This window comes from Arachis hypogaea, chromosome 3 (genome assembly GCF_003086295.3).
Source record: "Arachis hypogaea cultivar Tifrunner chromosome 3, arahy.Tifrunner.gnm2.J5K5, whole genome shotgun sequence".
Lineage (NCBI taxonomy): Eukaryota > Viridiplantae > Streptophyta > Magnoliopsida > Fabales > Fabaceae > Arachis > Arachis hypogaea.
In genome coordinates, this window is record NC_092038.1 from 2177434 (window position 1) to 2249522 (window position 72089).

At 31.7% G+C, this 72089-nt stretch overlaps 6 protein-coding genes across 9 annotated transcripts; 2 read left to right on the forward strand and 4 right to left on the reverse strand.

Annotated features, from left to right (window-relative positions):
• Positions 1-7224: 7224 nt before the first annotated feature.
• On the forward strand, positions 7225-10428 carry LOC112786560 (arogenate dehydratase 2). Its single transcript, XM_025829940.3, has 12 exons — positions 7225-7610; positions 7688-7755; positions 7895-7987; positions 8188-8388; positions 8471-8551; positions 8937-9032; positions 9129-9206; positions 9342-9431; positions 9529-9596; positions 9741-9822; positions 9903-9978; positions 10101-10428. The coding sequence occupies exons 1-11, from the start codon at positions 7418-7420 to the stop codon at positions 9960-9962; spliced, it is 1110 nt and encodes a 369-aa protein (XP_025685725.1). The 5' UTR covers positions 7225-7417; the 3' UTR covers positions 9963-9978; positions 10101-10428.
• Positions 10429-11099: 671 nt separating this feature from the next.
• On the reverse strand, positions 11100-12807 carry LOC112786573 (NEDD8-specific protease 1). The gene is made up of 2 exons (XM_025829946.3): positions 12511-12807; positions 11100-12014 (listed from the first exon to the last, which is right to left on the reverse strand). The coding sequence occupies exon 2, from the start codon at positions 12012-12014 to the stop codon at positions 11319-11321; it is 696 nt and encodes a 231-aa protein (XP_025685731.1). The 5' UTR covers positions 12511-12807; the 3' UTR covers positions 11100-11318.
• Positions 12808-29123: 16316 nt separating this feature from the next.
• Positions 29124-32518, forward strand: LOC112786582 (mitogen-activated protein kinase 3). Of its 2 annotated transcripts, XM_025829962.3 has the most exons (7): positions 29150-29585; positions 29874-30003; positions 30815-30952; positions 31057-31389; positions 31525-31708; positions 31912-32115; positions 32196-32518. In XM_025829962.3, the coding sequence occupies exons 1-6, from the start codon at positions 29425-29427 to the stop codon at positions 32079-32081; spliced, it is 1116 nt and encodes a 371-aa protein (XP_025685747.1). In that variant the 5' UTR covers positions 29150-29424; the 3' UTR covers positions 32082-32115; positions 32196-32518. The 2 variants fall into 2 exon arrangements, with proteins under 2 accessions (XP_025685740.1, XP_025685747.1); XM_025829955.3 differs by having other exon boundaries at positions 29124-29585; positions 31912-32518.
• A 1337-nt stretch (positions 32519-33855) lies between these two features.
• LOC112786599 (uncharacterized) lies at positions 33856-41370 on the reverse strand. 2 transcript variants are annotated; one of them, XM_072232209.1, is made up of 11 exons: positions 40928-41370; positions 40595-40804; positions 40205-40455; positions 39991-40077; positions 39678-39828; positions 39325-39467; positions 39009-39200; positions 36354-38896; positions 36116-36224; positions 35818-35898; positions 33856-34254 (listed from the first exon to the last, which is right to left on the reverse strand). In XM_072232209.1, the coding sequence occupies exons 1-11, from the start codon at positions 41097-41099 to the stop codon at positions 34180-34182; spliced, it is 4014 nt and encodes a 1337-aa protein (XP_072088310.1). In that variant the 5' UTR covers positions 41100-41370; the 3' UTR covers positions 33856-34179. The 2 variants fall into 2 exon arrangements, with proteins under 2 accessions (XP_072088310.1, XP_072088308.1); XM_072232207.1 differs by having other exon boundaries at positions 39009-39218.
• A 1113-nt stretch (positions 41371-42483) lies between these two features.
• Positions 42484-52136, reverse strand: LOC112786614 (V-type proton ATPase subunit a1). The gene is made up of 18 exons (XM_025829986.3): positions 51606-52136; positions 50933-50977; positions 50343-50459; positions 48682-48789; positions 48277-48390; positions 47990-48163; positions 47692-47829; positions 47322-47429; positions 47086-47193; positions 46742-46890; positions 46373-46526; positions 45866-46026; positions 44834-45040; positions 44563-44746; positions 44390-44473; positions 43866-44062; positions 43725-43784; positions 42484-43140 (listed from the first exon to the last, which is right to left on the reverse strand). The coding sequence occupies exons 1-18, from the start codon at positions 51735-51737 to the stop codon at positions 42936-42938; spliced, it is 2445 nt and encodes an 814-aa protein (XP_025685771.1). The 5' UTR covers positions 51738-52136; the 3' UTR covers positions 42484-42935.
• A 13229-nt stretch (positions 52137-65365) lies between these two features.
• LOC112786625 (L-ascorbate peroxidase, cytosolic) lies at positions 65366-67739 on the reverse strand. Of its 2 annotated transcripts, none has more exons than XM_072232210.1 (10): positions 67675-67739; positions 67392-67521; positions 67051-67225; positions 66870-66935; positions 66437-66485; positions 66256-66341; positions 66049-66128; positions 65863-65965; positions 65673-65731; positions 65366-65570 (listed from the first exon to the last, which is right to left on the reverse strand). In XM_072232210.1, the coding sequence occupies exons 2-10, from the start codon at positions 67508-67510 to the stop codon at positions 65555-65557; spliced, it is 753 nt and encodes a 250-aa protein (XP_072088311.1). In that variant the 5' UTR covers positions 67511-67521; positions 67675-67739; the 3' UTR covers positions 65366-65554. The 2 variants fall into 2 exon arrangements, with proteins under 2 accessions (XP_072088311.1, XP_025685779.1); XM_025829994.2 differs by having other exon boundaries at positions 67631-67730.
• Positions 67740-72089: the final 4350 nt, after the last annotated feature.

A 72089-nucleotide genomic window follows, 5' to 3' on the forward strand; every position in this document is an offset into this window, starting at 1 on the left:
AAGAAAAAAAGGGAGACAGACAAAAAGACTGTATGTTAAATCTGGCCCGAATAAATAAAGTTGTGTATGTAATATTTTCTTTTTAAAAATATTATTTATACACTAAATTAGGTATTAGCTATTAAAATAAGTCATTACTAATGTATTTGTATATAGAATATATATGTGTTTTAATTTCTTTTTAATATGATAAAAACTTAAGTGCAGTTAATTTTACGTAAAATTAATAAATAAATATCGTTAAATAAAAATTTAGTCAAATCATTTAAATTATTTAATAGCTTTCAATTATCAACTTCATACGATTGTATTTAAATTTTTAATTTTTAATATATATTTATATTTTAATATATATTTTATCCTAATAACTAAATTTAACGATTAATTTTAATGTACACCTAACTACCACCATCGTTCTCTTTTCTTGTGAAGCCAGGCATCGCAAACTCGATAATCCCAAGTTCCCAACTCCACAACTCTTCTCCATTTGGGAGTATAATTTCATGTTAAGTCTTTCTCATCCATATTATACTTGCACTTTTACTTGCGTAATTGGTGAAAATTATGTATGGAAAAAATTTATTCTATATTTCTACTCAAATATAAACTACCCCGGTTCGTCAATATTGATAATTTAGTGAGTTAGTAAGTTAGTTAAGTAATACTACTAGAATCAAGAAGTTATTATTATCATCATTATTATTAAACGACAAATATTCTATATACTATTTTTAGTATTATAAAAAGTTTATATATATATATATATATATATATATATATATATATATATATATATATATATATGTGCAAATGAATGTAAGTAATGTAACTTCGTTGATGGTTATTTTAGGGTAAAATTGAGTGGAATATGATTGGTCTGATCATATATATACTCTAAAAAATTTATGTTAGAGAACAAAAATAATACACATTATTATTAAAAAATATATTAATCTAAATTTAAAAGAATAAAAGTACATATTAATTATTTAAATATAAAAAAATAAAAAATTACATTAGTGTTAACTTTTTTTAACTCTTGAAGATATTTTTTTCTTGTTTTCATATTTTGAAAATGTTAAGTAATTATCTTATTATCAACTTGATTAAATGTCTCTCTTTTTATATATGTAATCAAACAACTATTATTATTTTAAAATGTTTTTTATTATTATTTTTAAAAATAAAAAATATATACTCTAAATTAATAAATTAATCAATTAGCTTTAGAAATTTATATGCAACATAATTACATATAATAAAATAGAACGAAAAATAACTAAAATAAAGATCACTAAATTGAGAATAAAATAAAATATACAAATTTGTGAAGAAAATAAAAAATTAGATTAATACCTAAATTAAACTATAATTGCTTGAATTAAAATTTGTAATTGAAAATATAAAAAAAATAATAAAATTAAAAAATACATAGAGTCATAGAGAGATATATAAAAAAATTAGAAAATTTAAAATTTATCTTTTAATGAATAAAAGATAACCACTAGATAAAAAACAGAAAAAAAGTTAAAAATATGAAATTAAAAAGAGGGTTTAAGAGAATAAATGAATAATGACGGCTAAAATTTGAAAATAAAAAAAATAAATTTGATTAATTTAATTAATAGTCAAAATAATAAAAAAATAAAATAAATTTTAGACTTTAAATAATTAAATTTAATTTATATCTATAGTGAGATTATTTAAAAATTAAAATAAAAATATATTAGATATGTATATTTTTTTTAAAAAAAATTGAAATGAGAGTGGAGCAAGTGTCCCCAATCCCCATTGTCCTATGTAGGTTCGTTTCTGTATATATGATGTGCCACGTGGACAAAATGATTGAATCAACTAGAGGACACGTCAAGGTTCAGTGGCCTCTCGTGTATTTTGGTTGTTTGTTTTGTTGGTGCAATCCAAAAGAAAAATCAAATGGCATATTATAAGGTGATTATTTAAGTAAATATCACATGATAGTCAAAATATACATATATTAAAATTATTTAATAATTATATATATGAGTATGTGATAAATGAATTTCTTATGCGATTTAATCCCTGAAATAGTGAAAGTGAACTAGGAAATGAAATCATGATTCATGATGATGGCGATGTATGTGTGAAGATGAATGAATGCAGAGAACGTGAAGGAAACAAAATTGAACGGTGTTATGATGGGTACCCGTTAATTATTCATAAATCATGGCAATTTCCAATAATCCACAAAGACTGTTTTGCTAACGTTGGTTATTTGGATTTTCCAACGTGATGAATGACCGACCAAATCACAGATTCAACTATACATGTAAAGTTGCTGTTACATTTATATGTGCCGTAATACATTATAAATTTGCTATTACATACATTAAGTCATTTACTTTGTAGAAACATTCCAAAGATAATAAGTCATATACGTTTTGCCTTATGTATTGCATGGAATAACGATAAGAGGTACCGTTATTTTTATGTGAAATTAATATTAAAAAATTATTAATTAATTTAATTTATTTAATTATATTATTATTTAATAATTTTTAATTATTAATTTTACACAAAAAAAAACAAATGAATGAGTTTTCAATATATTTGTCGTAAATATTCTTGGAATGAAATGCGCATTCTAATTTGTTTGAAGCGATTTTCATATAGATATATCAAGTTTTTTTTTTAAATAATTTAGTCAAAACAAGCTTAAAAAAATAAAATAAAAAATTGTGAAAAAATAAGAAAAGAAAATATGAAGAATCGGCTCTAATATCATAATAAAATTGTGAAAGAATAAAAAAAATAAAAATTTATTATTGTATATTGTTGTATTATATTATGGAAGGACAAAACTACCTATTTATATTAATTATTAAATTGATTTTAAATTTTAAAATAAATTAAAATAATCAGAATTTTTAAATGATTCTGTTAAAGAGATAAACATAACTAACTCAAAAGAAAAATAAGCATAATAAATTAGAGGTCACTCTGATAAAGATGTTTAAAACGTTTTTTTAAAGATGTTTTTTTATAATTAAAATTTAACACATATAACCAATTAAATCGTGTTATTTTTATTAAAATGAGGCCAAACAAATTAATTTGACCGAGAAATAGTGAATCAAATTTTGAAACAATTTAAATTAATAATTTTTTTATAAAAAATGACTACAATACCCATATTATAAAAAATGACTAAAATACTCTTATTATATATATTAATTTTGATAATCCTAAATTCTAGCTTTTTTCTTTTCTGTCGTGATAGAATTAGAATTTAGAATTTTCAAAATTAATATATATATAATAGGAGTATTTTAGTTATTTTTTATAATATAGATATTGCAGTTATTTTTTATAAAAAAAATAATTTATACTAGTTTAAAATTAAATTTATTAATTTTTTGATTAAATTGATTTGTTCGGTCTAATTTTAATAAAAATAACAGTTTAATTAATTATATATGTTAAATTTTAATTTTTAAAAAATATATTTAAAAAAATATTTTTGACATCTTTATTTGAGTGGCTCTCTAATAAAATTTGTTTTAAAAAAAGTTATGTTAACAAATAAAAATAAAATAAAAATTTAATAAGGCTAAAATATTTATCCATTGAATGCATTACCTCTTGAGTCAAAGGTCAAAAGGAAAATGGTTAAGTAAGGAAACAAAAAAGGACTATTGTTCATACTTCATAATTATTTAAATTCGTTCCTAAATAAACCATACGTGGTCGTGAATAATGCGGTCAATAATTGCATGCACCAATAGCTTCATCTTAGTGGACGATGATAACATACGAAGAATATGGATTGTTAATTGTTGATGATAGATACCAAATATATTTTATTTTTGATCAAGTCTCTTATAAAATGGAATTTGTATGTACCTTTGTCGGTCCTAGTTGTTGTCAAGTATTTTGATTTCAATTTCGGATTGTTCATTTTTCGCCACAGTTCAAATATTGTGAGCTAAGCATGCGTGTCTTGTCCATTTAGTAACAGTATTATTAGTCTATTAATGACATAATTTAGAATTTAAACAAAATGTTAATGGAATATATATGTCTATTGACATGCGTACATACAAAACATAATTAACACGCATCTTTATCAAATCGTTTTCAAAAATCTCGATTCTGATTCTCTTGATCCTCCACTTTGTTTGTTATCTATGAGGTTTTCTTAAAATATAGTATAACAAAGTCCTATGTTGGATTATCTTCTAACCAAGATAAACATTTGGGCTATTATTACTAGTTGACACTTACAGTGATTGTGTTTAGTTTGGGACAATGTAGTCAAGTTGTGTTATAATACATGTTTAAAAAATGATTAAAGGTATGTTATCCGTGTTTTAAAAGATAATAATCTAAAAGCATGTTATATATATATATATATATATATATATATATATATATATATATATATATATATATATATATATATATATATATATATATATATATATATATATATATATTTAGCAAAATTGTTATTCTTACGTCGAAATTAGTCACTAAAATCAGTCACTAATGTATTTGTGTATAAATATATGTATAATTTATTTTTTTAATGTGTATTTATATTCTAATATATATTTTATATTAGTGACTAATTTTATTAATTAATTTTAATATAAATGTAGCATAATTTTTTTTTTGTTGACTGTGTTATCCCTATATTTGTGCCAATAGGATCTGATTTGGATTCATTCAAATATAAATAAGTTAGATATTGGGTATAGTAGCATTAAATGTAAACAATTTTTTTTAGAGTTACTCTTGAGACACTAACATAAAAAGTTTTAACGTTTATCTAATTATATATATTTTTTTAAGTTATGAATTTAAAAATTAGTTAGTTTTGTTGATGTGGTCATATATGAATTGATAATTGTATAATTTTTTTTTATATTATTAGATGAAAATTAGTTTTTTTATCTTTAATTAAAATTTCTAAAAAATATCAATGAACTATAACTCAAATGACATAGTTTCTTTATACTTATTTGGAGATTGCGACTTCGAATCTCCCTATTTTTAATAAAATTACTAAAAAAACGGGAATCTAAAAATATATGGCATTAGTGATTACTAATTAGTTTATTGATTGCATAGATATTATGCAAAGTGGTTACTATGAATTAACTTTTGTTCTAAACATAAGAGTTGTTTAGGGTGCAGCGGCGGAGCTTGAAGAGATTGGGGGTGGGGGGTGTTAACACAAAAATTCTATAATAATATTTATATTGGAATAAAATTTATAAATATAATTATTTTTAAGTTTATTCTTAATATGATAATAAATAAATAACTATATAGATAGATATTATAAAATATTTAAAAAAATTCATAACTAAAAATATAACATAAATAATTATATGGATAAAAAAATTAATTTTACTACAACTAATAACTCTAACATTAAAATTATAAAACCTAGTTGATAATAAGAATAATAAATAATAATGAGAATAAGATTTTAATTGGTATAAATAAGCTAATAAAACTTTTAATTTGTAAAAGTTTATTGAAATCCAAATTTAAAATGTTATTGTAAAATAAGCAACTATACGAATAAAAAAATAGTTTTTCTATAAATAATTTTGACAATAAAATTATAAAATTTTATTGATAATGAGAATAAGATTTTAATTTGTATGAATAAGTCAATAAAATTTTTAATTTATGAAACTTATAAAAATCTAAATCCAAAATGTTAAAGTTTAAAATTAAAAATAATTGAATAAATACAAAAAAAATGAGAGTTGATCTCACAAACTTAATATAAAAAGGTGATATTTAAACTAATTGAGCTATATTTTTGTATTAATACTATTAATTTTTTTATACAAATTTTGGAGAGATCTTCATTGTCTAAACTAAGCTCGGCTTCTGTTAGGGTGAATATGAGCTAAAGTGAATGGCTTTAGCTTTCATGTCTTGCTGTTAGGGTTAGCTAACGTGATTGATCAAAATTAGTTTATTTAGTGGGCTTGAACTTGATGTGCAACCATAGATGCATGCCATGTTCTCTTTGTGGTCTTGAGTTAGATTCATTTTCCAGTTTGGATCTTGAATTGCGTCAGGCCCAACCCAACTAACTAAATCAAGCAAGCCTTTAGATAAGGTTTGTTTCACGTCCAAAAAAAAAAAAAAGAAACATAAGGTTTTTTTCCAAAGACTGTATCTAGGTGATTGGTAGTAAGAAATTCGAATTTCGAAATACACCATTTCAGTCATTTTAATACTTCTAAAAGATAAAAATAGAAGAGACTAAGAGTACTTTTTTATTTGTATTTTTTAATATAATTTTTTATTTTTTTATTTTTTCTTTACAAAATTAAAAAAAAATACTAAAAAATAAAAATAAAAAATAAAAAATACAAATCACACATATTTTAAAATTTTTAAAATTAAAAATTAAAATTTTAATAATATTTTTTTAAAAATATTTTTATTAACTTTTTAATTTTAAATTTATTTTTTATATTTATTTTAAACTAAACATAATATTTAAAAATAATATAATTTAACATATTTTATATTAAATACAATACAAAATTTAATTTAATTTTTACTAATTTTCATTCTCAATTTTAACTGACTTAAAATTTTGCCTTGCATGTAACAATTAGTTAGAAATTAATCTTTTATATTCGAATTTTATTTTATACGTACAATAATTTATTAATTAATTATAAATATTTAAATAAAATTCAGATTTACTACATATTAATCCAATCATGATATTGTGGACAACCAAAAAAATTAGTCATTTTTTATTTTTGATATAGAGAAAAAAATGTAATAATACAACACTATGAAGAAGAGAGATGTTTTTCATATATATGGTGTCAGCAGAAAACAGACCCTTCGTTTTGAGTTTGGAAAAAAATAAAAAAAGTTAAAAATTCTAATCGGACGGTCCGATTTGTAATTTTGAAAATAAAAAAAATTTTAATGTTGAAATCGGATCGTCCGATTTTCATTTTAACAAATTAAAAAAAAATAAAAAATACAAATCGGACCCTCCGATTTGGTGTTTATTTTCTTCTTCAAACAAATCGGACCCTCGGACCCTCCGATTTGTAGTTTATTTTCTTCAAATAAATTGGACCGTCCGATTTGAATAAAACACCATATACAAAAAAAATATCTAATCTTTCAATATTAATGTATTACACATGTATTTAACCAATATAAACAAAAATAGCCGAAATTAGTCTCGGATGTGTTGAATTATGTGTAAATAATTTTAATACACTGAAGAAATCAATTCGTTGGAAGTGTTTAGAAATTGGACCATAATATATTCCCAAAACCGCGAAATTCTTCTTCGGAAAACTCAATCCCCAGTTTGGCTAGCAAACAAAAACAGATTCCCTAGCGACCGTAAATTGTAATAATCCATCATCGTCCGATGGCGGCGTCACGGATCATATCGCATCCTCACCGTCCATTCTCTCCTCCGCCATCTCAACCCCATGCGCACTCCTCCATCACCCTCAACTTCACACTCCACCCACCAAAACGGTGCCGTTTAGCGTGCGTTCTTCGCGCCTCGCTTAAGGAGAACGATCTCAACGATAAAGCTGACCTATTTGCTCTTCCCCGTAACTCACTCACTCCATTCATTCGTTAATTCATTTTTTTTCTTTTTTTTTTCATTTAATTTAATTTGTTGTATTAGGGCCTTTAACTTCCACTCAGCTCTCCGATTCAGTTTCCGATGGTCCACGTCTTCAAGTTGCATATCAGGTAGTATTACTTCCATGTCTCATATTCAATTCATATATTCTTTTCAATTGAATTGTTGAGTATTGGATTTAGCATTTGCATTTTTATTTTATTTTGGTGGAGCTGTTTAATTGGGGGAATAAATTATTTTATTTTTCAGGGGGTTCCTGGTGCTTATAGTGAATCAGCAGCACAGAAGGCCTACCCAAATTGTGAAGCTGTTCCATGTCCACAATTTGAGAATGCATTTCAAGTATGATGTTGTTTTCATTTTTGCTCTTTTTTCCAAGTTTCCTCATTTGTTGCATTGGTAGGAATATGATAACATTAGAAATTGAAAGATATTCCAAATTGATTGTCATTGTAGAACTTAGTTACATAAAGAGTACTTTGATGTCGTGGATTTTTTTATTTAAGCGCAAGTTCTTGAACCACTTATTTATGTTACACTAGAAAGTTGAGAGGTGGCTTGTGGATAGAGCAGTTTTGCCAATTGAGAATTCTCTAGGAGGGAGCATCCACAGAAATTATGACCTTCTACTCAGGCACAGGTTGCATATAGTGGGAGAAGTGAAATATGCAGTTCATCATTGTCTGATGGCCAATCATGGTGTTAAACTCGAGGATCTGAAGCGTGTTCTTAGTCATCCACAGGTTTGTTTCTAAGTTTATAACTTATTATATCCTACCTTTGTTTGGACAGTCACAAACTCATCTAAGATTGGTTGTGTTTTAGGCTCTTGCACAATGTGAGCACACACTGACGAAGTGGGGATTGGTTAGAGAAGCAGTCGATGATACAGCTGGTGCTGCGCAGGTATGCATAGAATGATGGGAGCTGGTTTCTGGTATCATTCCTTGTTTTTCAGTTAAGCAACAATTGCACTTAATTTACTGAGTTTCAATTATCAAGACATTTTAGCCATTCCCACTTTTTTTGTGTGTAGGAAATATACTACTTTCCCTTTAGGCATCAGAGTATTTTATGCTTTTCATGGTTCTAGGTGTACCTTTAGTCATATAAGTTGGTCTTGATCAACTCCATGATCTACTTTTAAAATTAACCAACTTTTATCAACTTATGAAGAGTAACAACTTGAATTGATATTGAACCTTGGGTTTTAGGATGGAAAATTCGATTAAGCTGCTATTGTTGACTTTGTTATCATTGTGACTTACCCTAAGATTGTTACAAATTATAGTATATTGCCATGCATGGAGTAAAAGATGCAGGAGCGGTTGCTAGTTCTGCTGCTGCAAAGATTTATGGCTTGAATATACTTGCCCAAGACATTCAGGTCAGAACCCATGGCTGCATTGTTCTATCAAACATGATAATCATTCATGTTAATGTACATTACTAGATTTCATCTCTCACAGTTTTGTATTTTCAGGATGATTGTGATAATGTCACCCGATTTCTAATGTTAGCACGAGAACCTATAATTCCTGGTACAGATAGGCCATTTAAGGTACAGACGAATAGAATAAATAGCTGAATTGCATTGAATGCACCATACTTCTCCTCACAACTAATTGATTTGTTATACGGCTGCCTACTTATCAAATATTGTGTATAGTTGTTGATTGTGGTGTTGAATTCTCAGACAAGCATAGTTTTTTCGTTGGAAGAGGGTCCGGGAATACTTTTCAAGGCTCTTGCGGTGTTCGCTCTGCGTCAAATCAACCTTTCAAAGGTTTGTTTTTCTTATTGGCATCAGATGCTTGTTATGGAAGTTGCAAGTTTACGTCTAAAACAATTCTGATCATGAGATTTGTTTGTTTTTCTATCAGATTGAAAGCCGTCCTTTGCGGAACATGCCGCTGCGAATGGCTGATGATAATAGCAATGGGTCACCCAAGTATGAATGCCATAACTACAGCTCCTTTTTTAATTTAAATATTTTCTTTCTTCAAATTAATTATTCCAATTCATAACTAGTACTGTATCAGTGAAAAAGGTTTTATGATTTTTGTGATGATCCTAAGTTATATTTTTTGTACAGGTATTTTGATTATCTTTTTTATGTTGATTTTGAAGCGTCAATGGCTGATCCGAGGGCACAAAATGCTCTGAGGCATCTGAATGTATGCTTTAATGCTTATGAATCATATCCACAGGATTATCTAATGAGCGGATGCTCTAAAAAACTGCTATATTTTTACAGGAGTTTGCTACGTTCTTGCGAGTTCTAGGGAGTTATCCGATGGATACTGGCACAGTGTAAATAATATCCAGAAAGGGTGAGCACCATCTATCTGAACAGTTTTCCTGGATGTTATTTTGTGGTTTGCTTTATTCGATGAATTAGGATACTTTTAATGTTATGTTTTTGCTCCATTCTGAATTTCTGATGTTGATGTAGGGTTCTTCAAATTGTTTAATCATGTTCATGAATATGCACCAAGTCTGCATTTCTTCAAACGCAGACATACACAAGCATTGGATGCACAAGCTCCTAACAGTTTTGGCGTGCCTTCCCTGGCTTTAGCATCTCTTGTTCTTAGAGATATAGTGTTAGTTTAAAGCATACCTACATGTTGGTTCAAATGCAAATATAGCTTATACTCTTTCGAACTCAATTAGTTCCTCTCAGATGTTTCAAAATGATCATGCTTGTCCATTGAAGTTACGTTAAGTATTCAGATTATCTCTAAAATGAAATGATTAAACACTAATTTGACTAGAAAAAACCTGGCTTATACACTTTTGCTGGCGAGGTTATCAAGAGGTTTCAATAGATTAAGTGCTAGTTTGGATATTTTATATTTATTTGCAATTCCCTAGCTTACTTATTAAGCAATCAACGGTTTGGAGAAATCAACTGTGTGCTAATAAACCTCGTTTACGCTTTGAAAGTTACACTTGGTGTTCTATGGTGGTTTTTTGTAAAGAATTTTTGCATCAGCGAAGTTCGGGCTAAAACAACAAATCGTAGCATTTTATCATTCATATATTAGCTTGGAAAATAAAAGTTAACAGCATAATGTTCTTCATTATCCAAAACTTCAGCTAAGTACACTAATTAAAAATATAATTTATTATCATATCTTGCCCAAATGAGGGGACTCGTTAGCTTTCTGGGTAATGCATGAATGTTGGATTTTTCATTTTCATCCAATAGGTTGCAATAGATCTAAAGAAGCTAAAATATGACATAAGAATTAGAGAAAGAAATAAACAATTATGGGACTGCGATAATTCAAAGTAGGATAGTGTTGTCTTTCTGTTACTATAATTTCTTTTTATGGCAATAAATATGACATCTAATGTTGCATATCTATAGACCGTTTGTTTTGCTTAGACAGTAGCATTAATGTATGAGTTGATGAGTAAAAAGGTAAAAATGTGTTTGAACTTTGAATAGTTCTAAAACTTTAGATGTTATATTAACAACATCGATAAGCTGTTTGGAATCTTTACAGGCTATGCCAACTTACACGTTGCTTCAGACATGAAACTCATCAAAATGTGTTCTACATTATTAGTATTTACTGCTATCTCAACTCCCATTAATATGATCAAATCAAACAATTATGCAGATGTCTTCTAAATCTTGAGTTAGAGGATGCTCCACTTAGATTCAAGAGTTTTGATTTGTTGCCATTAGCTTTTTAACCAAGGTCAAGATCTCACCCCGCATCTCGGCAACCGCAATTGGAGTAACCTGTTCCTTCACATCAGGGAACCACAGCTCCGTTAAATCAATATTTTTGCAGTTTACATGCCAGTTGCATATCACTCTTGCTATGGCCATGACATACAAACCACAATCATAACCATTCTCTTGTTGGGGTGAATCAGTCCATTCCAAAAAGCTAGGTTCAGATGCCAATCCGGATTGCCCCATGTATCCACCAACAGCTCTATAGAGTTGCTTAGCAGGTGCTGAGTTCATGCCTCTGCAACTATCATGGTGAACAAACTTGTTAGCACGCCTGTAATACGCAAGTAGGCTCCAGTGAGACCCACCTTCAGCTTTACCAACATCTTCGTTATCGTTGATGGGGAATATAACCAGTTCCTTATCAGACAAATGAAGAGGCTCTATGAAATCTTTGAGAGCCTCAGCAACAGGACATTTCATGATCCAAAATGCAATGGAGGGTGGAACCAGCAGGGTATCCTGAGAGGGATAACAAGATGGAAGATAGCTGAAATACAACTCGATAACTCGATCATTAAGATAAAACGGACCGTTGAGGATGGTTAGATCATAACGCCGAAGCACAACATCGTTGTAGCTAAGAATCATCTCATCTGATGGTGATCCCTTCATCTGATGAAAATGAAAGTTCAATGTCTTAGTTAGATGAACAATCACCTACTTTGCTATTTTAAATTTTCTTGCTCTAGTTTGTGATAAAACATTCAAAACATCTTCAAACCAGTTCCCCTTTCCCTCAACTTTCTTTTGCCTCCTCCAAAATCAAACCTCACAAACAGCCCACAAAGGTTTTCATTTTTCACGGATAAATGCAACAAAAGGAAATGCACAAATATCAGTTTTTCAGCTGGGCATTTTCGCATACATCTGGATCTGGTGAACATTTTCTTTAACACAATAACCTAGGCATCAAGTTCTTCAGATCAAAGTTGGGCACACGCTACATATTCAAGCAACCTAATTATCTAAGGGAATTAGGGATTGCATAATAATAAATTAAAAAGAAAAGATCCATTTCTAAATTATCAACGATAATACAAGAAAACTCGTTTCCCAATTATTGAAAAATGAGCAAGGATTAATAACCCTAAACCTAGAAAGAACTTACAGTCAAATTGAAGAAAAGTACTGGTTGGTTGGTTGGTTGGTTATTGATTCAGGAAAAGTTGGAGTTTGATATGTAAGAACCCTCAGGAAAGCATCGATGTCAAATACTCGCACGAGTGAGTGAGTATCACTGCCTCAGAAGTAATTTGTTGTTCGACTTTTGCACACAATGGAATGCAAGTTCTCTTGGGCTCAATTCTGGTTAGTGGTTACTGTAGAAGTGTTCTATATACCATTTGATTATTTTTTGTGAATATAATTTTTCAAAGGTGAATATTTTTCTTGAGAAGTTCGAAGTGTACAACAAGGGATAATAGTCAATTTGGTTTAAGAAAGATCGCTTATTTTTTATTTTTATTTTTTTGATGATTTTTTTAATCAAATTAATTTTTAAATAATTTTATTTAAATTATATTAGTTTTTTTTGTTATTTTTTTACATTATCGTTACCACTTTTGTTTAGAGACTATTTTTATCTTCGTTCAGGTCCCATCCAATCTTTATCATATAGATTTTTCACATGGCGAATTCCTAACCTTCCAGAGTCCCTTGGGTTTTTTATTTTTCTCCAAATGAGTTTTTTTTTTTTTATTTGTTTCGTCTCATCCCAAAAAAATTTCTTACAATTAAGATCAATCATATTACACGTAGACATTGATAATAAAGGAGTTTGCATTTAGTAAGTAGGAATAGAGGTAAAGACATATTTCATTAGAGTAATCCTTCCGGCTAGAGATAATATTCTTGCTTTTTAGCTATTCAATCTGGTATTAGCTTGTTGATAATGTCTTTATAAGTATTTTTTGAAACCTTCGAGTGTAGAAGAGGCACTTTAAAATATTTTCCGAAATTATTTATTCTTGTAAACCGCAGCATTCTACTAATCGCTTTCTTAACTCTGTGACTCATATTGGAGGAAAAGAAAATGCGAATTTTATCATTATTTACTTTTTAGCCTAAACTGTTGCAAAAGATTTCAATAACTTTTTTAATAACCTCTGCTTGTTTCATACTAGCCTCTCTAAACAGGATGATAAAACAGAATGAGATCATCCGCAAAGCATAAGTAAAAAAGTTTAGGGCCACCTTGATTTAGGAAAATCGGCTTCCACTAGTTGTACTCCACTGCGACACTAATAAATTGGAAGAGGCGTTCTATACACAAGAGAAAAAAATACGACGATAAAGGATCATTCTAACAAATGTTTCGAGTAGGAGAGAATTCGTCTAAGACTTTTCTGATCTAAAAAACCCTCATCTTTGTCATAGAGATGCATTTAGAAATAAGATTAATGGAAAGTTAGGGCAAATTAATATCCTTCAGAATATCTTCAATAAAGTTCCGCTTCAGTCTATCATATGTTTTTTTTCAAGTCAATCTTAATTGTCATCCACCCTTTCACTCTTTTCTTCAATCTCATAGAATTTCTGAGTAATTATAATATTATCTGAATCCTACTTTCCAGAAACAAAGCTGCGTTGGGTAGGTTGAACTAATATATCCATAACTCTTCTGAGTCTCCTAGCTAACGCTTTAGTAATGATTTTATAAGAAACATTACATAGACTAATAAGGTGCATTTGTTTCAGACTATAAATTGGTTTCACTTTCGAAATAAAGATAATGAACGTATTATTTATCTCACCAATAATCCCAGGATTTGCAAGAATTTTTTCCACCAGTTACTACACGTCATTTTCCACAGTATTCCATTGCTCTTGATAGAAAATCGCTAGTAGACCTTTTTTTCTGGTACTTTCAAACTTCCAATACTAAACAGATATTCTTTTATCTCTACAATAGTAAAATTGCTTCCAATCTGATTCAACTTATCATTACAAAGAGTGGGAAAAATTTTGTTTAAGATAAACGGAATATTCGGGAGGTCATTAGAGTACAAATTAGTATAAAAAGAAGTAACTATGTGCTCCAGATCAATGTTGTTTAAAACTCAATTACTTTCATCATCTTAAAAGGAAATAATCTTGTTTCTTCTTCTTCTAGCTATAGTAGTGCCATAAAAAAATTTAGTGTTTCGATTCCTGAATTTAATCCATTTGCATCGTGATTTCTAAAACCAAAAGAGCTCCTCTTAAACTAAAATATCTTTGTATTTGGTCCAGAATTTTCTTACAGTTTCTCAAAAAACCTATTATTTTCCGTATTCAAACGGTTACTTATCCCTTAAAGTCTTCTCAAGATTTTGGATTTCTTTTGATGAATATTCCCAAAAATTATCGAGTTCCAATCTTTAACCGAATTCTGAAACTCCTCAATGCACAAATTCCATGAGTTCTGATGGTTCCAACATCTATTTACCATGTTCTCAAAGTTATGATGGTTCCATGCATTATATATATCCCTTGTTGATAGCTATTACATTGCATTTGCAATTATATTATTGAGAATTAATTTTGTTATTTTTAATGGTTCAAGGTCAAAGTTATTAAAGATAGAGAGTAATAATGTACAAGAATAGTGTGTAAAACTGTATTGTTGTCTTTTTTTGTATTGCTGTCTTTCTTTATTAGTTACTAGTGTCCATCTTGATAAGTCTTGAGCTTCAATAATCACTGACTATGTCTTTCTTGATTAGTTACTAGTGTCTTTTTTGATAAGTCTTGAACTTCAATAGTCACTAGTCATGTATATATATAAAGCAAACTTGGCTAGTGACTATTGAAGTTCAAAACTTATCAAAAAAGACACTAATAACTAATCAAAAAAGACAGCAATATAAAAAAAGACAACAATATAATTTTATGCACTATTCTTGTACACTATTATTTTCTATCCTCAATAAAAGTGTAAAACTCTTTAGGATAATTATCTGTAAAATAATTATGTAAAAGGAAAAGTTTTGTACCAACTTTTAGGAGGTTGTCCAAAATAAATAATTTCATTGAAATAGTATATTATAGTATTGGATATTTGTATAAAATTATAACTTTTTTCTAACATGAGAATGTTTTTTAGACCGTAGACATTTCAGCATGTTTTTCGAAACCTGAGAAAGATGCAAAGACCATCTCTCTTAGACGTAGTTACGTACTTACTTTGTTGAACTTGAAATTAGTGTTTGTTGAAAAGTTTATAGGACTTCTTGAACATTTTTCAAATATATAATTAAAATATGGTTTAAGACTATTATTTGCCACTTAAAATAAAACACGATTAATTAGTCACTACACAACTCAATTAGAGGAATAAGTCCTGGATTGAATCAACGTTGACATAAAAATTTCATTCATGATTTATATCATCCTTTTGGTGAAGTTAGGCTGAGAGCAAGACCACTTGGAGGTGTTTTGTTGACTGAGCCTTTCCAATTTTAGCTGCCTGACTTTGCTTTACACGTGTTTCTCACGTGCTTTTTTTTTTCAATTTTGTTTTCCACTTTCAAAATTTCCAGCTTTAGTAAGAATGGGGATTGACACAAATTTTGTAACTTTGGGCTATTTTTGGTTAGTGTTTCTAAGATATATAGACACATATATAAATACATAAAAATTCATAAATATAAAAATACATAAATTTTATAATATGTTTGGTGATACATATGGATAAATTAAATATTAATTTTACTCTTTAGGTCTTATGCATTGATAATTTCAAAAATAGTTAAGGATAAAAAAATTAAATTTTGTGTTTTATATATTCATTATATTGTGTCTCCGTGTCTTAATTTTAAAAAAGAACATTAAATACATATATTTTAATGTTGACATTTTGTACATTTTAAAAAATCCAGCAAATGGGCTAAATTGTGATGTGGTTGATATTTTTCAGAAGATACAGGAGCTTCTATCAAGATCCTGGGTTGTGGATTTTGAATGGATTACCCATGATGCTAACGCTGTGGCAGATTGGCTGACGAGATATAGGATAATCTTTTTTTTTCTTTGTTTCTTTTTGTTTAGTCACAAAAAAATACATATATTTTATATGTATCTGTGTATCAGTATATCTATTTAAATTCGTGTCTTATAACAACCGCCATTCACCCTTTTTAGAAACAAAATTAAATTCGAAATTTAAAAATAGTTAGGAAATGGGTTTAGAATTTTGAATTATAGATAGAAATTTAATAACAGTCATTCTTTTGAATTTAAAATTATCCCAACTACCCTACCACTGAAAGTATATAAATAAGGGTACACCAATAGGTAGAAGATCACCCTTCTCTCTTTACGAAAATATTCCATGTGTAAACACAAGAGCCAAGCTCCTAGGCAATAAAGAGGCGTTAGAAAAAGAGTAGGGAATTATGCTTTTTACTTTTATGTTTGTCATGTATTATGCTCTATTATTATTTTTACCATCTATGCATGTTATCATGTTTTGGTGTCTTATGACATTAATTATCTTTTTCCTCTCATTTATCCACATTGATCATGTTTGTCCATTATGTTATTCATGTTCTCTTAAGTCATTAGTACATGCCTTCTTATAAGTTTTATTCAATTATTTAATATGCTCTATTTTCATTAGGTGCATTTATATAATCTTTTAGTTTATGCCATTATATTATTAATATTTCTTTAGGGTCAAGAGTACATACTATTTTATAAGTTTTATTCAATTATTTAATATGTCATATCTTCTATATTTTAATATGACCTTTCAATTTATGCCATTATGTTACTAATATCTCTTTAATTAGAGAGTATATACATATACTATGCCATATAACTAGGATTTTATTATTTCACATGTCCTTTTTGTTACTATATTTGTCCATTTTTTTTGCATGATTTCTTCTTATATAATTTTTTTTTATATATGCCTAAACAACCCTATTTGTAAATTAAACTGAGGGAATGATCCTTGGAAGATGACCCCAAAGACAAGATATCGGCAAGAGAAAGTGATCGATGGAGATGAACCTTCGATAAGAGATGACTCTCATTTTTATACCATTTTGAGCTTAATACATTCCATAAAAACTACAAGTTAAGAAAGGAGAAGTATAAAGGAAAGTTTGATTATAATATTTTTATGATTATCTTCTTAAGTTGTGATTATGTTGATGTTTCTAAGTTATTATCCTTTTTATTTGACTTGCCTATGTCAATATTACGTGCTTTTTTTATACCTATTATGTTTTACGTTTTACAAGAAAGGTTCATAATATATGCTATGTCATATGATTTTTAAATCCGCATATGAGTTGGGGATAGATATGGAGGTGTTACATAGCATTTCTACGGAGACTTTTTAAGTTATCATCCTTTCTTTTTTTTCATACTATCTCAAGAGGAACATGGCACATCGGATGGAGATGACGCAGCGCCCCCGAGAGCAACTTTTGAGTATGACCCATCGAAGCACGCATGGGTAGTTACGACCACTACTACCGTGCTCCAAACTATCTACTTAGGTCGAGATTTCGTAAAAAAGACCCCAACTGCCTGTCATAACCTTCCTAGATACGAACACTTCAGCACCCAAAAAACGGTCACTCGAGGTGGTATATCTTAAATCTGGTGACTGTTTCTTGAGTGCTGAAGTGTTTGTATCTAGGTACGACAGACAATTGGGGGTCTCTTTCTACGAAATCTTGACCTAACTAGATAGTTTGGAGCACGGTAATAGTGATTGTAACTACCCACGCGTGCTTCGAGGGGTCATACTCAGAAGTTATCCTCGAGGCGCTACGTCGTATCCATCTACTATGCCATGTTTCTCTGGAGATAGTATGAAAAAAAGAAGGGATGAGAACTTAAAAAGTTTCGGTAGGAGTGCTATGTAACACTTCCATATCTATTCCAATCCATATGTGGGATTTAAAAATCATATGGCATGACATGTATGATGAATCTTTCTTGTAAAACTTAAAATATATTAGGTATAAAAGAAAAATACATAATGTTGACATAGGCAAGTCAAATAGAAAGGATAATAACTTATGAAACATCAACATAATCACAATTTAAGAAAATAATCTTAAAAATATTATAATCAAACTTTCTTTTAGACTTTTCCTTTCTTAACTTGTAGCTTTTATGGAAGGTATTGAACTCAAACTGGTATAAAAATAGGAATCCTCGTTCCTTACGAAGGTTCTTATCCCAAACATTTTGGCGATCACTTTCCTGTATCGAAGGATTATCTCAATCGATCACCCTCCCTTACCGAGGGATCATATCGATATATTGTCTTTGAAGTCACCTTCCCTTATCGAATGATCATTTCTTCGATTCAATTTACAAATAGAATTGTTTAGGCATACATAAGAAGAAAATCGTACAAGAAGAAATCATGCAAAAAGATTGACAAATATGGTGATAAAAAAGACATGTAAAATAATGAGATCCTAGTTATATGTCACAGTATATGCATGTACTCTCTAATTAAAGAGATATTAGTAACATAATGTCTTAAATTGAAAGATCATATTAAAGTACAGGGTATATTAAATAATTGAATAAAACTTATAAAAGGGTATGCACTATCGACCCTAAAGAAATATTAATAATATAATAGCATAAACTAAAAGATCATATAAATGCACATAATGAAAATATGGCATATTAAATAATTGAATAAAACTTATAAGAAGACATGTACTAATGACTTAAGAAGACATGAATAACATAATGGGCAAACACGATTAATATGGATAAAAAAGAGGAAAAAGATAATTAATGCCATAAGACACTGAAATGGTAAAAAATAATAATAGAGCATAATATATGCCAAACATAAAAGTAAAAACTAAAAAGCATAATTTTCATTTTTTTTTAACGCCTCTTTATTGCCTATGAGCTTGCCTCTTGTGTTTGCACAATATTTTTGTAGAGAGAGAACGGAGAGGATTAATGTTTGAGAGGGATGATCTTCTACCTATTAGTGTACCTCTATTTATATACTTTCAGCGATAGAGTGGTTGAGATAATTTTAAATTCAAAAGAAGGACGATTATTAAATTCTTATCCATAATTTAAAATTCTAAACTCATCTCCTAACTGATTTTTAAATTTCGAATTTAATTTTATTTCTAAAAAGGGTGAAGGACGGCTGTTACATGTCTCACCAAATAAATAGTAAATATATACCACCGTGTTTAACAATTTATGTTTATATCTTAACAAACAAATACAATTTTATTGACTTTTGAAATATTAGAATGATCCAAATGGTGATACGAAATCTTATAATCCTTAATTGAATAACGATAACATAATAAAATTTTACCAAATCTTAATTTAAATTGTATCAGTTTTAATTTTTAAAGTATTGAGAATATGTTAGAACAAATCATAGCATAATTAAGTTATTAGTCATTAATGATTGTTGCATTCATAAAATAAAATTTAAATTTTGGATATTTTTAAATGAATAATTAAGTTGATCATTCGATTAATTTAATTTAATTGTTTGCAACAAGTATATTATCTTTATTATAAATTATTGTTTAATCTAAAATTATAACTCAATTAAATGACTTCGATGTTAAAAATGTCCAATATTAATATGACATTAAAGTTAAATAATCATATTAGAGATATACAAATAAATCAGCCACTATATCTATAGAATATATACTAAAATATAAAATATAAAATATATATTAAAAATAATTAAATAATACATATATTTATATAAAAAATATATAATAATTAATTTAATTTTTTTTTCACATAGCATTTTTTGAGATTTAAATGCGCTATTTATGTTAGATTACTTCTTCCATTATTTTCATTGTCATATGGAAGTTTTCCGAGCTCATCATCTTCTTCCTCTCTAATGACATCTTATGACAAATTTTTAATCTCCATACAAATTTGATAAATTATGAGATTTTAGATGAAATGTTTCATTATTATTTAGGCAAATTAATTATATGATTGTAATCGAACTATAATTCAAATAACATAATTTATTTATCCTTATTTAGAGATTTTAGATTTGAATCTCATTTTTAACTAAATTTTTTTTATCTATATGACTATTTAAAAGACAGACTATTATCCTTGTGGAGATTTTCCAATACCAATGTTAGTATAAAATAAATCTCGACCAGAGAAGTGTATCAATCGACTTCAATGATTATTCCGTTACCACAATATTTAGAAATCAAGCATAAGAAGTCAAAGTAAATATGATGATTGATAAAATGATGATACTAAAGAGTGAAGTCAAAGAAATAGAAGAGTTGATCGAGATATTGCTGAGCCAAAATATATATCATATTTTGTGAAATGTTGATAACGATGAAGGGTGTTAATGGTGAGAGTCGAAAGTTAAACAAAGCGTTTAGCAAAATTGTTAATGTGTAAAGATCATGACAGTCGAAGATATGCGTAAAGAGTCACAATTAACGTGCGCTTAAATTTAAAGTTATTCCTAATGTATAAACTGTTATGAATGTGGGGTGAATTAGTTAACTCTCAAAAATGTGGGTATATATCTTTAAAGAGCAAGTGAAAGAAAGAATGTGGAAGATCTTATAAAACGGTTAAGAAAAAGCTTCTCAATTTTCTCTATGAATAGGATGAGAAAAATTTTAGAAGGGACTTCTATTCAACAACACAAAATCACACTAAAAATTATGTAAATTTTCAGTTATATTGACGCTACAAAAAATTATGAAATGTAAGTACATGTAAATATTAAAAGTTGATTTGTTTAATTTATGTATTTTATTTCCAGTTTTAGTTGAGGTCCTTTCTATTCTTTCACTTTTAAATTTTGTTATGTATTTGTCAATTGTCGGTTATATTTTTTAATATTTTAATGTTTTCTTCTCTTTTCTTTCGTTCATTCTCATTTTAAATTTGTGCTTGATTCTAATTTTTGTTTCTATTCATAATTAAACATCTGTTTATATTATTGTTGGTAAAAAATTTGATTTTTTTAACTATCAATAATTTCGACTATAAAAACAGTATTTCGATTACAGAAGTAGAAATAGGTAAGTCGAAGTCAAAAAAAGATAATACAAATAGCTTTGGGATTGAAAGGATAGTTATTTCTTTTTTTTATCATCAAGACTTGCTATTCGACATTCAAGTTGAGTGGAGGACATGAATATAAAATTTGAGGGGCAAGTTGAAGAAACGTGGAGTTTTAAAGACTAAAGAAGATGTGGATGTCAGAATTTGGGAGTCAAGATTTTTCATGATCAAGGCAAAGTCATGGTTAAGAAAAAAGAGGAAGTAAGATAGTGGATAAACATGTTCTATGGCAAGTCTATTTCCATGATCTATAAATAGTAGAAATTCAAAAGAGTTCGGAGACTTAAATCAAGAACACTAGATCATCACATAAGCTCATCAAATTTCCAGTCTCCGCGACGCAACGAAAGAATATAGAGTGCAAGTGCATGTGAGTGTTAGAAATTAATTTGTAACTTGTTTTCTTTTGCTTATTTGGTTCAGTTTTATTTAATTTCTTTGAATTTTGTTATTTATTTATTAAATCAATATTTGGTGCTTTTATCGTCTTTGTCCATTTAATTATTTATTCCTTTGTTATTTATCATAAAGTTTACCACTAGTATTTTCGACATAGATTGCCTTGACATCAATTAAGTAATTTTTGGGTCGAGCTCACTCTTTTTTAGAAGAGTCGTATCTGCTCTCCGATACTTGAGATTTTGATGCAAGCTCGTTTCGATACCACCTGTCGAAGTCGAACAAGTGAAATAATTATATTGCTTATTTATAATACAAAAATTGTAATTTTTTATTCTATCGATATTTGATTGATAAATCTCGGGTAAAAACCTTTTAAAGGAGTTATATTAATTCCTATTGAGATCGTTAATATAAGTTTGATCGATATAAATTTAATCAAAACTCCATATTAAAAACAAAAACAAAATGAAACAACAAGTAAGAATTAGTAGTAGGGATGGCAATGGGTCTCCAACGGGTGGAGATATCCCCCTCCAGAATACACAATGTGGTGCTTTTCAACCTACATCTGGAAAACAACAACACGTATAAAATGAGAATCAGAGGTTCTCAGCATGATAGTGGTGCCGCATACATAAGATATAAGGTCTCGGAAAAACCAGAAGCAATCCTAGAACTTCCAACAAAAGATTCAAACTTAAAACTAACATTGAAAACCATAGATAGGGTGAGGTATCTAAATATTATAGATTCTATCTCAATTTCTAACTTAAGTCCCTAGGTTCATCAATTTTTTTTCGATCCTCCAAAACACCGATGCATAGACAAACAAAGCAGACAAGGCAAACACAAGTAGATATTCAAATATAGAAAATAAGCATAGATATTCAAATAAGCAAACCCAAGTAATGCAAAACCAAACAAGCCACATAAATGCTATGATGCATGCCTTTTCTACTGGCCGTGAGCTCACGTGTCGGTTACTTTGCCAAAACCTGACACATCTGGCAGCTAACCCGAATATTGTCCTCTTGAAAATCGGTGAGTGGTACACTACCACGAACCCCACCATTGCGAGTAGTACACCACCACAAACCTCGCAAGATCTTCAATTGGAAAACAACACACACACGTGGGCGGTAAACCACCACGAACCACACATAACATTCTCTTTTAAAAACATGTGAGTGGTACACCACCACGAACCCCATACAACATCTCTTTTAAAAACATGTGGGCGGTTCACTACCACGAATCCCACACAACATTCTCTTTTAAAAACACGTGGGCGATACACCACCACGAACCTCACCTACATCTCGACATTGGGCAAACGGTAAACCACCACGAACCTTGTCATCTTGACCATTCCGACCATATTCAGTCATCGCCAATCTCAACATTCACCCCTTAATTTAGTTACATCATAAGTCAAACCTCACTATTTTCAATTCATTAATCATACGTCATCATCAACTCTACACTTCCCCAACCATAATTTTTATCCTTTCAAACCTTTTTTTCACTTCCAAGTAACCTCCCTTTTCATAGATTAATCTTGTCACTATACTTAAAACTAATCTTTAGGGTCTAAAAGAGTAAAAATAGAGGTTTAGAGGTTTAAAATTATATTTTAAAACACAAAATTCACTTTGCTGATTTTAGGGGTCACGCGTACGTGTGGGCGTATTTTTTTTTCTCGCGTAGCATGCACCTTGCTTGCGTACGCGAGATGTCCAACCCGAAAGGGTTGGTCACGTTGCGTGTAGGTGGTCGCGTACGTAAAATATGCAGAGTGGTAAAATGCTAAATGCTACAGAATTTTAATTTTACACTATGAATTTTCAATGCGCATAACTTTTTTGTTTTAAAGTATTTTTCATCCGTTCTTCAAATGGAGTAAACTTTACGGACTCAATTTTGTTATAAAATAAGTTTGAAAAAAATCGAAGGCCCAGAAGCCAAGTTATGGACTGTCCAAGTTTAGTCAAAAACCAAGTTTTTACCAAAGATTTCTAAACATCTTTTTCACCAATTTTCTTTTCCGAAACCAAAGTCCTACATTTCAAAATGACTCCAAACACACTCAACATAGCTCCATATTCAATCACAACCAATCATGTCTCAATTTTAAACTACTTCATTCCACAAGTTCTCAAATATACAAACACAATTATCAATTTATCAACATTCATATGTTCACATTCATAATCTTCATCCATTAGCATCAAATTCATCATTCATCAATCTATTTTACCAACACCAACCGCATTCACAACAATGAATTATCAATCTAACCATACCTCATCATTTTAACATACATTGACAACTAAAGTTATTAAACATGCTCCAAACACATATTCAACTTATTCTCTAGTCATCTAACCTAAGTTTTCATAAAATATTATATATTAAATACGAGAAACCAAAACCATACCTTGGTCGATTCTTTGTAAAACTCGGAACGTCACAATTGACCACCTTTCCACAAAACCCAAGGTTCCAAACTTCTCCAAACAGAAAATTCAGCTACCAAGTCCAAAACTCAAGCTTCCAACTCCATGAATTTTCCACCAATATATATATATATATAAAATTCAATCTAATATCATATAAACACCACTAAATCAATATAGGATATGCTATATACAAAATTTTACAATGGTTAAAGACTTCTCACCTTACCAACGGAAAATTGGGACAAGATCCGACAAGTCCACCAAGCTAATTTGATCTTAAACACCGAAATTACACAATTCCTCACCACTAAACCCAAATAATTTCAAAATTAGGAGAGAGAAAATTGAAACTGAAAAATGACTTTCTTACCTAATTGAGTACTGGCTTTGTAGAGCTCGACGTTGCAGTCGCGTGGCCGCAAACGGTGTGGCGATCGAAGCTCCGGATTGAAAGTTAAGTGAATTTGAAATTAGATTAAAGGTTTTGGTGTTTTTGGCTTCTCCTCATGCAAGCTTCAGCGTTTTTCACTGCTTTGGGAAGAAGAAGAGCTGATGCTCTTCATATGTAAGGGGTTGGACTGAGCCTTGGGCCCATTATGGGCACGGTTCGCTTGTTTCGGATCGTTCGACCTAATTTTTGACCAAATTCTTTAAAATTAGTGTCAAAATTCTTATTTTAATTAGTTCTATCTCATAAAATTATTAAATTCATATTTCTAATCTCTTGAATGAATAGTTAATTTATTGGCTAATTATTTACTAATTTCACGAATTTTACACTCATTCCCGCCCCGTCCTTGCGACATGTAACGGAAATCTCATATCCGCGGGAGATTGGGATCTTTGTAGATTCTTTAGAAAACTAAAATAAATCCATTACAATTACAATTACATTCAAAATCCTAATCACCAGCAACATTCAATCTAAATTCACAAATCATACCCAAACCAAATCAATTAAACACAAAAAAATATCCAAATCATAAAAACTTTTATATTCATTCATCCAACTTAAAATCCAATTCAGCCAAGCATAACTACATACCAAATTAATTCACCAGTCACATCAAACACCCATTTGCATCCGGCCATAATTAATCCATAAACAAAATTCAAACTAATCTTAAAACTATTTACCACAAAAACCAAGCATCAACCATCAAAATCCAACAAATCTTCTACAGACCACCTCACCTTCATCAAAACTAAAGTATATTTTTTGAAAAAAAATAAAACGGTATTTATTTATACTAGTAAATAAATTAATTTTTAAAAAGAAGAAAAATAAAATAAAATAACCTGTTTTAGAAAAAAAAACCTTAGCCGAAGATAGAGACAGCGATAAAGACCGGATTGTCTTTGTTGAAGACGAAGGTGGCAATGGCGAAGGATACCTTTGCCTCTGCCGAAGTCGAAGATGGCAACATTTCAATCTCCACGCAATGTTCTGCCTCTCCTGAAGAAGAAGGCGGCGATGCTTCAAGCTCTTTGCAACGATTCTGCCTCTCCCGAAGATAAAGACGAAGATGAAGATGCGAGGACGAAAACAAAAACAACGACGCTTCAAGCTCCTCGCAACGACCTTGTGAGTAAGAGGTGGAAGCAGTGAGAAGAGACGTGGGTGGCGGTTTGGTGCACGACGATGAGAGTGGAGGAGGATAGCGGTCTGGCGAGAGAAGAGGGAGAAAGAGAGAGGGAGAATCTGAAGACAGTGAAGGTACAGAAGATGGGAGTTAGGAATTTAGGGTTACAACTAACTAATCTATATATATATATATATATATATATATATATATATATATATATAAAAGGAGTATTTTCGACATTTTTAATATATGAAAATTATACAGGTCTCTAAAAAACGAAAATCCTATTTTCTGCTCTGTCCCGTTTGTTTTGCGGGTTTTCGTTTTTGTCTCCTACAAATAAAAAATGACCCAAAATCTATTCCCAATAAATAAATTCTCACCGATACCCACCTTGCCGAAGAAATTGCCATCCCTAATTAGTAAAGAAAGAAATTAGAAACAAAAATTTCAACATTAATTATGAACGACAAAAATCCATACTTAAATGCTAAAAACATTAATCATGGATTGCAGGGACGGACATACGGGGTGGGTGGAGGCCTCGGTCCCCCAATTTTTTTTAAAAAATTAATAGTAATAAGTTATTAAGTACGATTTAATTTTTTTAAAAATTTATTTAGTATTTAATCTAATATAAACAAAAGTCTAGTCTAACCTAAATATTAATGATTTCTAATATCTAAAAAGTAAGTAACAATATTAAAAAAAGTCTGAAAAGATATTATTACTAATATTTTTTATTAAATAAAATTTTTCAAATCTTATAAAGTGGATTTTTTTTCTTCTTGTGAGTGTTCTCTTTTATTCATTTGGTATTAATTCTTTTTATTTTAACTACTACAACTGAGAGATATTTTTCAGCTGAAGAATAACTTAGAAATAAAATAAAAGATAAATTTCTTACTAATTATCTTTTAATTATATTGAAAAAAAATTACTGAAAAATTTTACGCAAATTCTATTATCGATTAATTTTATGAATCTTACTACTTACGTATATATTTTTTGTATTTTAAAATATATTCTCTATCGATATATTTTTGTAATATATTTTATATTTTATAATTTTTTGTATAACTTTTTAATATTATATATGTTATTGGTCTTTCCATGATAATATTTTTGGATCTGTTGGTAATAAATTGGTAAGTATAATGAATTGCTTGGATATTATTATCTAATTTTGTAATATTATTAATTGTTTCATTATTACATTTTAAATGTCGGACGAAAATCAAACGAAACAACCAACAAAAATTAATAAGATAAAAATTCATAAAAAAGCAAAATTTAGAAACGAAAATCTCAATATTAATTACGAACGACAAAAATCATACTTATCCATACTTTAATGCTAGAAACATTAATTCCATGCTTATGTCCACACATGCATTGAGAAGTATAATAAATTGATTGGATATTCTTAGCTAATTTTGTAACATTATTATTAATTGTTTCTATATTAAATTTTAAATCGGTTTGTATTTTGTACATACTGCATTAATTTATATAATTCATGATAATTTTAACAACTAAAATTAATAATTTCTTAAAAATTTGGAAATAACAAAATCTAAAAAATGGGAAAAAGTTTACTAATCATCCAAAAAATTTTAATAGTAATGTTAAAAGATCAATATATTTTATAATTTATAATAACTAATTAATTATTATTAATATTTTTAATAATGTAAAATTATATTTAATAATATAAAATTATACACTTTCTTTTAATAATTAAATATTAACTAAATTTTAATAAAAGTATTTCAAATTCAGAAATTCTAATGTAAATCTAAACCGTTTAGTTTATTAACAGTTGTCGGATAATCAGTAATTTCCTACCGATTAAGTAATAGTTAAATTTTAAAATACAGCCAAAACAATTAAAAAAAATTCAGGATTCTTTTCACCTTTATTTGTAATTTCTTAAAATATAGCTTATGCGAATGTGCCAATTTATCCTCCTAATGATCACTCTTATCTGAAAACTACAAAATTATATACAGTTGAAGCTTAAATAAATACACTTGCTTGTGACGTATCAACTAAAAAAATTCATTATTTTTTCTCTCGTCAAAAATAGTTCCTGTCAACTTTTAAATTTATAATTGACATAGTTGTCAGTCAAATAATGCATACAGTAGACAAACGCTTTTGACTTAATATTATCTGTTATTTTTCTGGATTAGGATATTGTTCTTATTATCTTTAATCAAATTTAAATTATTGTATGCTCCAATCAACGAGCAAAGGCCAAAAGCTTACACAAATCACAAATCACATAAACAAATGCAAGCAGGCATTGATGACAGTTGAAATAATTGAATGATATGGGACCGTGGATTAGAGGCGGCTACAATCTGAGCCGTTGGATTCAGCTCCAAACGCGTCCTTCATAATTTATTGTTAATATATATACATTATATATTCAAATCTACAACTCATTTCTTGAATTTAGCAAATAGAAAATAAAGATCCCCCTCTCATTTTTAAACGCAACAAGGAGGGCAAAATAGTATTGTACTTTTCACACAATTAAGGAAATTCTCCTCGTGAATTTACATAATTATTAAATAAAACTCTTCGTAGTTCTTAAATTAACTTGTCTGTATCATGAAGATAACTATCTTCAATTATTGATAGATTTTACACATATTACCGTGTATTCTTAAGAGAGTAATCAGAGTATATTTATAAAAACTATTCTATTTACTTATATTATCTACACATTACATAAATAAAATAAAAAAAAAATTTAAATCCTCATTTAATTATATATTAGAATTCGTAACCACTTTAAAATAATAGGTATGATGTCATATATATAAATTTAGATAAATATATACAAATTTTTTAAAATAATACTATATAATCAATAAATATTATTATTTTTTCTCAACATTTGGTTGACAATAATTTCACTCATGTGTATAAAAAATTTGTACACAAAAAATATATAATTTATATTTATATTTATCAGAATTTGTACATATAAATTAATACAGTTTGTATTTATATTTTTTTATAATTTATACACATAAATTAATAAAATTTATTTATTAAAAATAATTTAATATTTATATTAATTAAATAATAATAAAAAATCTTAAAAATTTCTTACTAAAAAATTTCTCTAAATTTTTATTCTTATATTGACAAGAAATTCAAATTAAAGATAAATTTAACACCGAATTTTATTTGACTTTGTTAATTTTTCTACGCTCGCGCGTTTTCGCACCTTCTTCCTTACACCTGCTTCGAAGGTGAAAGTGTAACTCGAAAACTAAAACGTGCTTACCCAACCGAGTAGAGTAGACCACGCAAAACGAACACTCACACACTCACTCGTAACTCTTCCTCTTATATAAATTCCCAATTATTTCTTTATATTTAAATTCTTCTTCAACACACTAACCTTCCTTCGTCCCTCTCAACGGTTTCTAGAGAGAGAGAGAGAGAAACTAAAAGTCTCCGTTTAGAGAGAGAAAGTAGAAAACACCGATGGCCGGCGTTAATCCAAACGGTGCCGCGGATTTTCCGGCGGTTCCGACTCACGGTGGACAGTTCATTCAGTACAACATCTTCGGTAACCTCTTTGAGGTCACCGCTAAGTACCGTCCTCCGATCATGCCTATCGGTCGTGGAGCTTACGGAATCGTTTGGTAACTACTTACTTCTGCTTCTTCTTCTTGATTTTCATGTTACTCTTGAGTTGAATCGTCGTTTTGATTTCTTTTCGCTTTTGAAATCGCGGTAGTTTTTCTGTGAGTTTTTGTGAAAATCTGTGTGTTTATGTGTTGCTGTTCAAATCGGAGCTGAATTGTTCGAAGATGATGATTGCGAGAATTTTTACTTCGATTTTTTTTTTTTTAGGTTTTGGTTAGTTTTGTTTTTGTAGTAGATTAAGACACTGATTAAGCTGAATTTTGTGTTTGTTATGATTTTTGAAGCTCGGTGTTGAATACTGAGACTAATGAGCTGGTTGCTGTTAAGAAGATAGCGAACGCGTTCGATAATCACATGGATGCGAAGCGCACACTCCGTGAGATTAAGCTCCTGAGGCATCTGGATCATGAAAACGTGAGTCGTCTGTCCTTTCTCGAGTTTAATATAGTTTGGATATCGTATACAGTGACGCTTATCTCTCTGAATTTGTAGCCACTTGTTATATATACATTTTTTTCCAGAGTGATAGCTTATGATTTTTAGAGAAAAGTTACAAAGACACTTAGCAGTGTGAATTTTATAGCGATTTTTTTGGCGCGATATTATTTTTAGAGAAAAATGATAAGTGGAACGAACTTTTGCAGTGTGAAAAACAGCTTCCATCTGTTCATAACTTTCAACTTATTTTGATCAGTTGCGAAATGCCACCACGATTTGTTATCCGCTGCTCCATGCACTTCCATACTATAAATCTTTGTATCGTTACGAGCATTGTTCTTTATTTTAAGCTTAGTTGAGATGTTGACTCTTTTGACTTATTTGATTATTTGCTTGAATCTTTGCAACTTATAACATCAATTTGAGTAAAATGATTTTCTGTGATTCTTATTATGTATGGTATATGCTATAAATTCAATTGATTCTTGCTGTCTTAAGTTTGTTCAAGCGGCAACATAAATGGCCGTAAGATACATGTGACCACACGTTTGATGGATAAAACGCAATCATTTAATAGAGCCAAGCATAATTGATGACAGTTACCTGATATCCCTGATATGCGGAAGGCATATGAGTTGCTACTCGTACTAGGTTCCATTATAAATTCATGTAGATCGTAACATTTTACTTCCTGAAAATGGTTGCTCTTGTTCATGCTGATAAGATTTTAATATTTTATCATTTTATCAAAGCCTGATTAAATAAAATATTTTGTTTGTAAAAACAGGTGATTGGCTTAAGAGATGTTATTCCTCCACCCCTTCGTAGAGAGTTTAATGATGTCTATATTGCAACGGAGCTCATGGATACTGATCTTCATCACATTATTCGCTCAAATCAGGGCCTGTCGGAGGAACACTGCCAGGTGAATGCTCACAATTTTTTTACTATGATTTTCTGCATTTTGGCACTGGAGCTTTTTTTTCTCCCCCCGGTTTTACTGATGATTATATGCTGTTGTGCTTGCAGTACTTCTTGTATCAGATTCTTCGTGGGCTGAAGTACATACATTCTGCAAACATAATTCATAGAGATTTGAAACCAAGCAATCTGTTGCTGAATGCAAATTGTGACTTGAAGATTATTGATTTTGGTCTTGCGCGGCCAACTTTAGAAAATGATTTCATGACAGAGTATGTTGTCACAAGGTGGTACAGGGCTCCTGAACTGCTGTTGAACTCGTCTGATTACACTTCTGCAATTGATGTTTGGTCTGTTGGTTGCATCTTTATGGAACTCATGAATAAAAAGCCTCTCCTCCCAGGGAAGGATCACGTGCATCAGATGCGCCTATTGACAGAGGTTAGTTGAAAAGAAACAATGTACAAAGTTTCAAGAACATCTTTTTAGTAGCTCATATAATCTGATAATCATAAAACTGTCGAGAGTAAGTCCGCTGAATCTTTGCATAGTGCTTACACTTCTACTTTTCTGTAGCTTCTTGGCACTCCAACTGAGGCAGACCTTGGGTTAGTGAAAAGTGAGGATGCGAGAAGATACATCCGACAACTTCCTCAATATGCTCGCCAACCTTTAGCTAGGATCTTCCCCCATGTTCATCCCTTGGCCATTGATCTTGTTGATAAAATGTTGACAATTGATCCAACTAAAAGAATTACAGGTAACTTTCTCAATATCCTTTTGTCTATGTTTATGTAACCGTGCAAAGAAATGTATTGCCTTATTTGAACATTTGTGGGCGTTGCATTAGCTATGGATTTTAGAACAAACCTGGAGGCAACTCACTGGTGTAGCAACAGCAGAGTTTCTTGTATTGAATAAAATTGTGCTAAATTTCATCTCTTTTTGTTTGAAAACTGGCAGTTGAAGAAGCACTGGCCCATCCATATCTTGAAAAGCTGCATGATATAGCCGACGAACCTGTCTGCATGGAGCCATTCTCATTTGACTTTGAGCAACAGCAGTTGGATGAAGAACAAATAAAAGAGATGATCTACAGAGAGGCATTGGCACTCAATCCTGAGTATGCTTAAAGTAAAATGACATGAGCAATTTGAAGTTTAGAAGGTAATAATAAATTATTAAAAAAAATAATGTGTAATCAATTCTTTTATTGCAAAGTTCACCACAGTGGGAAGTTGTTACAGGCAGGAAAGAACCAAGTTGAACGAGGATTGAATCCTATTGCTGATCAAACCTTCCCGGGTAAATCCTGTTCAATATGTGAGATTAGTTAGGTTCAATTTAATGCTTTTAAAACAAATGAGTGCCTTAGTGTTGTAAAGCACCATATAATGATTATTACTCCCCAGAATTCAATATCTTGGGTTCTTTTCTTCTTTTGGGCCGAGGCCCTGTTTTTGTGGTCAACTCACCTTGTGTGTTGGCTAAATTATTTTGCTTTGTAACTTTTCGCGACCTTGATTGCAGTTTTATATGCTATATTATCTGTATAGATTATTTAATTTCAGTGAGCTGAATATTCAGAACATTTTCTTCTATGCTTTAGAGAATTAGGTGCACCGTGCACGGACCATAGTATAACTAGATAGGAATTACTGCATTACAAAAAGTGTTGGAATTCACATTGCCTTGTGTTTGAGAATTTTAATCCTAGGCTGAAATGCAGCAGAGCGTCTAAAAGTTTTTTTCGTTTTTTGCTCAGTAGAGCGTCTAAAAGTTGAGGCATAGCAAATGCTAATGGGTATTGGGAAAAACAAAGAATGTACAACATTCTTTGAAAAAAAAAAAGTCAGGTAACAAATAAAGTTCCCAGGTCTTCATTTTTTAGCTTTTATACTTTTTTCCAAAAAAATAATTAACTTCATTATTATGTTATCTTTTTAAATGTGAATTATTGATATAAAATATAACAAATTAAGAGTTAAAATTTATTTAATTAATAAAAAATAAGTCATAAATTTTTGAAAAATTTTAAAACTGTATATATAGCCTTTATCGTTTGAATATGTCTCAATTTCAACTTTAGATTTTAAAGGTTAATATCCTTATCAAAGAGGTGGATACTACAATGAAAACTTTATAATTGTCTTCATATGAAAATATTCTCTTTTGATCCTTAGATGATGAATTGTATGGTTAAATTTTGATATTTATAAAAGTGTTGTATTTGTTTAAGGTGTGGTTAAATAAACAAATCACACTTTTAAACAAAACATCTTCATAAAAAGATGTTTTTATCATTTTCATTTAAGTAGAGGTAACCATAATAAGTTGACATGTACTAACATGTAAAGTGAGTTTGCTTTCACAAAAAAAAGTGAGTTTTGATAAAAGTAATATTATTTACTAATATTTTTAATATAATTTTTATTCGCAAAAATATTTCATGAATAATAATTTTTTTAACCATTTTGTATTTTGTTTTAATTTTATTCTAATATTTTATCATTTAAATGTGTTTAATATTATAATTTAAATGTGTTTAATATTATAATTTAAACAAGTATATGTTGAGCGTTAGAAATAAAATTTACAAATTAAACAAGAAAAAAAAATCCGTTGCTAATGTCAAATCATTGAGACTTGCCTCATTGAGATTAATAAACCTCATTTTAAAACATCTATGAAGATTATAATTTGGTAGGGAATGAATTAAAAATAACCTGTAGGATAAAAAGAACCAATATTAAAGCAAAAAAGTTTATAAACACGACAATATAAACTGATTTTTATTATTTATATACCTAATTACTATTATAATCCATGTATTTAATTGAAGTATCTAAAACATATCCAAATTATATTATTCATAGAAGCCATTTAATGATAACTAAACAAACTATATAGAGAAGATACATGAAGCGTTGACATTAGATCTTCGTAAATCTGCGAAGGATCATTATTCAGTTTGTTAGTCATATCCTACACATAGTGGAAAATCGTAAAATGAATCATTATACAATTGTAAAACCAAGTATAACAGATATCATTTACAGTTAGTGAAAATAAGCTAATTATTTTTTTAAATCTTTTTTGCTCTTTGAAAACATTTTCATGGAGCATCGCTCCTTGCTCCATACAACGTGTCTTTAGTTAAAGAGACCAGCAACGAAGAAAAAGTTAGTGATTGAAGATATTGTAAGATCAAATCACAAATCAGAGTTTTTGTCATGAGGAATCGGAATGTGGAATATTAGTGTGTTTCGTACAATCATACGGTCCAATGGCTTGATGTTTACGAACCTACAACCGAAATGAAACAAAGAAAGCAAATTAATATTTATAGACTTTATACCAATACCAATCTAAATACCAAGCGCAAATCAGATTCAGAAGTGACCAATGATCCGTGAAGAGCTTCCAAAGTTCATAAAATCTATTTATAATATATTAAAAAAAATTAAGATCATTCTACAATTATTCTTAAACATTTAACATCATTTTATCTGGTTACACAAATTTTTTAGGTGGTATAATATTTTTTAATCTATATGGGTATATCAAGTTTTGTTTTCTTCATTTACTCTTTTTAAGGTGATTTAATGATAAAAGATTATGAAAAAAAATTAATATTAAGAACACTTATTAAATTTTAATTTAAAAGATAATTATTCCCAATAAATTATAAAAAATCACAACAAAAGACAAGAGAATTCGTATGTGCTAATGTATTTTTTGACGAGAATTATTATTATTTTGAAAAATTTTATCATAAAATTCGAGAAAAGACTCAAATAAAAACATCGATTTAACACAATTGTGATTTTAAAATTTTTGAACGAAAATTCTCCACAATGTGTTAATATATTCTTTTACTAAAAATTACAAACATATTTTTAAATTTTAAATACAAAATTTTACCATCGAGATAGAAGAAGAGAAAATCAATTCATATAGAAGCATTTAGTAAAGTGTATAATTTTTAATAAACATTTAATTTTGTTATTCAAAAAGTGTGTATATTTTCTAATTTTTGAAAATAATTATCATTAACACATTCATATTTACTTGAAACCATATTTAAATTCACAAATTAGTTCTCTCATGCAATAGTTTACATATACTCTTTAATTTTTGGATCTATAGTTACAAATACAATTTTATTTCTTTTTCTAATTGTATTTATATATTGATATTATTATTATTAGTTTTTTTTGAGTAACAATTATTGATAATATCCATTTTGCTAATCATAATTTTCTTTTACAAAAATAGTTTCATGTAATTAGAAAATAAATTACAAAAAAAAAATCAATAAGATGAATGGTTATTTTTAAATTTCAAATATAAGTAATTAATTAATATATACAAATAATTTTAATTAAATATAATCTTTTCAAATAACTTAATAAGGATAAATTAAATATCAATTTTTAAAATTTTTATTAAATACTTTTTTAAATACAAATTTAATTATTTTAGTTTCTAGACATGTTTAAATTTAGTGTTTAATAATAATAATAAAAAAAAGCATATGGCGCGAGTGCCGACTTCAAGTGATGAGAGTCATAAAAGAGCTTAGGGTGATGTTTTTTTTGGACGTGTCCGGTTCGGAAAGATTAGGGTGGTGTAGGTTTTCCTTTTTTTATGTATGGGCCTAGGCCCTCTACTTTGACCAAAAACATGACGCATGGTGGAGTTATGCGCTTAATCAGCATTCAATTTTGAATTCGGTAAGGCGACATGCTTTTGGTGGTTGGGTTTTCATTATTGTTGCACCACTATGTGTCCTTGTATGTTTTGTATGGGTTGGGTTCACAGCCCATATCTGTCCACAAAAAAAAAGTTAGATCAGAATGAACCTACCGGGGACCAAGGACTTGGTTCATGCTGAGGCTTCTCAGGGGGAGAATTTTGTACTGCCCCGCCTTTCATTGTCAGAATCTCCTGTAAACACCGTAAATAATCAGACGTTGGAAATCTACGCCATAAAATGAATCAGATTTCTTCGATTCAATAATATTGACGTGTAATAACTAATAATAATGAGTTAATTGCCATATACGATACAAACATGAACATTTGACGTAACCCTATACAAAAGTATTACAAAAAAAGAAATCTCGAGTTTAGAAGCAAAATTTAGGTCAGGAAATACGATTACCTCTCCAGCAGCTTCAATTGCAGCTAACCATTCATCAGAAAACGGAGCAACATTTGGTGGAATCTTCACAGAAGGGACTTCCGGCTTGCTTTTCGTCGCAGATTTCTCGCTGCCATTCACGAATTTAATGTTACATCACAAAATGTGCAGAGTATGCAAACTATGTTGTACATATAAAATTGAAAAGGTTGCCAAAAGATAGAACAGCAAATTTTATCGCATTAAATAAGGTACTCACTGATGAGTTATTTTGCTGCTTTCTTCTGCTAAATGAAGGCCGCCAGTTGTCTGATTCTGAGTGTCAATATTAGTGAACTCATGATCCTCAAGAACGTTATTTTTCGCTTCCTGGGAACTAACTTCGCTCCCTTGTGGGATTCTTGTGCGAAAGGGCTCATTATCTGAAGCTGGTAACTTCGAATTTTCACTAGAAGAACAATGCACATCGGATTGGCAAGTAACTACCTCTTCGGTGATATCTTCACTGCTTTTTATGAAGGAATCAAACTCAGCAGACACAACTTGATCATTGAATTGAACTTCTGTTGGCAATATGTCAGTGGAACAAACTTTCATATTACCCATTTGCAGGCATTCTAAGCTGTCATCCGCTTCAAGATTTCCATCTTTGTACTCTGGCATTGGTTGTGTATGATGATTTGAATAGTTGCTTTCACTTGTAGAGATAATGCTTCCTTTTGATGCACCCTCAAATAGATTTTGGTTCTTGATTTCTTCAGAGTAAGCAGCATTTGTTGTCTCCCCATCACCCTCCAAGTGCATTATGTTATTAACATGCTGCGAATTCGCATAAACAACAGTAGTCCCCTGCAGTTCTGAAAGATGAGATTTTTCATTAACCGACGGAAGCTGATCATTGGCAACTGAAAGACACTGTTCACTGTTGCAATTATAAACCTCAGGATTTTCAGCAAAGTTCAGGGGCTGTACATCTTTCGCAAGTGATTTCTCACTCTTGCTCATAGTGTGATCTAATTCCGTGACCGACTGAGCTGGTACAATGAGTTGCAAAAAGCGAGAGGGGTTTTCAGATCCACTACAAATAGAGTTTTTGGTGTTTGAAATGAAATCTTTGGTCACACCACAAACTTCATTCTCATCAAGCAAGTGACCGTCAGTTTTCACCAAACTCTCATCTTCACAAACCATTTTGTTTGTTTCAGAATCTGAACGTGAATCAGCTCGTTGCTCAAAATTTCCTGGGACATCATGGTGATCATCTAATTGTGTTGAAGTGTGCCTAGAAGAACCATCATCTCCAAGCTGCCATTCAGGAAGTATATTAGCATGCTGCTCAAAGTTTCCTGAGACATCATACTGATCATCATAGCTCATAGAGGTATCCATTGAAGAATCATCATCACTAAGCTGCCATTCAGACATGTTGCAGTAGTCATTAATCAACATATCATTTGCCCTTGAGTCACAGTCAGCTTTCACAAAGTGAATATTTTCTGTATTATTCTCACAAATTGTTCTGCTTCCTGGAGATACATTTTTTACCTCACCGTCACAAACTCTTGAAACAGCTATGCAATCATCACACATCCTATCCAGTTCAATTGGTTGAGTGCTATTATCCATTGCTTTTGAATCAACAATCTGGTGGCTTGCTTCATCCACTGATCCTGGAATGGAACCTGATTGATCATTGAGTGAATGCTGGCGGCCTTCACTTTCAACTACTTTTGGTTGACTTTCACAACCAACACGAATTTCTGGTACAGACTTCTCAAGGGGATGTTTGGAGGATACAGTTATCACACAAATGACCTCCGAAGTATTTCGCTGGGATTCATTTTCAATTTCTGAACTAATTTCTCCTATTATACTATGATTTGGAATACTGATTTGTTCCCCCTCTAACTGCCGATTAACTACCCCTAAAATACTTGGGGTACTGACGCTGCAATTGGCCAAGGGATTCCCATTCAATACATCCGCTTGTGCAGCATCTCCTTGTTTGTCATAACCAACAGCATTGTCATTTGCTCCTGCAGTCTTGACACAATTGTGTTCCTTGAATTCTCCAGAATGTCTTGTATCGTTGGAAGTCTTGGCATCTTTTTGCTGTAGCAAAAAGCTTTCATTAGAAGTCAAAACATTACTAGTGACTTGTTCTTCATCTTGTACCACGGCATCTGGCATTGTATTGGAAATATTATCTCTCTTTATTAAACTTCTATGCATGCTATGATGGATTATGGGCTCTGGTTCTTGAACTACCAACTGACTCGCACAGGACAGAACATCATGTAATTTGTCTTCCAAAGGGAGGTCAACCTCTTTCTCCAACTGCTCATGGCTATGACTACTCTTTGAAAGAAGCTTCTTTTCATGTCTAGGGAGTTCCATGTCCTCCATGTTAGAGACACCTTCGCTTTTGTGTAGTTCTGCTTGTTCTTTAGATTTTAAGTCAAAGTGTAGTTCTGCATTCATGTAGTTCTGCTTGTTTTCAACCATTTCTTGCTCACTTATATTTCCAGGGCCAAATGAATGACTTTCCACTACTGATGCTGTTAAACGATTACTATTTACTTCAGTGCTTGCTTCTGACCTTACATCTGGCAAACTGAATTTCTCACTGCAGTTATTTATTGTGTTTTCAACAGTGTCAGACCCTTTACTAGATACTTGTGGGAGTCTTGCCTCATCCATACAATGTCTTTCCAACTTCCTTAATTTGGGAAAATTATTCTCTTCAGGTTTGCAAGGTATAGAGCTTTTCTGTAATTGGCTGTGTGAATTGGAAGGTTTGGCCTGCAAAGCAGTTGAGTTATAAATAATTAAATACGAGATCATACGCATAAGCATCATTTTACAGATGTATAGACTTAGGTATCAAATATGGAGCCAAGTAGTGAAGTTATACCTGAGAAAAGAATCCCAATGAGGGAGATGGCATCCTTAGGCCTGAAGGTTTTGTTGTCTGAAACTGTCTCGCTTGTTTTTTCTCATTAATCTCCAAAATAACTTGTGGGACACAAGCTTCTGAAACATTAGGTCCTCTAGATCCTGATTGATGCTGTCCAGATGGTACAGATTTTTCTGAGATTGAGCTATCCTGTGCATGTTCAAAAAACTTCAAGAGAATAATCGCATGCTTATTATTTAAACTAAAATGACTAAACAACAGATGAAGCAAATAATATTGAAAGCTATAGCCTGTAGAAGGTTAAAGTTCGAACCAAATGCTTTCTAGCTTCCTTGTTGACAGTTCTGGAAATTGAACATTTATCAGCCTGATCAACTTTTGGCTTATTTGGCAATGGCACAATTCTAGGGTTTTTTGACAAGCCTTTTGCTCCAGCATACTTTTGGATATTAGTAGCTGTCGAAGAGACACAAAGTTAACAAAACACAAGCAATTTATTCATCAAATTGAGATTAAAAACCTCAATCAAATTGAATTGTATGACTTTTCGATTTCACACTATAATTATTAATACCAAACAGTAATAGTTTGCAAACATATCTCTCATATTTAGAGTTGTCAAAGCACCTATTAAAAAAAGAAACAAAAACGAATTGCAAAGCTTACCCGGATGTGCATTGTGATTTCTCTTAGGTAAACTTGTGCTCAACGTTCCTCTCCTGGGCGTATTTGTAACCCCCGGTGCATTGGATTTTGGATCAATATTAGTGGCTTTTGATTCCCTATTTGTTGCCTTCACTGGTTCAGGTCTTTTCAGTTTTCAAAGGAGTCAAGGTCAAGGCGTAAAGAAGAAAACCTTTCTATAGTTAAAAATGAAAAGATGCAGAAAACCAGAAACACAAACAACTCAATAAAATAAAATAAGCAAAACACTAAACACCTACTTAACATATAATCTAGGCAATCAATTGCAAGGATATGAAGATGAAGCTGCTGGCCGGAGACACACGTTTCGTTTAGGTCTATTCACAACAGTATCATTGTTTGCAAGCACCTTCCGCTTAGCCTAACAAATCACATATGGTAATCCAAAATTAAATAAAAAAAAGTGCATATGATAGATCATAGATATAAACAAAATAATTAAAAAAAAGGAAAACAACAACAGCAGCAGCAGCAGAATAGAGACTAACCACAGAAGCAAAGGCTTTAACCTTGGTTGATGCTCCAGATTTGGGAGATAGAAAAGCAGCAACACCAACGCTTCTATTTTCAGTGCAAACAACACCTTCCGAGGATTGCTTAAACAAATTATCTTCAATTTCCTTAAGTGCTATAGAGGCACTAGCTGGCTCTTCCTCGTTGATAGCTTTCAACACCGTGTTAGGCCTCTTAGGAGTGGCAGTGCCACTAATCATAGAAAGTTCCAACGGGTTCAAAACACCTTAATCAATTAACACTCAACATTAATAACTAATTATTAATTATAATTTAGTAATAAATATCACCTTAAAGTGTTTTGCCGCTAATATTCCTCAACCTTATCGATGTGAATCGAGAAATAGTAGAACTGAAAATTATACCTTCTTCCTCGAAGAAAGCACGATTCCACGCCAAGCTTTTTCGCAAATTATAGCCTCCTTCTTTCTTCTTCCTCTTCATCTGCTGAGGCTCCATGCTGAGCTTCGCCGCTTCCGGTTTGTTGTTCCAAATCACGTTCTCTTTGTTGTTCTTACTGTCTTTCTGCGTCGCGGCACTGGCGTTTTCGGAGTTCACGTCACCAACCCTACCATCTGCGGCATCACACCATCAACAACCGCAGAGGACTACTATTTGAAATCATCGACTTCTTTTGTGAAAATTTTAAATGAAATTGGAAATAACGTAATATAAGAGTTAAAGTACGAAGCACTAACTTGTTCGAGGGAGAGATCGGACAGATATTAGAGGAGAGCAGGAAAAGACGGTGGACGCGGCGGCGGCGGCGGAGGAGACGGCAGAGTCGCCTCCGGCGGTGGAAGCATCTAAGAGTAGGGAATCGTCTTCGGCTGTGATTTCTAAGAGTGGGATGTTAGAAATGGAATCCATGATTTTTCTTCTCTTCTCATCAGTATCGCAGTAAATGCGAATAGATCTGGATTTGGACTTGGCGTTCGGTTACGGTTATTATTATTGTTGGATCTGAATTTTTGAAACGAGGGTTGAGCGGGAAGGGAACAATCACCGTCGCTTTTATACGAGGGTTTGAAGTTACATGATGAGTTCACCTTAAAAAAAAGTAAGTTACAAGATGAGGTATGTGAATTTGAAAGAACTAAGAAGGTGCCATCCAACGGTACGGGAATGAATATGATTGGTCAATGGTCATTGAGCTTAGGAGCTTGGGTTGTTCGGTCGTTAATTTTTTTGATTTGAGCTAACCATTAGATGATTTGAGCTAACCATTAGACCAACCTAATTTGGTTGTTGGGTCGTTGGTTATTTTACCATTTCTTCCTATGTGGCCCGTGAAGTCTAGCCTAGACTTCGACCCTTTGTTGTCCAATTTAAAAAAATAACTTAATTAAGATATTTTTAAAAAAAATAATTTAAGCAATAAATAATTATATTAAAAATAATTTATAAATAAATTATTTTGTATTTGAATTTTTTGTTTTAAAAGTATTTATTTTATAAAAATGTGATAAAAAATAATAATATTATGAGAAAAGTTATTTTTTTAATTTTTCTATAAACTCTTAAATAATTTTTTAAAAAGTTATAATTTAGTTTTAAAAATTACACCAGACATTAATACTATTACTTTTCAAAAGTCAAAAACTCAAAAAAAATTATTTTTTTAAAGCTTCCCAATAAATTGAGTGAGTCCTTGACTACTTTACCAAGTACTTGACCAAAGAAAAACTATATTTAATTAGCTAAATCCATTTAATTATCTACTTTATTAGCCTAATGCCTTAATCTTTCCTTCAGTTATTCTGCATTTATTTTGTTCATTCGGTCATTCCATTGCAGGGAACTCTAATATTGTGAAGTTTTTTTTTTATGAACAATTTTAATTTTGAACAAAATACTTTTTTATGCAAACTTAATTATTTATTTAATATATTAATTTCAAGAATGTCAATCTATAACTAGGACTATTACGTGTCTACAAATATTCACTTATTTACTCGTTTTAGTTTGGCTGTGTAGGTGCCACCATGACAAGTATCACCACTGTTTTGTGATTCCTCTCTCCAGGGTCACCAGGGGCAGAGGATTAATATATAGTTGATTGCAAGTATCGAAATAATTTTAACAAATCAAAAGCAATAAAGATGAACATGACGATGCATTTTTATTTTACTTTTTCATACGAAAAAGAAAGCATATCTAAGCTGAGGATGAATGTCAAATCCAAAGACGAAGCAGCGGGAAACATGACTACATCACTTGATTGTTGCAGAGGGCATGTTGAAACGCGCGTGAATTATTCAAGTATGTTGCTAGCTATCATTAAAGAAAAAGTAAAATGGTATAACTGGTGATTAATCATTACAAGAAAATGGTCTACAATTCTACATGCCAGAAAAGCCTACGCTACATTATGTGTGTATTACCCGAAACAACAAAATCCAACAACTTCGTCTCTTTACAAGAATTACTCTAACCATTCCCTTCCCTTATCTCTTCCCATTTCCTAATCTAAGAAAGAAAACCATTCTATTAAGGATATCATCCATGTCAGTTGGCAGAAATCCGTTGCTCCAGCATAGCCACAGGAAAATGAGTCAGAACTTTGTGGTTAGATTGAAATATCAGGCAGCATAACATCAAGCAAACTTCACGTCCAAGCTACCACCACACTGGGTTAGTACAATTTTTCATTTTGTGATCCTTCCATTGAAGTATGTCTTGACAATAAACACACACAAGAATGGATCAATTTTCATCATCTATTAAGGAGGCAAAGGAAAAAGGTTTGAACTTGTAGCCATCGCCATAGTAGAATTTATTTTGAAATTCTACCCAATGAAGACGCAGGGCATGAAGAAACGCACTCAGACTCTCCATCATGAGTAGTATAAAGGCAGTTGCAAAGGCAAAAACAACTAGCCCTATTATCCGAATGATGATATTTTCATACCTGTTATAGTTATTGATAAGGAATGACATCAATGATTAGGATAAACTGATGACATGAAAAATAACGAATTTCAATCCTCTAAAGTTTGAATTTCACTTTAGAGAGTAAAGTGTAATCTTTTACTCTTGAATAGTTTCTCTTTCATATTTATTATTGGTCCCACCTATAAAATCAATGGTGAGAGATCATACTTTATTCTCTAAAGTAAAATTCAAACTTTAGAAAGTAAACATTGAGAGTGGATAATTCTGGAGCCTAAACCATGGCCAAAAAAAAAGAAAGTAAACATGAGAGCGTGCTTTTAATTTCATGGGAATCTGAATTAATTTAACTTAAATTTCTTCACTATCTCCCTAGATGCATAAATATTTATGGTTAACAATGGAAGTTAGATGCATGGTATTTTCATAACACCTAGCCAGCAGAGTACATCAAAGGCCGTTCCAGTGGAATACTGGAATGTATATTTATGGGGAAAAAATCCAAAAGAGACAAAGAAAGGTGAAGCATTTCAATAAAGGACATGAAAACAGCCCAAGTAAAATATTGTACCATATAAAGGCTTATATATAAATCAAACTCACCCCCAAGCAAGAAGCAGGACTTTCTCATAAAAAACAGTAGAAAGTTCTGAGTGAGCCAAGCTGCGAAGTGATGACAAAAATTAATGAATGAGCAGCGACTGAAAACAGAAAATTAAAGAAAAAGCTGAAGCTGATTAAAACCTTAATGCCCAAAGTCGAAGATAAGATGCTGTATTTGAAACTGAGCCTAGAACAAACTCAATGGCGTGAATCATTTGGTGGACAAAGACCTCACTGAAATTGAATTCCTCCTGATGTTGCCCTGCTGAACCCGGTTCCACCTCAGTCTCCATCTCAGTTGTATTAAGCTTACCATAAGTTTGCCCTTGAAAAAATCTCTATAATAATTCAGGATAGAAGAAGATTAATTGCCTGACAAACTCAATGGCCATGTGTTATTAATAACTGGCTATGAAGGAAAGTATAGAACAAGTTGAAATATGGCAACACAAAAAAGTCAGCATAGCCTATAGAAGTAAGTAAGTTAGAACAAGCATATTTTAGTCCACAGAAAAAGATCCTGTAATGGATCTCAAGTTGAGTTGAAGTTCAACCACCTTCAGCGGATCAGAATCCTAATAGGGGAAGCTCAAACCCCGACATAATTTACACATATCAAGCTTTCAAGCAATAAAATAAGAGAACCCTGAAAGCAAAAGTGGCACCTCATCATAAAGCTTCTTTAGTATAAACGGTTTTGGAAAGAGCATCCAAGGAACTGCAATTAGAGCAGAAAGTAACAAAACTACCTGCATATAAGCCGTAACTCAGAAAAACGAGGAAATAGAACAATAATATATTTATGAAGCAACAATGAAAAAAAGAACCAGAATCATACTTGAAGTACCCCTTGGCCCCAGAATAACTGATTCTCACCGAGTTTCTCAAAAGGGCTTAAAAACATGTAAATCATTACATGATAGAGGTCCGCTTGTGAGCCAGTACACCACTTAACAACAATGAGAAGGGAAAGATACCCAAATAGACTGTTGAGGAAAATCATCTGTGGCACAAACTGGTACCTAGAAAGCAACATGAAGAGTAAGTTGAAAATTTTACTCAAAGGGCGGCAACAATAATAGCTACATCGAGTTAGAAGAGCAACACACCTTATATCTATTGAGTTAACAAAAAAACAAGCGTTGAAATAACTCAACATAATTCCTAAGTTCATATGCACCACACCAAGTAGAATGGACATCTTCATCTTGAGGGAGTTAAGGAAAGCCAATTCTGAACGACTTCCACGCCATCTGGGATCCACACCAAATGGGTATGTTTCTCGATATTTGACTAAACCAATGGTATGCGCATCCCTGATAAAATGTGGAGAATGAAGAAAAACCAAACAGCACAAAGTTAAGACCAGTTAAAAACAGCTTCCCAATCAAGTTCTGAAGCTGTAGAGGGCATTAACAGACAAGTGCATCTTTGCAAGGGACGGCAATAAATTATTCCTCATGGCATAATTTTTTCAACTTATAAATGAAACATCAATAATTTCAAATAAACAGAACAATAGTTTTCCTGTTAGAATTGATCCTATATAACAAAAAATAGAAACAAATGTATGATAATATGTACAAACTTCAAACAGGGAGGAAAAGTCAAATAATATTTGCTTCAGTCTTCAAGGATAACTGGCAGATGTCACGGTAACTCTTATAAGTTAGAATTGGTAATTGATGGTGTCAAACGAAATGATTATTCACATTGTCGTTCACAACTTAGCAGAATGACGTGAATTGACATCAGAAATTTAGAAAATGTAAAATTCGGCATATCTAGGAGTTTATACCATAACTTCAATGTTTGAACATAGGACCTCTACCCAAATGACATACATCTCATCAACCTGGCTACAGAACATATTCGAGAATACCTTTGTACATAAAATGCATTAAAGAAGAGAAGGCAATCAACTCATGTTCACAGCAATACCCAACTCCGAAACGCAATAACCAAGTTATTGAAGAACTTTTTCTTTTTATAAATGGAATAGCTCTCAACAATAGTTTTAATAAAGAATGCACAAGTGTAATTCAAAGAAATAATAAAGACAGCATAAAATACCAAGTAATGCATCATGTATTTAGGAAATATAACAAATAAAAAATACTAGCACAAAAGTTATTGAAGACCTGCATGAATTATCTCGGCATTTGTAAGCCGACACTCCAAATATGTGAAAAGGAACACAGAAAAATTCATTGTAGATTAACCCACAGTAGATTGAAAATAATGACATTAAAAGAAGCACATAGCGCCCGCCAAATAGCATCTCCATAAAGCTTCCAAGTCTCTGGGAGAAATAAAATAAAACTATCAGGTGTCTAGTTCCGATGCCAACTTTCAAAGTGCAAGACAAAAGTAAGGCATAACCGGTTTATCTGTATGCAATTATGTGTTTCGCAGAAAATAAATAAAATTGTTTTCAATATATTTTGATCGGAACCCAACTTAGAAATTACACTCTGATGCTAATCTGCTCGTAGTAAGTGGACGTACTAGCTTGTTGAACATCACAATGATCTTATTAGACATTAGATGGAAAAAGAATGATGTTCAATTGATGTGTCACACCCATTATGCATTTGGTATAATCTTTTCAATGTTTACTTTATTTGTGACAGTTACAATGAAATCACCTGAGCGCTGAGCTTTTTTTCACATGCTATAAGGACTAATGCTCCAAGCAATAGGCAAATTCCATGACCCCAGTCCCCAAACATCACCGCGAAAAGAAATGGAAATGTAATAACTGTGTAAACTGCAGGATTCGCTTCTTGATATCTTGCAACACTGCCATTAAAAATGCTCGTCAGGAGTATTTTCAGTTTTCCAATAAAGTTATACTTTGTCTTATTTGTAGTGCATCCATGTTGATCTGACGGTTTATTTATCAACTGGCATAGAAGCTATTCATGTATTTCCAATTCCACGAAAAGTAATTAACTTCACTGCGTCTTTAAAGCATATATGCTACTCTTACAAACCATAATAAATATTGTGCTCACCCATATGCATCAACGATTTCCTGATATGGGCTTGTGAAATTGTTGGTCCTAAAATATGTAGGCGGAGATTCCAGTGCATCCATTGAATGAAAGATTATGCCAACTAGTGAATTGCTATCAAAAGTTGCACGTTGCAATGCCTCCTGAATCTGGAATATCATAAATGCAATCTCTTTAGTGATAAACTGATAATATAAATAACCGGTAATGCTAGGGAGACAAAAAAACAACCAATTTTATTTAGCATTCATTAATTGCTGCTAAATCTTTTTAGTTACCTAACATTTCCGATAAATAACAAAGTATCCCAGTTATTAAAAAAAAAAGATTTAGTTGGGATCTACCTGTGCTGTTGCAGATATAGGGCACCATCCTTCCCCAACAAGACATTTTTTTGTGACATCAAAGTTTAGCATGTTCAATGTATCATAGACAGCTTTCTCTCTTCTTACCTAGGACAGGATGATGAGATTGAGAACCATTACTTGAGAATAATTATCAGAGATTAGTACACTTTTCCAGCTACAACAGACAGAACAAAAAAAATCTGAGACGATTATATTCACAAGTTAACTCTTACCATGTCCATCCATTTTTCAACATTATCTCCTACAGAAGCTAGAGCCTTATTCCGGTGCCTAGTCCCAGCATCCAAAGTAGCTTCTATGTCAGCAAGACGTGATGAAACCTATGACCACCAACTAAGCTTTTCAAATCATTTTGTTTTCAATTTCCTATGTATAAGTCACAAAAGACGACATAAATGATATAGAGCAACAGAAACAATCTACTTGGCAAGGCACAGTTCATTTCAATATAATTCACATTTTCTCATGATACTACTCAATACCAATGAATGATACTGCCAGAAAACAAAACTCAACAGCTTTATGTTACCGTATTCTGAAATCTTATTTAGTATATAAGGATCTTCTTAAGCTCATGTTTACCTCGTTAATTATCTGCCTTTGTTTACTTATATCTTCAGGGACAGGGTAACTATGTGCCCCAAACGCCTCACAAATTTTCAGAATCTTTGTTCTTGCTCGCTCCCCAGAGAAAAGCACCACAAATACTGCTTTCTCTATCTGGAAAGAAAATTTCAGAGGTCAGTCTTCATGCGGACAAAGAATCCATTGATCAGAAAATAAATGGAGGCATAAAATGGTACAATGATTACTTAAATACAGAATAAGAAAATTGTAGCCGAAAATAAATCATCATTAAAGTAATAAGAAGAAAGAAAACCATCTCATTTGAAATAGGATCCATGAGTTGGTCATCAGCTGGTTCCTGATTGAACAGCATGTTGCCTCTTGTAGCACGAAACAACATCCTTTCAAAGCTAAGAACTTTGGATTTACAAATTGTGCCGCTGATAAATCTTAAACCAGATTGATTTGTTGGCTCCATACTCGTTTCCTATTAAATATACAAATAATTGAAGCGCATTCCAAGATAAATAAAATTAAGGCGAAATAAAAGGTAATAGACTAGAGGATTCTAAACTTTTGAATGATGAAATTACGAAGGACCTGTTCAAACAAAAATGGTGTCTCAACATAATCTCCTTTTGAGTTAATATTCTCCTCTAGTTCTCTCTCTTCTGGAACAGCATGGCCATGATTTGAAAATAGAATAGCAGATGCCTGAAATTTACCCATAAAATTATATCATGGATTCAGGGAAAAAAGTATATAGTAAGTATTTTATATCAAAGCAAATGGATTAAAATAAAATCAGAAACAATATTAGAATAAGTACACCATTCTAGTATTTAATGCGAAGTTGTGATCAGAAAGAGCACTATTTGCTAACTAAATTCGAGCGGAGAATATTATTATAATGAAGATAAGAGGAAGCAGATGATCAACTCTAGTACTTTCAAAGAAACATGAGGTTATGAGAATATGTTCAATACTAATCACAAAACGAAATACCTTTTGCAATACAACTTTGAACTCCAAGAGTTCCATATATGATTGCTGAAGCTTCTCACTGTTAGAATTCATTTCAGTTAGCACATGTTCATGCTCAGCAAGTTGTATCTGTTTTCAGAGGAATCCAAGAGACTAAAAACGTCAGCTTCGAGTGTTAAAGTTTCCACATAAAATAGTAAAATGCAGATAACTGACTTAAATTACATCATGTCATTTCTAATTTCTTGTCCTGCATCCTGAATATATTAAGGCTTAGTTTGGTAAAGCTTTTGCTTTTTAAAAGTAGCTTATGAAAGCTGTCTTTTAAAAGACAGCTTTTTAAAAGCTGCAGCACTTACGTTTGGTAAAATCAAATTAAAAAATGCTTTTAATAAGTACAAGCACCATAATTGTGTTTGGTAAAACAGCTTTTAAAAGTTGAAAAAATTATAATAAACATGTTTATAACAAAAAAATAAATTTTTTTTTCAAATTCTTTAAAATTTTATATAATATTTTAAAATAAAATAATGTTAAAATAAAAAATTCATAATAAACATAAATATAATAAATAAATTCTTCTATTTTTTAACTTTAAAATTTTATATAAGTATCATAAAAATTTATTTTATCCTAATCATATTATCATATTTACAATATTATTCTATTCTAGTAGGCTAATAATAACACAGGAACCGGATATATTATAAAAACAAAAGAATCATAGAATAATTAATTAACATTACTTGAAAAAAAAATCACAAGAAACAATAAACTGATAATATGATTCATAAATCAAATTTTGGAGTTCTAATTGAATCAATTAACACTTTATTTTGATACTAACTCAAATTTTAGAGACTAATAATTAACATATTTACTTGATTTATTCTCTGTACTAATATAAATAGATTTATCATTAGTCAATAATAAAATTTGTATGTAATCCAATGTTAGTACTGGGTACGTCCATTACCCACCTATATGTATATTGGCTCAGCTTTACAGATCATAAAAAATGGAACACATATCTCAAATAAAATACTCTTATGATTATATATCTATATTTACATATGTATATACATGTTGTTATTATAATTTGGACTAATGCTCATGCAAAAAAAATTTTATGATTGGTTTTCATCAACCTCTTTCCGTTTCAAAGAACAGAAAAAAACAAACAAACATAATAGATCTACTGAAAAAATACAAAATTAACGCAAAAAAAATAATATAAATAGATAGAAGTTCATACCTAATATGTGATAGAGATGTATTTGTGTTGAAATTTGTGAAGATTAGGTTGAAAAATAAAAAATATATGAAGATTGTGTTAGATTTTATGAAGGTTAGGAAGAGAAGTTAGAAATATATGAAGATTTTAATGGCAATATAATAGCGGGAAATATGTGCGGGAAAATGAAAAAAATTTAGTAAGCATAAGCCAGCTTTGAAAAGCTCCCTCCTAGGTGCTTTCAAAAGCACCCCTAACTTTTAAAAGCCGCAAGCACAAGCACTTGAGCTTTTTAATTTACCAAACGCAAAATGACGTGCTTGTGCTTTTTAAAAGCACAAACACCTCCTGAAAAAGCTTTACCAAACCCAGCCTAACTTGAATGCAAGCCCTAGGGCACTTACTGACCATATCTGTTGGGGAAAAAGCAGTAAAATAAGAGAAGGACCTCTAAATCCTCTAAGTGAATATCTGGCTGCATTACTGGATCAGAAGATACTACACCAGCTTTACTGATTTGATCCTTGAAGAATAGCTTTCTTGAAATTTCTGCACATCGCTTCACCTGTTAAATACAAATGGGACTTAATATTGATAAATAAATAAATATAGACAAGTATAAGCATAACCCTGACTTTTGAAGATTGCTGATATCATATCCAATCCAAAAATAAACTATAAGCGATAACTTTAATGTTTTTTCTATACACGAAGTTCGGTTTAAGTAAATTCTAGAAACTTGAGGGAAAACATCTTTTAAAAAACTATTCCAAAGTTAGAACAAGTTTTAAAATCAAATCTTGAGGATTTGGATAACAATAGTCTGATTGACATGAAACGATTAATGCTATTTGTCATATTCTTCCAACTAAGTGTATTTAGCAGGATCTCCAATAGGAAAACCTTTAAATTCCAACTTCACCTCAAATATTGACAAACAAAAATAATACATTTTAAACTTCAATGCAGAAAAGACAACAAATATCGGGGTATAAAGAAACCAACAGGATTCCGGCTAATGAGAGCAGGGAAGATTACCTGGTTAACAAACGTTCTCTGAAAGGGACTTTTCTCAGAATTTAACTGTAGATGAAGAAAGTATGTTCATAAGAGCACAATTATTTTAGATCTTAGAAGAATTTTACAGCAGCAACGTCCAAACCAGGAATTCTGGGAAGGCCAAAAGCACTTCTAGAAGCCCATATATACATCAATGATTCATCAGAAAATAGTAACTACTTAGGAGAGACCTCCTATAATTATAAACATTCTAAAGAAGTTATGAACGACGAATAATATAACAACAACAATGGGACTACGCAATTGTTGACCAGCTCTTCAATAGTAAATAGATTCATCATGCAAAGAAATTTCACATAAACACTCAGAACGTTCGATCACAGTTTTCACTAACTGTGCATGTGACAAACAACAAGAGAAACACCATTTGCCATTACCAGATTCATTTCAACAGTGAAATTCAACAACATAGCAATCTTCAACCGTTCCTTGAGAGATACGTAAACAGTTTTTCAGTTTTCATACTGAACTCGAACAAAACGACGAACGAACTCCAAAACAAACACGAAGAAATCATTCTTCCAAAAGTAAAGATAAAAAACGAGCAAAAAAAATCAAAATGACGGAAAATTTGTGTAAGTAAAAGAAAAGAACATGAAGCTGATCTATGAAAGAGTATTATGGAACGTACGTCTCGGAATTGGAGGAGGCCGAGTTCGCCGAGATAGGAGACGGCTCGGTGAGCGGACTCGGCCGGAATGATGAGTTGGACGAGCGTCATCTTCTCGGAGCGCATCAGATCCATCGGCGGGAGCCGTTCCATTTTCCCGGGAAACAAGCAGGGAGCGGAACTTCGCGTTTAGATCTGAGAAAAGAAAATGAAAAACTTCTCTTTGTTTATTTTTATTTTTATTTTTTACGTGCGAAGAGTGAGAGGTTTGGAGTGCGTGTTTTTCCCTTTTTTTTTTCTTTTCTTTTTTTAAGTTGGAGGCACAGGCATCGGAGTTGACGAAGATAATGCTTGCAGTTTTGCAACTGTCATTGCAATACACACACGAACACGATGCAACGTGATGGAACGAACTTGGCGAAAAATAAAGAAATTCAGAGTTTAGTGTGGGAGAAATTACAAACAGAAAACATGGTTACTCTCTATTTCAAGTTGAGACTTGAGTCCATCAACTTGGATGGAAATGGTTACTCTCTCTTTGTAACTTTGTATGTGTTTGGTGTTTTTTAATCCACTTAAAAAGAATTGATTTTTTATTAATTTATTAGATTCGAAATTATATAAAAATATATATATACTAAAAATCAATCAATAAATAAGTTATAATGTATTTTCTGTATTTTTGTATAAGTATATATGTTAATTTTAGGATAAATTTTTGTGTCATGTGACTATGAAAAAATAAATCTCTTCAATTCTTTTTAATAATTTAGAAAATAAAGTATAATTTTTTATTATTAATTTTATAAATAAAACTAAAAAAATTATGAAAAAAAAGAGCCGGATAAAAGGACTACATTAGGTGAAGTAGTCCTTTTCTTGACAATGAACCTTAGATAATCTTACGTGAGCGGGATAAAAATACTACATTATATTACATTTATTCTCAAGTTGCTTTGTATTGTCGCGTGAAGTGGAATTATTTTAAAATTTAGGCTAGCATTAGCTAAAGTTTGACATTAAAAGTTATATACAAAGTCTTAATAAAGTGTAATAAATCATATTTAATTTATCATTCATGGAATGATCCATTAAGATGGATTTAAAAAGGAGATTGAGATTGAATGACAAAAATTAAAAAATAATATTAAAAGATAAAAAATTGATTAATTTTTTATATTATATTTTATTTATTTAAAATATAATACCGTGTTTAGTTTTAAATAAATATAAATAGAAGCCCTAATTTATTTTTAAAGAGGAACAAAAATTAAAATTTAAAAAGTTAAAAGAAAATATATTTTAAAAAATTTATTAAATTTCAGTATCATATGTATTCATTTTTAAAAAGTATAAAAAAATTTGAAATCTTGTATCCTAAAACTTAAATTTTAATTTCAATCTCTATCTATTAAATATAATGTTAAGACGAAGTCCTCTAATCTCAGTTACAATTTCAAAAGCTACAAAGAAACACAACCTAACAAGAATATAAGAAAAATTTGAAGTATAGTATTTTCTTGTATATAATATTTAATTGAAAAAGTATAGTGAGACAATGAGTTTAATGAACAATATGAACAATAGAGTTAAAAAAAGAAATTAAATTCAGATGATAATTAATTAAAATAATTTTTAATAATTGTAAATCTTAAATTTAAAAAAATATAAGAATTTACAAATGATGTAGTTACGTATACAATAACTTCCCTTCTCTGTGTGTGCTTCTGCCTTGTAGTGCTATCCTCTCGTGCATTCTCTTCCACTCTCTCCGCTCTGACGCCGCAAAGAACACCACCCACCGCCGTCCAGAACACCAGCCGACACCGCCCAACTGTCCACGAACCCCCGACGAATACACTTCCTTTGCGCACATTTCGTTCGTCATGCAACCCACCAACGCGCCATTATGTATGCAGGTGGTCGTTTTAGTGGGTAATTGGATGGTTATTTTTTATCACAAACATTGGGTGTTCATTTATATACTTAACTGGATGGTTATTCTTACTGTCAGGGGCAGAGCTAGATAAAATATTAGAGAGGGCAAAAATATTTACACAATAAAATAAGACTAAAATAAAAATTTTAAGGAGTTAAACTGAAATTTAAAGGAGTTAAACTGAAATTTACAAATAATTTACATGTAAGAAATTAAAATTAGGGGGCCATTGTCCCCCATTCCCACTATGTGGCTCCGCCATTGGTTACTGTTTATGTAGATGGTTGTTTTTTGGGGCTTAATGAGTTCTGTTAAAACAGCAATGGAAGAACAGGCCATGCTGCGAGTTAGTATCCGTCCGGTAGCATGTCGACGACGGCTGGGGGTGGGTGCCGTAACAGCAAGTGGGGCGACCTGTTCAGCGGACACGAGTTCGACAGTCTGGGACGCTAGGGCGGTGGTGGCAGGATGCAACCTCCAAACTGGGTACCGGCGCGGGAGATAGCGGCGAGCCAGGTACCAGGAACGCGCGACGGGAACGACGAAGGACTTCCTCGATGCGGGCTACCGGCGGATGACACAGAGACTCGCGACGGTAAGGTGGCGTTCGTCCGAGCTGTTGGTTGTCGGCGATGGAGACAGACGCACGCGAGAGAGGGGGTGGACTAGGGTTGAAGCTGAAGGACGGTGATAGTGTCTCTGATGTCACGGAGGTAGGATGGTTAGTGAAGAACGTCGGGGTTGGCTGCCGGCTGGGGAGGAAGAACAATTTGGGGGTGAAAATTGTTTGTAATTAAGGTTTGGATGGTTGTTTTTGTGAAATAACTGAATGAGGGTTTTTAGATTTAGGATAATTTGTGGAGTGATATTCATTTTTACCCTTGTTGGGCTAAATAATCAGCCAATTGTTCACATTGTCAATATTCCTTATTGTCTCCCTAGCGAAATTGTATTTAATTTGAAAAAAATAGTATTAGTCCTTTTAACTAATTTTATATTTGTTGCTATTATATACATTTAATAAATAAAATATAATTTAATAAATATATATTAATTTATTCATATAATTCTTTCAAAAATGTCTTTATCATATATAATTTGTAAAAAAATTATTTTATCAACTCTAAAAGTTGATCCTGTAATCTTTTTAGTTATTGTATAATATAGTTATCATCTTAACTACTCTTAAATTTGTTATTAGAGGCAAATACCAATTCGGTACTCGAAAGATTCAGGTCATGATAAACTAATACCCAAAAGATATTATTCGCAAAATAGTTTTTCAATAATTTTTAAATTTGACAAAAAAGACCATTCGTCACTTGACTTTGTTTTCATTGACGGAAAATTTTGAGTTGGACAAAAAATTTGATAAAATTTCCAATTTACTCTTGGTTCTACTGTCACTCTCTCTCTTTCAAAAGATTGTTATATTCCTCCTTCTTCTTCTTCATATATAGAAATGGAGAACCATCATCATCTGTCACGCAATATCATTATCATCAGGCCAAACTCATCCATATTTTGGAAGAAAGACTAAAACTTTAGCAACTAAACGATAATCAAAATTTATGAATAAACCAATTTCTTTCTTTATAATAACTCACAAACATGTCAAGAACAACGAGGTGGGGAAGAAGAAAAACGAAAGCGGCAACAAGGTAACCAAAAAAGAAAAACGGCAATCAAATATAATCAAAACAAAGCACATTATTAAAGCAACAATAAAATAGATGAAGAAAAAACGAAAACAATGCTACAGATAAGCCTGACGAAGCTCGCCCAACCTGCACTAGAACATCTCCTCCATCAACGAAAAAATCTCTACCTCCAAGAATACCACCACCACAACAAAGACGAGAAGAAGAATACAAATACAAATACCATATTCCAACCTAAGAGAATGTGATGCGACAAAAATAAAAAGAAATCTCAAGAGAAGCACCAAGATAGCGGCATAAGGGTGAGCATTGTTGCGATGCAGTGAAGATTTAGCAGTAACAGCTGCCATGGAAGAAGCTTAGGGCATTGCGATATTCTTCTTCAGCAATTTGGTTCTCATGGTCTCATGGAATCTTAATCTTTCTTTTCTTTTCTAAATCATTTCTTTTCATTTATTGTTTGTAAAAAAAATCATTTTTTATTGTTGATAAAAAACAAGATGATAATGAAATTATGTAGTGAAAAATTAGAATAATGGTAGAATTAAAATAGGGTAAGAGATTGGTGACAGTGATAGTTGGGAGGAGGGGGTTGGTGGCGGTGGGAGTTGGGAGGAGGGGGTTGGTGATTAAGGGTAAATCAGAGATTTAACAAATTTGTTGGCCAACTCAGCGTTTTTTGTCAATGAAAACGGAATCAAACGATAGATTATCACTTTTGTTAAATTTAAAAATTCTTCAAAGACTATTTTGTCAATAATATCTTTTATATACTATTTTGTCTGCATCTAAATCTTTTGAATACTGAATTGGTATTTATCTTTAGTTATTATTATCTATATTTAATTCATAAAAATATGAATTATTAGACTTGTTTTGTATGTAATAATAATAATAATAATAATAATAATAATAATAATAATAATAATAATAATAATAATAATAATAATAATAGTCTTTGGGGGATTGGTTAAGACTTAAGAGAATAGGGGGAAATTTTGGTTATTTCCACGCAGCATTAGATGCTAGGAGTGTTCGCGGTGCGGTTTGGTTCGATTTTTGAGGAAAAAACCATCTGATCCGATCGTTTAATTAAACTGCGATTCAGTTTAGTTCGGTTTTTTGTCAAGGTCATCCGAACCAAACCAAACCAAACCCATTAAAATCGGTTTGGTTTGGTTCGGTTTGTTTGGTTTTTTCAATCAAATCAAAAAAAATTCTACCATACTATTATGCAAAGTCATAACATTGAAATTGACAAACTGAAATACACAATAGCTAACAAAGTCTTGATCTAATGAAATTTAACGACAACAGAATTCAAATATGACAATTAAAGAAGTTTAATAGTTCAACAGTCAATACAACTGAAAATAAAAATAAATTGTCATTAAACTGATAGCAAAGTTATGGTGTCTTCTCCAACAAAATAGCTAAACTTCTTAATGCAAACCAACCTGAAAAAAAAAGTTACATAATAAGAGCAACAACAACAACAATAATAATTATTATAATAATAATAATATAAGGAGAACAATTCCTACCATAACAAGATGTACTCAATCAGACTCAACACCAGAATCTTCTTCATTGGAATCACGTGTGGGTGCAACTTCTACAAAATATATAAAACAAGAAACAATCATAACAAATAATATATATTAATAAAAACTAGATTAAAATAAAGAAAATTATAAGTAGAAACTTAACTATACCTAATTCCAACTTCTCCAGTTCCTCGATGAGTTCCTCAAGGACAAGTTTTGGAGAGTTTCGAAGCCAATTTTGTGTACAATTAACGCTTTAGCTGTCATCGGAGTTAGAGAACTCCTATAATTATTCAACACCCTTCCTCCAGTACTAAATGCAAATTCTGAAGCAACTGTGGAAACTGGCATGGCTAAGACGTCTCTTGCAATCTGCCCAAGAATTGGATATTTAGTGGAATTCACTTTCCACCAATTTAGAATATCGAATTGCACGCCACTCTTCTCTAATGCCTCCATAAGATATAACTCCACCTCATTCTTGTTAACACTCATTGAATTGCATTTCCTTCTCAAATTCCATAGCAAAAGAAGTTTCATGTGCCTCAAGCTCTTGTGTGCTAATTCCAGGAGGATCTTGTCGAGTAGATTTTTGATAGTTACCACCAAACAACCTATAGCTATCAAACACCTTGAAAAGCGTCTCCTTTACCTTTAAAGTTAAGAATTCAGCATCTTCTTTTTCATACAACTTTTCAAAACTCCACTTAATCAATTGAAGCTTATACCTAGGATCAAGAACAACTGCAATGAAAATTATCATGTTTGTGTTCTTTATATTTCTCCAATACTTATCATACTTGAACTTCATTTTCTCAGCCATGCCTGAAAGTACCGTATCTAAGCTTCCCATCCAATGCTTAAGTGTAGACAATATTTTACAAAAGTCATTAAAGTGTTGAGAAGATATCATAAACGTTGAACCGGAAACTTTGTTAGTAACCTCATAAAATATTTTTAAAAACTTGACAAAATGTCTTGCATTCACCCAATCCTCAGACCTAGGAATCCCATCGGACATCATAGCATATTCAGAATCTCTCTCCCCCAATCGTTTAAATGCCTTTTGAAACTTCAAAGCACTTTCAAGCATTAAAAAGGTAGAGTTTCACCTAGTAGGAACATCTAAATGGACAGTGCCTTTTTCCAGAATTCTAGCTTCCTTAATCATAGTTTTAAACCTCTCAGTACGACCCGGTGATGCACGCACATGCCGAACTGCATTTCTAATCTTTAAAATTGACTCATGTATTTCTCTCAACCCATCATTAACAACAAGATTTAAAATATGAGCACAACATCTAACATGTAAAAACTCTCCCCTTAATGGATGTGAGTTCCAATCCTCCATTCTATTTTTTCAAGTAAGGAAGTGCAACATCATTTGAACTAGCATTATCAACAGTGATAGAAAAAACCTGGGATATCCCCCAGCTCAACAAACATCTCTCAATCTTCCTACCAATTGTTTCCCCCTTGTGATTCTTGATAGCACAAAAATTTAAGATTCTTTTTTGCGGTTTCCAATTAGCATCAATATAATGAGCAGTAAGACAAAGATAGTTCAAGTTTTGTACAGATGACCAACAATCAATTGTCAAACAAACATTTTGATTTGATTGAGAGAAAATAGACTTCAACTTAATTTTTTCATTCAAATAAAGCTTCCAACAATCCCTAGCAACTGTGAGCCTTCCAGGAATTGGAAACTTGGGTTGCAAACTACTCGTATAATAACGAAAACCCTCCCCATCAACATGCGAAAAAGGCAATTCATCCACAATAATCATTCTAGCAATAAATAAACAAATCAACTGCAAGTAGCAGCAAATCAACACTAATGAATAGAATTACCAGTAAACAGCAGATGGTAAACATTACCTGAATCGGTGGCTTGGGCTCCATATTGACTTGGGAGGAAGGCTGAGTGGGAGACTGGGAGGTGCTGCCGTGTTGGATTGAACTGATGGGTTAGGGTGGTGGCATCTCAACGGCGACGGCGTGGTGCTGTGCTGCCGTGTCGAGTCAGTCGGTGGTGGCGTGTTGCTGGCCTTCTGGGTCAGTGGGTGGCGTGCTGGCCTGATGTGCGACAGGCCGACGTCTTTGTGTTGGACTGTTGGGATCTCTGCTCTGTCCGTGTATCTGCGAAGAGGAAGGCTTCGTGTTGGCATGATGTGCGACAGGCCGAAGGCTTTGCAGTGGTGGGTGGTGTAGGAAGGTGTGGCTGGGTGCGCAGGTGTGGAGATTTGGAGAAGAGAGAGCGATGAGTACTGAGCTAGGTTAGGGATTGGGGATTTGGGGGTTAGGGTCAGACGCTCACACTCGTGCAATTTCGTTTGGGGGTGGGTGTCTGGGGGGTGGGGTTAGTAATGTTTGGAGTTTTTTTCTTAACCGGTTCAGTTCGGTTCGGTAAGGGTTTTCAAAATCAAAACCAAAAACCAAACCGAACCGCACAGAAAACAGCAAAATAAGTTTTTTTCGGTTTTTTTGTTTTCGATTTTTTCGGCTCGGTTCGTCGGTTTAGTTTGGTCCGGATCAGTTTTGAACACCCCTATTAGATGCGACCGTGGAGTACTCTTGTACACAACCACAACAATACATTGAAGCGATAATGTCGCTGAGGGCTTTTTTTATTTAAAGAAATAAAAGAAATACATTAATTATTAGAATACACAAGGATAGAAAGAAAGACAAAAATGCGCAAGGCCACTTCAGGAAAAACATCCGCGAAATGAGTTAAACCTTCATTTTAGGAAGAGCATCAGCGAATTGGATCTGACATGGCAGAACCACTTCTACCTCGGCACTAGCGAAATGGACATGAATAGCCATTTAGTGACTGGTGCCCACAAAATATGCACATCAGGTGAGGCAGACACGAAATGGTGTCCAACTCATTGGTACTACAAACAAAATGATACAATTAAGGTGTACCGCATGCGAAATTGGTTCCGAGTTTCGCTATATAAATGCTTGTGGCTACCAGTGTGTTACCATATAACTATTCTCCTGCAATCTCTTCCAACTCCAAAATCTCTCTTCCACCTCTTTAATTTCTTTCTCTCTTAAATATCGTGGTTGCCAGTTTTGCGGTGTCTATAGCTTCTGAAAACATCTATGTCATCATATATTCAAATGTAAAAATTTCTCATACAGCAAAAAGTATTACATTTGTTTGTGATGATCCACTTTGGATAATGATTCTGTCACAAACATCATTGTAAGAACTAAAAAAATTGATTCTCATGAATACTGGTATGGTTGGAAAAAAAATCACGAAGTTGACTTACAGGATGCCAGTTGCAGTAGCCAACTCGTTTGCATATTAGAAAATGCAGATTAAATCTGACCAACATGTTTCGATGATGTTTTCTTATCATCATAGCATTGGAAGCATCTATTCGTTGAAACTTGGTGTGAATCTTCAAGATATTGGTGGAAGCTCATCTAGTTCTAATAATGTGGAGCATGTTGGAAATTTGGGATCGGCAGAATTCGTTCCCTTTCAGGATATTGGTAGGGGTTGTAGTCCCACCTTTAACGCGTTTGTGACGCCGGAATAAAATATAGAAAATCGGCATGCAAGTCCCTCCTTTTCCAACCCCATTGCATTCCCAAAAGGTCATGCTGATGGCTTAGCAGACACATCTGATGAAGATGACATCAAAGATTTTAGCGGTGACAAAGCAGAAGTTGTTCACGAAACCTAACCGCTTTATCGCGAGACAGTTCTTCCATTTTGTGCTGAATCGGGAGGTGGGGTGGGGGTGGTGTATTTAGCAGCTGTCAGCATACTATCTATCTTTAAATCTTGGAACTTGAACTCGACTATCGCAGAAGACAAACCAAGTAACTATGCTTTGTCAGGTGAGATGGAGCTCGAGATTGGGTTGAAGTTTTTCAATAGAGAAACAACGATGCTTGCTGTCAAGAACTACAACATCCTGATCGTCTTAGATAAGGCTCAAGTCTCTGCCGCCTAATTTCCATGCTTGGATACGCCAGATCCGACATGAAAATATCAACAAATGTGCCATGCGGAGTAAGAATACGGGTGGGCTACAATTAAAAAAAAAGATGAAAAATATAATTAAAAATACTCTAACCAAGATTAAATAACAACAAAATTAGTTCTAACAAGAATACTAATAATGTAATTCACTAAACATAATCACTGAAACTAACCTTCTAAAGCAAATGTGCGGCAATATGAATTTCATCCAACCGATTAAGAGTTTTTTCCATGTTACTTCCACCGCCACTCATTTTTTTTCTAACCCACAATACAAAATTTTAAACCCACAACACAATTTTTTTCCCGCCACCTTTTTTATTAAACTTGCTTTCCCTTCTACTGCATGTTTGACTTAGTCCCCTCCCCCTTCTCCCTTTTTATATTTGTCCCAAACCCCTTCACCTTTATCCATGATCACCCAGCTCAACCAGTGCATGCTCGTACGAGGACTAGTGCTCATTGGAATTTGCAACTTTGACTGACGGGTCGCCATTTCGTGGTCGTCATACATGAGTTCCCCAATTCGTGTGCGCCGCCAATGAGTTGCTCCATTTCGTTGCTGCTGCATCTGAAATGGGCCACTTCGCAAGCGCCATCCACGACTTCCTCTAATTTGTGGTCGCCAGCAATGGATTGGATGGTCAATCTTTCAGTCTGCCATCACAGACGCAACTTGCGAGCACTCCCCCTAAAATGAAGGCTTAATCCATTTCGCGGGTGCTTTTCTTGAAATGACCCTACGCATTTTGTTTGCTTTTGTATTCCTGCGTATTAAGGAAATTAATGTATTTTTTATTTAAATAAAAAAACTGCCGTAGGAGCTGCACCACGCATGGGATGGAAAAAGTTTTACCACCAACAACGCCAACTCGAGTCCTTTATTTAAGATTTTCATCTACTTATTGGTTAACTTAAATTTGGTCAATAACTTAAAATCCAGAATTGTTTTTATTAAGTTATTATCTGCTGGGTTGTTCATTACTTAGTTTTATACTACCTAGATTTGGTCAATAACTTAAAATCCAGAATTGTTAATTTGATTATTGCTTGCCATTAATACAAATACTGATATTGACATGGGACACAATATTAAACATGCAGACATATAAATTATAAAAAGAAGGGTTAAGGATGATTTTGATCTCTATAGTTTAGGTCAAAAAATTTTCATCCCTAACTCTTTTGCATACAAAATCGTCCCTAAAATTCAACGTAGTTTTAAAATCGTCCTTTTGGACAAATTAATTTTTTAAATGAAAAAAAATACCCCCTTTTCTCTTCTCACCACTGCCACTCCCACACACTACCACTCCATCACCATCTCCATCACTCCACCCACTGCCATCCCATCACCATCTGTTCATGAATTTAACAAAAAAAAATCTTCAACAACAATATCAAATAAATCAAAATCAAATCAAAATAACAGTTCATCACTAAAACTATCATCATTAACAAAAAAAAATCATCATCATCATCGTCAAGACTCATAACCAAGAACAAAACTCATAACTGAAATTCTTCTTCATCCATTAACAAAACTCATATCCAATTATAATAATCATAAATCCTCAAATTCATCTTCAATTACAAGAACCAAAAATCCATAAGTCTAATTACCAAGAACAGTCAACAAAACTCAAATGAATTGCTTGTGATCCCCCTTGGATAGAGCTAAAGGTTCTAATCCCTCTGAAACTCTTGTTCCATTTGGATTTGGATCTGTAAAGTGAACGGTTATACATATATTTTAAGAAACAATTATAATAAAATTAGAAGAAAGGAGAAAACAAAGATAAAATTATTTTTTTTCAATTTTTGTTTGTACCTGACATTCCTGAAGGTTACGCATTTTCTTGGTGGCTGATTTTGAAGGTGTTGTTTGATTGTGAGAGGAAGAGACACTACTGGAGGACGCAAGGAACATGACCACTACCACCACCTCCTCGACGACGATGAGGAACACGCGGGCCAGGGCCAGACGTGTCGCGGTGAGGTGAGGTGAGGCGAGGGCGAGTCGCAGGGTGTTGGGCACCGTGGGGAGCTCTCGACCACCGGAGAGATTTTGGAGAAGAATTAAGTGAGATAACATAAGATGAGAAGACACCATATCCAACTCAAAACCTTAAGGTGTTAAGTTAATGGGTCTCTCATCTTATAAACTCCTCACTCTTCCTTACTTTCTTTGATGTGGGACTAACTTTATGCACTCCTCACACTTGCAACATCAACAATCTCCTCCTTAAGTGTGAGTCTCCACATCAAGCATCAACTCCCCTTTTTCTAGCTCTTTCGCCACGAGTATTCATCCATCATACCGCTGCAAAACACCACGAGACACGCCGCCCGGACCACCTTTTCCGAGAAGACTTTCGATCGTTCACCTTGAATACTCCTTAAAACAACCAGATCGATTAACCATCGACTCTGATACTACTTTGTTGGGCCAACCGTGGAGAGCTCTCGACCACCGGGGAGATTTTGGGGAGGAATCAAATGAGATAACATAAGATGAGAAGACACCACATCCAACTCAAAACCTTAAGGTAGTAAGTTAATGGGTCTCTCATCTTATAAACTCCTCACTCTTCCTTGCTTTCTTTGATGTGAGACTAACTTTATACACTCCTCACACTTGCAACATTAACACAGGGAACCTAGGGCACGAGTCGCGGCAAGCTTAGGGCCAAGTCGCAACGCTGCGAGGGCGAGGGCCAAGCGACGACGAGCTTCCTTTTCTTCGCTTCTCGGGTTAAGTACGATTTTGGTTCTTAAGGTATAGGTCAAAAAAATTTTTCGTCCCCAATTTTTTTTTTTTTTTGCATACAAAATCGTCCCTAAGGTTTAAAACCAAATTTTAAAATCATCATTTTTACTTAAATATTAAATTTTTGGACCAAAATATCCATAACAAAAAAATTATAAAATAAAAAAATAAGAGAAAGATAGTGTTTCTACTCCTGCGAAGGGAGAAAGAAAGAAGAAGAAGGGGGAAGGGAAGAAGAAGAAAAAAGTGTCCACGATCCACCTCTGCCTCCGCTTTCGCCGCTACCTCCGTACGATTTTAGTCCCTAAGGTAAGAACGATATTAAAACCAAGTTAAACCTTAGGGATGCTTTTGTATGCAAAAAAAAGTTCGGGACGAAAAAAGTTTTTGGCCTATACCTTAGAGACCAAAATCGTTCTTAACCCCTGCTTCTCTCTCTAAGTTTTTGCTTTTGTCTCTAAGTTTCTGCTTCTCTCTTTTTGTGATGGAGATAATGATATTGAACTGAGGATATAATTGTCTGAAAGACGATTTTAAAACTACGTTGAACCTTAAGGACGATTTTGTATGCAAAAAAAAGTTATGGATGAAAAAAAAATTTCGACCTAAACCGTAGGGATCAAAATCGTACTTAACCCTAAAAAAAATAATGCTACATATTCAAGTTTGTTTATGAACCAAGTCCAACCAAATTAAATAATATGACTAAAAATAATACTAGTTATAACTGATTTTTATTATGTTAGACTAATTTGATTAACAAAAAAAACTTGAATATGTAGCATTAATCTTATAAAAAATACCTCTAACATTTAATTGTATTCAATTTTGTTCTTAACATTTTCGGTTTGTATCAAAATTATCCCTAAATATTAATTTCATCTGAAATGTTGGATACAAAATTGAAAACATTTAGAGATCATTTTAAAACAAATAAAAAACGTTAAAGGACAAAACTAAATAAATCAAAAATATTAGGAATAAAATTAAATAAAATTAAATATTATGAATATTTTTAAAAAAAATTACAAACCTTAAAAATAAAAAATATACTTTACTCTTAAAAATAAAAAATATACTTTACTCTAAAATCTTATAAGATACGAAACACAACATATATAAAACATAAAATATTTTTTAGATAAATTATAATAATATTTTATATTTTATTAATATTATAATATAAATATTTTTAACTATTTTTTATATTTTTTAATTATATAAAATATTTAAGATATTTTTATGTTAATAATTAATAATATATATTATTTTTAATCTCATTTCAAAAATTATAAAATTGAACACACTAACACAAAATACATATAATGAATACATATAATGAATGCGTATCGTGGTAAAATGGAAAATAAATCCTCTCAATTTTTTAAATTTTTTTTTAACAATTGAGAAAATAAAATATAATTTCTCATTATTAATTTTATAAATGAAACTAAGAATAAATATAAAATAAAAATAATAAAAAATTAGATCACACTTTACACTTTAAATTTTTTTTAACAATTAAAAGAATTCATTTTATGGGTTTTATATTATTTATGTTAAAATAAAAAAAATATTTGGACCACATTTTTTAAGGGAATTAAAAAGTAAATAAATTGATAAATAATAATAATTTAATCATCTTTAATTTTTGTAACTTTATTAGAGGGACTTGATGTTAAGAAAGAAAAGGACGCCGGTTTATCAGCGAAAATTTTACAGGGCAAGTTAAAAATCCCCTAGCATTTCTCGATATATAAGGTGAAATACGGGAGAAAATAATTGTAAGAAAAAAAGACCGCGAGGCTGAACATTGCCAGTTGCCACTGGAACAACGTTATTTAACAACGGATTAACAAAGAAAACGAACTTTCTTGCATTCATCACTGTTCAACAAAATACATTCAAAAGCTAATCTCAAATCTGAGAAACCTCATTAGAATTAACAACCATGTCCAAGGAAAATGAGATAAACATCACGGGCAACCATGCCTCCCAAGACACACCCCTAAGCTCCCACCCCGTCAACGTCAAGTAGCTCTTAGGCATCAGCAAACCTGTGAGTTAAATTTAAGTACAAAAGTCAGCTCCCAGCGAACAATGTGGAAATTGAAAAAGCAATTGACACCGTTAAGAAACATAGATTATGAAAATCTTACCCAAGCTCAGAGAGCTTAAGGTGTGCCTCAGCGTAATCAGCAAAGAATGCATCTTCATCCTGAAATCCGTCAAATGAGAAAATAGTGGTTACATACTACTCAATAGTACCATACTACCATCATAAACATCATCGTATGGTCAGATAATTTCAAATTAATGTGATGCAAATGAATGCCTCAATATGCATACCGCAGCATATTTCTCAACAAGAGGGCGGAATACAGGGTCACTCAAGAGTGCCTTATCACTTGGCAACTGAAGGAGTCCTTCCTTCTCACCACTCAAAAGCTCCCTGCAAAAAGATCAAGACATTAATAACAAATTTTGCTGAAGAAACCAACAGAAAGAGCATCATCAAAGATAATCCACACTCACTTGAAGTAAGAGTTGTCAAAGATGAGGGGATTGCTTGTCCAAGGACCTTCAAAGCCAGAACGCTCCTTGTGTGCAGCTCCCTACAATAATATTTGGCCAAACCAGTCAATAGCAGTACGAAAATTTCCTTTCTCACAATCACATAAAACTAATAATCTAATGTGACTAAAAATACATAAAATCCAAGGGAGGAGGAAAAATACATACAAGAGTGTGACCACCAGACAGGGCAACAATATCCTGATCACTTAGTCCCATAGCCTTGCCAAACACGTCCCTCAAGTGGTCGGATCCTGCACCACAGAAAAAATCAAACAACTTAGATAAAACACTAAGAAAATCTTATAATCAATTACGAACTACCACATTACAAGTCCAAGATACGTACCCTTAGTTGCATCGGGCAAGCGACCCTCGGGTGGTGGCTCAGGCTTGTCCTGATTTTAAAGCAATAATATTAATTACCACAGTCAACAGAATTTCCAAATTGAAGGAAAAACAAACGCATACCAAATTGTTCCTTCAAAACATCAAATAAAATCTAAGTAACAGATTTCTTTTCCAGAAAAACAAATAGGGGAAAACGAACCTTACCAAATAATTTCAACAAACACATAACAATTTATCGCCAAAACAAAATATATTAAAAGGTAAATTTAACCAAAAAGCAGTAACAGTATATAATTCCACCATCATATTGATATTGCTGTGATGATATAAAATCATGACAAATAATACAATGATCATTTTAAACTAAAATATATTTTTAAATAAAAAAGAGAATGAAAAAAAGGTATAAAGGAATACACGAGGTAGAATACCTCTCTTCCAGGGTGGAATGGAATTTCAGGTCCACCAGTGATCTCAACAGCAACTACACCGGCCAACTGCGTCAACACACAACGCAAAATATTAAACACAAAACATCGAAAAACTAAGAGTAAATTTTAAATACCACAACATTTCAGATCCAAAGAAAATAACAATCAACACTGGCCATACCTGGTAAAAGTCAGCGTAGGACAACGTAGGGAATTGCTCCTTGATCGGCTCCAAAAGCCTCACAGCGATGTCGAGTCCAGCGTTGGCGCCATGAGCAAGCTCGGATGGATGCTTAATGGTCCCAAATGGACCTCCACTCTTTGTAGCCACATCAAAAGTTCCAGCAGAGTGCCATCTACAAAAACACAAAGTCACGTTTGGACACAGATTTTCATTACAACATATTTTGAAGTCGGAATAAGCTTATCCAAGCACAGAATAAGCATATACAACATGCAAAACTAAGATCGGCGAAGAAAACAACGATCGACAAAGAATGGAGAAGGTGCAAGGAAACATACGCTAAACGGAGCATCAAAGGAGCACATCGCTTCTCAGCAATGAAGCCTCTGAGCTTCTTCTTCGCCTTCTCAACGGCCTTCTGGTAATCAGCACTAACGGTTGGGTAAGATTTCCCCATGGCTTGACGTTCTGAACACAAAAACAACCAAAAGATTAGGTCAACACGTAGATCTAAGCTCGCAGATCCTGGAAAAAATTCAGCTCAGATAACGAAGGTGATCGAAAATTCGAAATGAACCTTGAAATCTGACGAGTGAGAGCGAAAAAAAGGAGCGGTTTAACCTTAAGACACGAGGAGAGCACAAGCCAACAGTGGAGTGTGGAGTGTGCGTGGTGAAGATACATATAAAAGGTTTGGGAAGAACAGAAAGTTCTAGTAGCTAATTTTGGACGGTTAGATGGGTTATGATCTAACGGTGAGTGATGATTTTGGAAATCAACGGTTGCAATGGGTTCCGCACGTGTATTTCTCACTTTGGGTCGCGGGGGTAGGTGTGGCATCATAATGTCACTGACCAATTAGATACAAGAGAAATGGAAATTAAATTGAAATTAAGAAGATATTGAAAATTTGGAAAGGGTGCATTTATTTTGAAGAGAATGGATCCTCTCAACTATTAAAAAAATGGAAAATGTAAAGTGTGATTTTTAATTTTTTATTATTTTTTATATTTATTTTTAGTCTTATTTATAAAATTAATTGTGAGAAATCACACTTTACTCTCTCAATTGTTAAAAAAAATTGAGAGAACCCATTTTCTATTTTAAATTACTGGGACGAAGATTTAGAGATTGAAATTCAGTATTATATTTGTTGGCTTAAAGATTAGTACCAAAATTTCCATCTCTATTCCCAAATTTCAGTATTTCAATACTTTTAAAAAGTATAAACACAAAAAATTAAAAAAATTGGATCAAAAACTGAAATTTTAACAAATAATTTTTTCCAAAATACCCTTATCCAAGTTTTCACATTCCTGATTTTAGTCACACACAACACAAGTAATCCAAAAAATCTCTTCCTTATTTGTTGTTCTTTTTTTCTCTTTGTTGCTCGAAGAACGACTGACAGTATCGTCATTGCGCGCTAAGCCACTTGGCCCCCTTTTCCTTTTTTGAATTCTTCTCTTTCCTCTTTCCAAATTCTGTTTTTTATTTCTATGAGTGTTTCTCATGTGACTCATGAATCGCCGTCCAGGAGGCCTGGATTTGAGGTTTGGAGGCGTTGAGGGGAAGGTTTTGAGAGAATGGAGAGGGATTCTGGTTGTTGGACGTCAATGACAGTTAGAGCCTTGTATTGTTACAGCGATAGCTTGTGATTATGGGGTTACAGAAGAGATAAAGAGGAATGTGAGAGCATGCGCTTATTTCTTCTATTGTGGTTGCTATTGCAGGGTGTGTAGGTTGATTTCATTATTTTAGGAGTTAGAGCTTGTTGTGGTGGTGTTGAAGAAGAAGAGGGGTTAGATGGGTTTGATTGTTAAGGGTATTTATTTTGGGGTTACCTAAAACGGTGATTTACACTTGAACGTGAGGTTCAAGTTTTTTTTTTGAAGCAGCATCCGATTTATCCTGGTGCTGAGTTGTCACCGTCCGAATTTCTCGTGAAGAGGTGACGGTGGTACTTGCAAGAAATTTCGACAAGGACGGTGAGCAGGTTTGTAATAGATTGGAACTTGAATATACGTGAGGGTATTAGTGTATTTACAGTAGAATAGATAACCACCTTTTAGAGTAGTTTTATATTTGAGAGTGAATAATCGTTTCCTTTTATTGGAAAAATTGTTGAGATTCTCTTTCTAGATAAATAGAAGATATCTTAGAAGTCAGTTACTTATTTAGATAAATGAGATTGAACTTATGTTGCTATGTCTGACCTATATAAGGTCAGATAGAAATAGATTAGAATGATGTCTATAGGTTGAGCTTATTCATTTTGAGTCTGGTTAAATTGTAGGTATATAAATAGTATGCAAGAGACTTCGACAAAGGCTGTAAGCAGGTTTATAGTAAATTGATACTTGAATATACATGAGGATATGATATCAGTGTATTTACTGTAAAATATATAACTATCTTTTAGTGTAGTTCCACATTTGAGGGTGAATAATAATTCTCTTTTAATGGGAAGTTGTTGAGATCTTCTTTCTAGATAAATAGAAATTATTTTAGAAGTCGATTACTTATTTAAATAAGTGAGACCAAACTCATATTACTGTATTCAACCTATATGAGATTAGGTAAAAATAGATCAAAATAATATTTATAGATTGAAATTATTTATTTTGAGTGTAGGTATATGAACAATATTTAAGTAATTTTATTTTTTTTAGTCTTTATATTTATTTAAAAATAAACAAAATACTAATACATAATTCAATCTTATATTTATAATATAAAAATTTAATTTAATTTTTATCTCTTAGTCTTTGTTTTTTTTAAATGATATAAAAAAATTATGATAAAAATTAGATAAGTTGGTGTTTCATAATTAGATTTTGTGACATAAAAAATAACTAAAACTTAAAGGGATAATTTAGTGACAAAACTATCCTCGTTGACGGGTAAGTACATGAACGGGATTGTGACGCGCTTTGTTTTTATAACTAGGAGATTTGTTTCATATAATATTGAATTATTGAAATTGATATTGACATTGATTATTGATGTTTATACTTCGGTGTTCATTGCAATTTTCGAAAGAGTTTAGACCATAATAAAAGTATATATTATTCACGTATTTTATTTGTAGCAGTATGTAATGACGTATGATTTTATTTTTATGATATTAAAAGAAGACACACAACACACTGCCATTGGATGGATGGAGGACGACTGAACTGTGAACTCTGAAGTATGCCGAGGGGGTATTCATGTAATTTGGCCTGAGAAATCGAAAAGGAAAAGGGGCATGGATAATGGAACGTTTTTGGGAAGAAAAAATAAGCGCCCACAGTGTGAACGCATTTTGGCTTGCGAAGATTCCACTGGGGAAATGTTAATCTCACCCGTTGAGGCATGGCTCACCTACTTGCTCGCGCAATTTTATTGGTTCACACGAGGGAAAGCGGATAATCCGCTATGGTGCGCTCGCAAAATTCAAACAATCAAAATGAGAAAAGGTTTGGGTTTTGGATTTTATATTAGAAAAAGTCTAAGAGTGAATTATAATATAAACTAATTCAGTCAATTCTTTTTTATTTTTTATTTTAAAATTTTAAAAATTAGGATAATAAAAAATTATATATTTTTTTTGTAATAAATATATTTTAGTTAATTGGCTCTAATTCACTTCACTCCTAATTAGTTCTCTAACGGAATTTGAGATTTATGCAATTATTATCGTTTGTCATGACAATTAATAAATCTCACGAACAAATTTTATTTCATGTTTGCTTGTACTTACTCAAATCAGTTTTTATACATGGCCAACTATATGTGGCACTTTCAATAGTTAAGAGTAAGAGAAATTTAAAAGTTTTACTTATGACTCACGTAAAAATATTTACAAATTCAACTATCAATATTATTTATAAAAAAATCTTTGAAAAAATAGGATTCTAATGTAAATATTTTAATTTTATTTTAAATTCTGTATCAATGTATAATTATTTTACTTTAAAAAAATATAAAATGATTATTACTCACTATTTTTAAATTAAACTTTAATTTTGATAATAATTTTATAATTTTTTAAAATAATAATTATTTTGTATCTTTTTAAAATATCGAAACATAATTTTTTTTTATTTTTATAAGTTTTTCTATATAGACACGAGTTCATACACTAGTACATATTAAAATATTACTTCATTATTCAAATAACAAAAGAAGTGTTAGCATATTATAAAATGATAAAAAAAAAAAACATAAAAATTAACAGCTGGAGCAAAAGGTTCAAACATAAAAAAATGAAAATATTTTACACGATATCATCATTTTACTTTTTGACAAGTTGAAAAGTATATATAACTATTTATAACTATATATGTTATCTTCTATAAAGTAAACATATTTTACAATATTCATATCGAATATATTTCAAATTATTATAATATTTGTACGATTACTTGTTTATTTCAATTAATCAATATACACTTAAATACTATTATGTACAAGTTTGTTTAACTAATTTTTATCAATATACTCAAATTAAATTTATAAATAATATGTATTGATAATTAATTATTAATATAAAAATTTAATGAATTTTAATATATACATAAATGTCTATCGTGTATCGTACGTTATTTTTCTTTGCCATTTTTGTCTAAAAAAAAAAACACTTAATCATCCTATACCCATTCGCATATAATACACATATACACATATTATATATATATTTGTATTTTCTAACTTTTAAATTTCACTTAAAAAAATAAAGTATGATTTTTCATTATTTATTTCATAAGTGGGACAACAAAAATATAAAAAAAAAATTATTTAAAGGTAAGAGATCATACTTTACTTTCTAAAATAAAAATTCAAAATTTAAAGGATTCAAATTCACTATATATAGTCTAGATCGAATGAATTTCCATAGTAGTCCCTGAGATTCGTGTGAATACTCAATGTAATCCTCAAAATCCCGATTTTTTCATTGTACTCCTCCAGATAGAGTTTCGAGCACTCATAATAGTCCCTGGACATATTTCTAGTGATGAGTCATCACCAGAGCGCTTACGTGGCGATATTTT

Excerpts from the sequence above, each read along its gene's own strand:
- LOC112786560 (XM_025829940.3), top strand. The coding sequence starts at position 7,418 with ATGGCGGCGTCACGGATCATATCGCATCCTCACCGTCCATTCTCTCCT. Across the intron at positions 9,033-9,128 it reads TACTTGCCCAAGACATTCAG|GATGATTGTGATAATGTCAC; the intron begins GTCAGAACCCAT and ends TTGTATTTTCAG. Across the intron at positions 9,207-9,341 it reads GTACAGATAGGCCATTTAAG|ACAAGCATAGTTTTTTCGTT; the intron begins GTACAGACGAAT and ends TTGAATTCTCAG.
- LOC112786573 (XM_025829946.3), bottom strand. The coding sequence starts at position 12,014 with ATGAAGGGATCACCATCAGATGAGATGATTCTTAGCTACAACGATGTT.
- LOC112786582 (XM_025829955.3), top strand. The coding sequence starts at position 29,425 with ATGGCCGGCGTTAATCCAAACGGTGCCGCGGATTTTCCGGCGGTTCCG. Across the intron at positions 30,004-30,814 it reads GGCATCTGGATCATGAAAAC|GTGATTGGCTTAAGAGATGT; the intron begins GTGAGTCGTCTG and ends TTGTAAAAACAG. Across the intron at positions 31,709-31,911 it reads TCCAACTAAAAGAATTACAG|TTGAAGAAGCACTGGCCCAT; the intron begins GTAACTTTCTCA and ends GAAAACTGGCAG.
- LOC112786599 (XM_072232207.1), bottom strand. The coding sequence starts at position 41,099 with ATGGATTCCATTTCTAACATCCCACTCTTAGAAATCACAGCCGAAGAC. Across the intron at positions 40,805-40,927 it reads CCGATCTCTCCCTCGAACAA|ATGGTAGGGTTGGTGACGTG; the intron begins GTTAGTGCTTCG and ends GTGATGCCGCAG. Across the intron at positions 40,078-40,204 it reads TTAAAGCCTTTGCTTCTGTG|GCTAAGCGGAAGGTGCTTGC; the intron begins GTTAGTCTCTAT and ends GTGATTTGTTAG.
- LOC112786614 (XM_025829986.3), bottom strand. The coding sequence starts at position 51,737 with ATGGAACGGCTCCCGCCGATGGATCTGATGCGCTCCGAGAAGATGACG. Across the intron at positions 47,830-47,989 it reads ATCCTATTTCAAATGAGATG|ATAGAGAAAGCAGTATTTGT; the intron begins GTTTTCTTTCTT and ends TTTTCTTTCCAG. Across the intron at positions 44,747-44,833 it reads GTTAACTCAATAGATATAAG|GTACCAGTTTGTGCCACAGA; the intron begins GTGTGTTGCTCT and ends GTTGCTTTCTAG.
- LOC112786625 (XM_072232210.1), bottom strand. The coding sequence starts at position 67,510 with ATGGGGAAATCTTACCCAACCGTTAGTGCTGATTACCAGAAGGCCGTT. Across the intron at positions 67,226-67,391 it reads CCTTTGATGCTCCGTTTAGC|ATGGCACTCTGCTGGAACTT; the intron begins GTATGTTTCCTT and ends GTGTTTTTGTAG. Across the intron at positions 65,966-66,048 it reads TTTGACAACTCTTACTTCAA|GGAGCTTTTGAGTGGTGAGA; the intron begins GTGAGTGTGGAT and ends ATCTTTTTGCAG.